Genomic DNA, 72,089 nt, shown 5'->3' on the forward strand with positions numbered 1-72,089 from the left:
CATGGAGGCCTTCACCATTTGGTCGGTCCCTTTTCCACTATTTGGTCGGTCCTCCTCCTACCACTCCCTGGTTGCTCTTCTACCACATTAGGTTTTAATAAAAATTATTTTGTATTTGTCCAGCCACCGTTATATTAATTTCTCTTACTAGCAATATTTAATTGCTCCGAAATAGCTATGTCTACCAGTATTTCACTGGTCTGCCTGCCAAGATTTCAATTGGTCATGTTACCACAATTAATATTATAATCTCTCTACTTTCTCATTCCAACCACTTTTGACCTGGTAAATCGAGATTAAATATTTTTAAAATATTGCTAACATTACCATTTTGATCTTCATAAGATTTCCTATTAAATACTTGGCACATCAAACCTATCATTATATATATTGGCCTGCTTGATCTAGCAGTCTCATTAGACATATGATTATCGATCCGATAAGATCATCTAAGTATTGCTGCCTCAACTGACACTATTATATGTCACAACCATCAATGCCAGTCAGATGCTCTATGTCTATGGTATGCAAAACATGATTGTTGTCTCAGCGGAAACTTTATGCTTCATTCACCAATATGACGAGTCTTTACGAAGCATGCCATACTCATCATTGATGATCATGATGGACTCGATCATGCTGGACTCGATCATGATACTAAAACTAGCATCTACGTAAACAATTAACAAAATAAATACATGTCTATGAAATAAAATTAACCATGCTTGAGACATCAACAATGTCACATGGGGATATTTAATAGGGTTTTGGTCTGGCGGCCTACAACACGTGCAATGCAGAAATGCACCCACAATGAGGAAGTGAGTAGGTCATGCTGGCTGTTGAACGAGTGAATAGAGTAGTGGTTGTACAACCACCAAGTTTCCCCAATGAATCGGAATTGGTTTGACCATGATTTCCATTTCTCTACTCTTCTACTTCTCTTCAAATGTCACCACTTACATGACATCAATGTGTTAACTATCACTGCTACACATAGGTTTTCAACCTATTTGACATGATACGACAACCGTATTACAGAAATACAACACATAATCTTTCTCGGTTATAAAATAGAGAAACCATCTTCAAAGCAGTAAAACACATCCCATCATTGGCATACAATTCCATTGATCTCAACACATCTTCCTTATATACAGATCGACCGTTTTCCTCCTCTTGTGATCGAATCGAGACGGAAACGACCATTTCTTTGTTCAATCCGAAATCCTACAGATTGATCTCTCGAACTCAAAGCACTTATACAGTCATATACAGTGAATTTGTTTAAGGTTTTATACGATTTTCTATTTCTAGCATATGCCTACTCCACCATTTTACCTTTTACCCAGTAAAACGTTTTTACCCCAAAATAAAGACGAAATTCAAAGTTTGTTCTATTTGGGTCTTCTCATGGTCCAACACACTAAGTTGCATTTTTTCGAAGTCGAAGCACCATCGTCGCTCGGACATCTAAGCATATGGTGATCACGATCCTTAACTAGTTGAACATAAGCACGCCTTTCATTAGCAAGCACTTCACGATTACTCACGACGAGGAACTAGCTAGTTGAACATAAGGATGCCTGGCATTATCAATATCTTCACGATCACTATCGGATTGATGGAGAATAGGAAGATGATCGTTAAGAGGGTATTCCTCTAGGTTCGAAGAGTTCAAACTTATAGAACCCGAGAAGGAATTGCTCTTCACACCTCCTTTAATTGAGAATGAAGTTCTATAATTCTATATGTATGAATACCCATATCTTTCTCAGCTACTTCTAACCGATGATATAACTCACCCATTTCGCATCGTCTACTTCTAACATCCACATTTAGCGTGACGACTTCTTGGTGATGTGTTCTCGTTGTGAGATCTGCTCGTTCCTCATACTGATATATGGTGGATACCAGCAAAAGGATAGCTTCAGACCCAAATAACCCAACCCGATGAATATAATTTAGGAGTTCATGAACATATTTTGGTTATTTGTATGGATTCGTTGAAGCTCCCCGAGATAAAGATTGACGGCATCCAAGTTAGATCGAAGACGTTGCACTTCAGCCTCTGTATGATTGGCAGGATTCCATGATACCAAAGAACTCGCCAATGTTGCAACCCTTAAACTGTTGCGCTGGTAAAAACCAAGGGATTAATAAAGAGGCATCAAATAATACAAACATAAAATGGAAAAACTTGTGAAGCTCAAGATACTCAATATGAAGCATTTGTAATTAAGATTTTTGGCGTTCAGAACCTTGGCTTGATCGGCTGCAGACATCCGAGGAAACTCGATAGAACAAAGGGAAACCATAACATTAAAAGACTTTCTAAAGATAGTCAAAGAAGAAGAAATAACATGAGCATTACTTAAAGAATGAAGTGGTTCAGTAACCTGAACTTCCTTACCCTTGTCACCTTTGTCGGAAAGAACACCTTCTTCATAGCAGTGGCGGATCCAGGATCTTATGTTGGTAGAGGCACCTCGTATAACTTTTTAAATTTTATTAATAACCTCTCAGTTAATACATATTTCATACTTTTCCCCTACAATTTTTTGTACTTTCGAATCGTTATATGATAACTTCATTGTATATAGCATCAAAGACATCTTTCTCAATGTAATAAAACAAAATATTATTCATCCAGTCGTCTTCCATCCGATTTCATAATCGATTCCTCAAAATTTTCATGCTAGTAAATGCTCCTTCAAAATGGCTTCGAGTTTGTCCCTGCGAAGAATCATGTATCTAGTGTGTAAGGAAGAGTGATATGGATTTACTAATCAAAAGTAACAGAAATATTGAACTTGAAATAACCTATTTTATATTTGTTAATCAATTATTTTTTATAGATTTATATAAAGAAAAGTCTTCCACTTACACTACGAAATGTGTTTGGGATATGAGACCGTGGTAATTCTTCATCTTGATAATTGTTTCTTGAATTTCTTTGTGCTGCCAATGTCCCACTAATTCCCGTTGAATAACCCGGCGTTGATGATGTCTCACCTTCAGTGTTCATTTGTTCATATATACATTCAAGCTTTTCTTAAGAACTTTTCTAAAAAAAAAAACGATGTTGCACAACTTAACTTTGTAGTTAGGTTAAGCTTTTTTTTCTTTTATATAGTAGAGGCCTAATGAATTGGTTTAAGCTGATGACCCATAACTAAAGAAAGTTTTAATTTTTGCCTATTTTTTAGCAAAAGATATTATAGGCATTAATTAATAATTATTCTGTTACCTATATAAGGAAAAAAAATAAATTTAAATGGTAAAAAAATGTTAAAGTATTTTCTTTTCTTTTCTTTAAGAAAATTAGTGCAAAATATTAGTAGGATGGATATTTTTTTGGAAATTCAACATGGGCATGTGCCCAAGTGTGCCTGCATGTAGATCCGCCCCTGCTTCATAGTAGGGGTCCAGAGCAGCTCAACTTCCCCCGAAGGTTTCCTGTTTCATCGTCATTGCGCAGCGGTATATCTACGAACCTCTCATCATCAAGAATATCCTCCACGACATCGTTCGTATCCTTTTCGAAAATATTTAATAAGGCGAGATCAAAATCCAGAGCACGAGTAATGACTACAGAATCTCCGACGATCGCTACCTTTCCCTTGACACTTTACCCCGTCTTTACTTGCTGAATAATAAGCCTCTGATACTTAGATATAAAACATTTTCATTTGTATGCAACTAAGGAAAATAAAGGTCGTATTATGTACCTTATGATCGTCCGCATCTTGGAGTGTTTGAACCTTACGCTTCTGAGAAAGAGTGGCCTCATCCCAGAGCAATAACCACAGCTAGTAAGGAGGAATATGAGCATTCACCTTGTTAGAGAATTTCTTGGTTGAACCCATCAAGCGTTGGTATGTCAAGGTTGGTTGTCATATTTTAGTATGAAAACTCGTATAGAGTCGCTTGATTAATTACTAGAGTCAACTTCGTTTAGGTTAGACTAGAAAGTCTAAGAATGTTAAGACTTACAAGTATTACTCTGAAGACCCGAAGAATGTGAAGAAGTAACGACTAAAACGAAGACATCATCCTTCCACTTCAGGTTAGTAATAATGACTTGAACTTGTTTCTATTCCTAACGTATCTTTCAAGTCGCTTTTGATTGAAAACATAGCATGCGAAGTTATATATTTATGAAACTCAGGTATTAGACTTAGTCATATTATTATGATCAAAGTGTCATGGAAGTCTTATCTTTTGAACTTCATAAGTGCGACATCAACATAATCTATGTAACTTGTTACTTGATTGTGCTTATGGGATATAAATGTGTTTTCATCCTAGGAAACAATATTTTATAATATTTGTTTAAAGGAACTACATATACAAACTTGTTTCGCAATCGAAAGGAAATCAACAGGTATGTTGGTCCGGTTTCTCATGATATCTTTTATGACCGAATCATACCTATGGTACGATATGTGGTATAACCATTCTTAAACTTATGTTGAGAGTTAAGGTAGAACCGATCCTTACTTATCTTGGTAAGCTGGTATAACCGATTCTTAAACTTATGTTGAGAGTCTAGGTAAAGCCGGTCTTTACCTATATAGGTAAGTTGGTATGATCAATTCTTAACTTATGTTGGGAACCATGGTGGAACCGATACCTATCCATTTCGGAAACTTGGTATGACCAATTTTATAAATTATGTTAGGAAACATGGTGGAACTGATCCCTACCTATGTTGGAGACTTGGTAGAACCAAAAAACTTAACCTATGTTAGGTTTCATGGTAGAACCGGTCCCAAAGGCAAAACCGAATCTGAAGTTCAAAAATCACTTCAGGGTTTTGTGTGAGTTTGGAATTAGGGTTTTCTAATATAGGAAAGTTATGGATGTCGACATAATTTGAACATGTGCACAATTCTTATTCATAATTGTTCAAAGATATTCCTTGATATTCAAGGTGATCCCAAACCGAAATATTGAGAATCTTTTAATTAAGATTTTCGATTCTATATGTTTTGATTTACCAACAATTAAAACATAGCTTTAGGAAAAGGAATATTAGTAATGTGCTCAACTAATATTGGAAGTTTTTCTATGAGAGATTTCAGAAATATTTTTTGACATTAATTGGAATTAGGAAAACCAAAACTAATACTTATTGAATATCTTGAGAATTTTCGGTTTTGGAATTTCCTTGTTGTCCAAACAACCTTGGTTTATAAATAGTTGAGTTTGCATTTCTTGCAAACTATCCTAATATCCAGGAAAACTTCATTCGTGTTGTTTCTGGTGGAGTCGTCTATCACGAGAGGAAAGTACCCTAATTAGGCGAAATCTCTTACAACCGCTCGTATAAAGATTTATGTGGAATCAAAAATCTCTACGAGTACCGTTGGTGGGAAACTGGATAATTGCATTGTTATTTTAGTTTTCGATTAATGATTTCACTGACTAACGGTTGTTGAAACTTTGATTGCACCTAGTTGATTTTTCTTGAGAGCCTTTTCTTATGACATAAGGGTCACTCAAACTATATCAAAGTAAGACGAAATCTTTAGAACTTTTGTTAGATCTGACGACATCATGTAATAATCCATCGTTAACAGACTCCGTTCGGTGCGTAATTAATCACAAGAGGATTCAAGTTTTTGTGTATAAGTACTTTTTAGGTAACCTAAGATTTGAAGACGAAGAAGATATATCTTATTAGTTCTCGTATCTTGTGAATTTTATGCACGCATCTAGATCGACTGGGATCCAACTAGATCTTATTTATCTTTGATAGAATTGTGATTATCTAGTTGATTATATTGGCATCACTTTATAGTTTCTCTTTGAGTTCTATATTGTTTAATTGCGAATCTGGAATTGATTTTTCGGTAATTAAGATTCGGATAGATCTAACCATACAAAGGAGTTTATTAGATAAAACATAAGAGCCTTTATCAACAAATCATCATATCTTTATACCAAATATTGAATAGGGTGGTTAGCAAGCAGATTTGTTCCTTTACTTTTTGGAATGCGATCAAAAGGAGTTAAGTACATAAAACTTTACTTGGTAAAACAACTCAAGATGGTGATTTTTGTCTTGATACTCACGTGCGTGACCAAAAGGTCGAAGATGCAGGGATACCGAGGGAACTAAGTAACTAGGGATAGTTTACTTGGTCTCAATTATAAGAAGTTGGATTTTGTTCTTTGTATAGCGGCTTAATTCTGAGAGTATTCAAAACTGGACTCGGTCCCGGGGGTTTTCTGCATTTGCGGTTTCCTCGTTAAGAAAATCTTATTTGTGTCGTTTACTTTACTTCTGCATTATAATTTTTTAGTTATAATAAAGTAAATACACTTGTACGTTAATCCATATTACTTGGCATTGATCCTATAGTCAATCGGTTTAGTAACATAGCTACTGTCAAGTAAATACCTTGTTTTCGTATTGTCTCGACTTTTTCCATAGACAATTACACAAGATATCAGACTTATAGGTTGAAAAGAAACGATTGTGATGTATTTGGGTACTCTCGTCATTTCAATTGGTATCAGAGCGGGCAAACATGAAAAGATCAAACAATCTGTGTTTGGTGCGATCCAACCTATAAGAATTGAATCCAATGGCTGATTCAGTTAACGTACTACAAGATTGCGAATACTCAAAAGTTGAAAATGTTATTACTTATTTGACTCATGATCCAGGAGTTAAGATGATCAATAACATATTTGTTATGTCCAACTCTGATGTCAAAGAAAATATGTTGAAAAAGAGTTGGTAAAACTCCTAAAGACCATTAGACGTTTGTATTTAGAAATGAAATTAAAGACAAAATCTAATATGCTCAGATAAGAAGTCAGAGATAAAGACATACACAACTTGAGACTTTAGCTAAAGAGAATATAAATCTCTCTGTCAAAGTACAAGTTCTTGATAAAACACTAATTCAAGAACAAGGATTTCAATCTAAGACTCTGACTAATGAATCTGTTATAATTTCTTCGGATATAGAAACCAAAAGTCCTTGCTCGACTTTTACAGATTGTGATGATAAGACTTGTTTGATCACATCTGAAACATATCATGTTGATGACGGTAATCCGCCTAACTTCATCAAGTCAGAAGAGAATGAAAAACCTTTTTCTACAACTACTGATGATCAAACGAAATTTATTTCAAAGGAAACTTTGAACCGGTTCCGTGTAAAGGATCATAAGGAATATATATTTTAGTTACTTGACAAGAAACTTGCGTTGCTTCAAAATACTCTTGTAAAAAAGTATCTTATCTTAAAAAACTGAAAGATCATTCCTCAATAGAAAGACAGGTTATACCTCAAACTGATAAAATCAACTCAAATTGTTCAAAAAAAATAGTTGATAATCACTTCTGGAAAAAGGATCCACCTCACTTATGTCCGAACAGTCTCGGTTCACATGAAGGTAGTTTACCTACTGAAAATTTCTAGAAGAAAAGGAAGGAGATAATTTCTGCCAAGAAAAACAATCAGAAATGGGTTCCAAAATCCTACAATTGTTTTTGATGTCAAACTGATATATATGATAAGGAAATCCTAAGAATGAGAAAATCATACGAAAATCTCATTAACAGAATTAAACGGGATTTATCTATCTCTGAAAATTCACACATCAGTTTATTTTCTCCTCATGATCCGAATTGCATCATCACAAGGAAAGATCAATTTTTTCAGGAGAAAATACTTTGGGCAGAAATTTCCAAAGAGAAACATCAATAATGGTTCTGATACTCGTTGTAAGCATACCAATGCTTACTCCTATACAACTTAGTTGTGTGGAGTTAGTGCACCCTCATCCAGATTCTCTTCTCATAATATTCAGGATGAGGAAGCACATGAAACGAGAGCACATTTTTGTGTTTTTAAATATCAAAAAAATTCATGACAAAAAATGGGTAATTGTGAATCCATATTGTCTAAAAAGTTCATGTCAATACCGGTTTTCGGTAATTAGGGTTTATTTTCGAATCTTAATATTACCCAATGAGAATATACTCTTCCTAGCATGAGGATTTCAGGCAATAATATTATGGAAATAAAATATACCTTGTATATTTTGATTTATGGAAATTTCTTTGGTATTTCCGGTCCGAAAGTTATTTTCTTCTAATAAAATTCCATCTTATATGTATTGAGAAACTGAAAAGACGAAGGTACCCAAATACACCACAATCTTTTTGTTTCAACCTATAAGTCCTCTACCGGATGATGATATTCTACGGAGAGAGTCGAGACAATACTACAATTCGATTCACACTTCGTGTGATCGTCTATGGATACGAGATCGAGAAAATACAACAACAATATAACTTGTATGATTGACTACGGATACAAGATATAGACAATACAACAAAAAAGTGTGTTACTTGATAATAGGTTCGGAAATCACCAAACTCTAAAGGATCACTATCAAGTAATGCGGAGTTAACGTACAAGTGTAATTTACTTTTGATTATAATAAAAGTAATTATAATTGCGGAATAGAAAAGTAAATGACACAACCAGATTTTGTTAACGAGGAAACCACAAATGCAGAAAAACCCCGGGACCTAATCCATTTTTGAATACTCTCAGAATTAAGCCGATATACAAAATCTAATACCAACTTCATATAATTGAGACCAAGCAGACTACCCCTAGCTACTTAGTTCCCTCAGCATCCCTGCGCCTTCTACTTCTAGAGTCACGCACGTGAATAACAAGTCCTTTGGATCGTATTCCAAACAGCAAAGGAAGAATGTGTTTGGTAACCACTCTGATCAATCTTGCTACAAGATATAGATGAGTCGTTGACAAAGGCTCTTCCATTTAATCTAATAAACTCCTTTGTCTGGTTAGATCAATCTATCCAATAACTACCAAAGTAGTCAAGTTTAGGTTCGCGCTCAATCAATATAGATCTCAAAGAGAAATATAGAGAATGCAGATCTCACGTAACTAATCAATCAGATAAACTGATTCTAGTTGGATCCCAGCCGATCAAGGTTTGTGCACACAATTCACAAGATACGAAAATAATAAGAAATCTTCTTCGTCTTCAAATATTTTTTTTATCTTCAAAAGTTGCATAACACCACTTGAATCTCTTGTGATCAATCACGCACAGAGCGGACTATGTTAATAATGGATTATCACAAGATGTCTTTAGATGTAACAACAGTTCTAAATATCCCGTCGATATTTCGATCTAGTTTGAGTGAATCTTATATCAGAAGAGAAGATTTTCAAGCATAAACAAACCAGGTGCAATCAAAGTTTTAACTACCGTTAATCAATCAAATCAAATCGAAAACTAATAATACTACAATTATCTAGTTTCCCACCAACGGTACTCGTAGAGCTTCTTAATCCCACAAAAGTCTTAATGAGCGGTCATACGAGATTTCACCTAATTAGGATACTTTCCTCTCCGAATAGACGGCTCCACCAGAAACAACAAAAAATGAAGTTTGCCTGGCTCTTATGATAGTTTGTTAGAAATTCAAACTTAGGTATTTATAGACCAAGGATGTTTTGGCACCAAGGAATTTCCAAAACCGAAAATATTCTCAAGATATGCAATGAATGATAAAATTCGGTTTTCTTAATTCCAATATAAATGCTTGTCCAATATTTCCGAAATCTCTTAATAGAAAATCTCCAATTAGTAAATGCACATTACTAATTTGTATTTTCTAGAGATATGCATTAATTACCAGTAATTAATGCATGCAAAATCAAAAACCTTAATTAAAAGATTCTTAATTTATTTCGGCACATGATCACCTTGAGTACCAAGGAATATCTTTGAACAATAAATTATAAGATTTACTGCTCGTATTCAAAGTATGTTGACATCTTTTCACTGCAAATCCTTATTTCATATTTACATTGATTTGAATTCTTGGAATAGGTTATACCACACTTCCAAAACAAGTTTAGAATTGGTTTTCCTGTATTCCTATACTATTATGTGATTGGTTATACCAAATCACAACGGTTAGTTGTGATCGGTCCTTCCAAGTCACATACATGGGTTCGGATCGGTTATACCAATCACTAGGATCGATTATACCTAAATATGGTACTTACATGTGATTGTCTATGGACTGAGTCGAGACAATACAACTAATTGGTTCACACTTCGTGTGATCGTCTATGGATACGAGATCGAGACAATATAACACGAAGTATGTTTACTTGATAAGAGGTTCGGACTTAACCAAACACAATAAGATTACTATAAAGTAAATAGGAATTAACGTTTGTGTATTTCACATCTAATTATAATAAAAACAATTATAATTGCGGAAATAGAAAACTAAAAGACACAGCAAGATTTTGTTAACAAGGAAACCGCAAATGCAGAAAAACCACGGTACCTTGTCCGGAATTAAATACTCTCAGGATTAAGCCGCTATATAAAATCAAACCAACTTCGTATAGTTCACCTAGTTCCGTTTGTATTCCCACGCCTCCAACTTGTAATAAGTCACATACTTGGAACAATTCCTTTGGTTCGTATTCCAAACAGTAAAGGAACAACAAATCTGTTTGGTATCAACTTTTTTCAACCAAGTGATTTGAGTTCGACAAAAGGCTCTTCTGTTTATCTCAATAAACTCCTTTGTGAGGTCCTTAGATCTATCTACTAACAATTACCGAAGTAATCGTCTAGATTTTGCAATCGATACTTTGAATCACAAAGAAACGTATTGATGCCGATCTACTCAACTAATCAATCCAATCTACCACAAGGATAAACTGATTATAGTTGTATCTTCTTTAACCGAAACAAGTATTGTGCACACCAAAGATTATGAACTCAAATCAGAATTCTTCAAAGTCTTCTTTGTCTTCAAATCTTCTTAGATCTTCAATAAACACCTGCACACAATCAACTTGAATCTCTTGTGATCAATCACGCACAGAACGGAGTCTGTTAACAATGGATTATCACAAGACGTCTTTAGAACTACAAACAATCTAAATATCCCCGTCAAAACTTCGATCTAGTTTGAGTGAATATTATATCAGAAGAGAAGATTCTCAAGCATAAACAAACTAGGTGCAATCAAAGTTCAACAACCGCTAGTCAATTGAAAACTAATAATAAACCGCAATTATCTAGTTTCCCACCAACGGTACTAATAGAGCTTCTCAATCCCAAAGAAGTCTTTATATTGAGAAGTCGTAAGAGATTTCGCCTAATTAGGTTACTTTCCTCTCTGAATAGGCGGCTCCACCAGTAACAACACAACTAGGTAGTTTTGCTGGCTTTGTGGATTAGCTTGCTAGAAATGCAAACTTTGATATTTATAGACCAAGGAAGTTTGGACACCAAGGAATTTCCAAATCCGAAATATTCTCAAGATATGCGATATATTCCATATTCGGTTTCCATAATTCCTGGAAATGCTTTGTCCAAACAATGACCGAAAATCTCTTAGAAAATCTCCAATTAGTAAATGCACATTGCCAATTTTCATTTTCCAAAAATAAAATTAAAAACCTTAATTAAAAGATTCTCAACTTATTTTTCGATCCAGGATTTTTCCTTTAGTTATTAAGGAATATCTTTGAACAATAAAAGATAAGCGTTGCTGCACATGTTCAAAGTATGTCGACATATTTACTTTGTAAGATCTTTCATACTTACAATCTTGAAACCGATTTGCCACACTTCCAAACGATTTTAGAATTGGTTCATCTGACTTTCAAGAACTATGTGATTAATTAAGAACACTCAATCACAAATCATGGGTTTCACGGTTCTACCAAAACAAGTTTCGGTTCTACCTCCATGTGAGTACTGTGCATAGTCACACTAGCTTTCCAAAAATTCGGTTGACTAGGTACTAGGATCGGTTCCCCACATACTTATGGTAACTACTTGTATTTGTTGCACATGTCCATAGGATCGGTTCCCCTTTCACTAAAAACTTGTTGCACGTGTTCATAGGATCGGTTCCCCCATTTACTAAAAACGTGTTGCACCTCTTAAAAGGATCGATTCCCTTTTTGTGATCGGTTGCACCTCTTCATAGGATCGGTTCCCCTTTGCCTAGAGTTGGTCATACCAATAACACTAAATCGATCATACCATCTCAGGTGATTACTTAAGATCGGTTTCACTAATAAAAGTCAGGCCATGTGAATAGTATTACTAAGAACATAAACAAGTCATGAGCGGTTATACTAATCACACATATTGGTAGTTCAAAAGATATGCAATGAATAACAATACCAATAAGCCTAGCGATTTCCCTTTCGATTCACGAAACAAGTTCATGAATTTACTTCCTTTAAACTAATGTAAAACATTGTTTCCTAGGATGAAATCTTCACCTCATACTCATACGTAATCACAATAGCATTCAAACGATTATGTCGATGTCTTATATACGAAGTTCAAAAGATAAGCATTATACTTCGTATTGTATTCCTTAATACTATGTCTAACTAGAGTGTAATCATGTATGCTTCTCAGTTATGTTTTTAATATGCACGACTAGAAAGATACGTTAGGGAATGAAACAGTTCAAGTCAAATATCACTAACCACAAGTGGACGGATGATGTTGTCGTTGTAGCTCCTTATTTCTTCACTTCTTCAAGTCTTTGCAATACTTGTAATGTCTCATATCCCAATACTTTCAATCTAACCTATACGAAGTTGACTCTAGTACATAATCAAGCGACTCTTTGAATGAGTTTTGGTTCACTAAAATATGACAACCAAACTTGACATACCAACGCTTGGTGGGTTCAACTGAGATATGCTCTAACATAAACAATTGCCCGAAGCAAAAATCAAATAATTAGACTAAGATATTCATTTCCCTTGTTGGACCAATTGTGTATGTACAATCGCTTGTTTCGATAAGACCAAAATAAAGATCAGAATTAACTTTAGTTTTCTCATCAGGCTCTAATTATTCAGACAATAACTTTGACCTTTCCCTTTAGACAAGACAAACACTAGGTTAGATAACTAATTTTTGTTGTTAAGGCATTTGATGAGACTTGAATAACCTAATCCTCCAATTGATAAGTCTAACTAAGATCAGAATTAACTTAGTTTCTCTTATCCGGAATCAATTGGACTAAACAAATGATCCCATATAGTTTTGTTAAGCCACAAACAATAGATACGAGCCAAAATAAATTGACTTGCACAATTATTTTCTTAACCGGAAGCAATTGAACAGATATAAACATTACAACACCGCAATTACACCGAATTTCGTTAAGCAAAAACACTTGATACCCAACAATAAAGAATATACCAACCAACGAGCCAAATAAATTGACACAGTTTTTCTTAACTGGAAACAATAGAATCACATAAACAATCCATACACAGTATAATGGAACATATAAACTGTACCAAAATTTTGTTAAGAAAAAACAAAATATATGCAATATAAGCAGCCACTACTCCCCACAAAGATATATCATTAAGCGCATGTTCAAATAAGAATTTTCCCCCAGTGTGTTAACATCCTCTCGCAAGAAAAAAAGAACAACAACAAAAGCAACCTTTACAAAAGAAAGGTTGAAACTGAAAATGCGTGGGTCTAACAACCACACCCAACAATTCGTTTGGCAATCTGAGAGGACTTACTCCAATATACTTTCTAGAGAATCAACTAGAAAGTCAGACTCAATCTAGAGTAAAGCATATCTAAGAGTTTAATATCTCTAACTCTTAATTCAATCTGTAATCAGCAAATAGAAATCTGCGACCCCGATTGAATATAAGAGGAGTAACTTAAACGGTACCAAGGACCAATGTTCAGGTGTCAATTAATTTAAATCAATAACCCTGTGATATTTCAATTATATAACAAAATATAATGCGAAAAATAAATAACACAGACACCAGAATTTTGTTAACGAGGAACACAAATGCATAAAAACCCCGGGACCTAGTCCAGATTGAACACCACATTGTATTAAGCCGCTACAGACTCTAGCCTATTACCAATTAACTTCGGAACGGACTGTAGTTGAATCTTAATCAATCTCACACTGATTCAAGGTACAGTTGCGTTCCTTACGTCTCTGATCCCAGAAGGATACTACGCACTTGATTCCCTTAGTTGATCTCACCCACAACCAAGAGTTGCTACGACCGAAAGTCGAAGACTTGATAAACAAATCTGTCTCACACATAAAAGTATATAGATTGAATAAATCTGTCTCCCACGGAAATACCCAAGAGTTTTTGTTCCGTCTTTTGATAAATCAAGGTGAACAGAAACTAATTGATAAACTGGTCTTATATTCCCGAAGAACAGCCTAGTATTATCAATCACCTCACAATAATCTTAATCGACTAGTGAAACAAGATATTTTGGAATCACAAACAATGAGACGAAGATGTTTGTGATTAATTTTATCTTGCCTATCGGAGAAATTAATCTTGAGTCAATTATTTCAATTATACTCAATACGATAGAATCGGGCAAGATCAGAACACGCAACTACAAAGAGAATAGTTGGATCTGGCTTCACAATCCCAATGAAGTCTTTGAAGTCGTTAACCTACAGGGTCTCGAAGAAACCTAAGGTTAAAGGAGAATCGAATCTAGTTTATGCAACTAGTAACACACAAGAGGTGTGGGGATTAGGTTTCCTAGTTACTAGAGTTCTCCTTTATAAAGTTTTCAAATCAGGATTTGCAATCCAAGTTACCTTGGTAATAAAGCATTTAATATTCACCATTAGATGAAAAAACTGATTCAAACAAGCTAATATCTTTCAACCGTTAGATCGAACTTAGCTTGTTACACACAAATAAAATGTACCCTTATTTAGGTTTATGTAACCGTACCCAAACGTGTACACCATGTTGGCTCACAAATAGTTAACTGAGGTTAGCCATATGATTACTCTCATATCAACCTTATTCATCTTAATCATAACTAGTTCAAATGACTCAAATGAAACTAGTTAAAGAGATGTTCAATTGCTATATTCTCATAAAATTATACAAGAACACAACTGAAGCAAAATCGGTTTAATTCACTCGAATCAATCATGAACATTATAGACACGGTTTGAAAAGATTGCATTCCTTATTATATAAATGTTTATGTTCATGTTCGTAACCTATTTTAGAACTTTATCCTTCAAATATGCAAACGGGTACACGTACTTGAAATACCCGGACCAAAATTGGGTTTTGCCAATACACAAACGGGTACACGAACTTTCAATCCCAGCAGAAATTCTCGGACATGAACATGTACGCCAGTACGCAAATGGGTATGCATACTTAGGTTCTCGGATTTCTCAAACCAACAGGTACGCAAACGGGTGCGCATATTATGGTTCCCGGACATGGATTACATATGCGCAAGAGTGCACAACATGACATATCCAATAATGGTTAAGTTTTTTAAACTCTTATTTCTATCATTGAAACTTTCTTAAAGGATGACAATAATCGTTTTCACACACTAGCATCAAAGCAATTTTCAAGATATTGAAATAATCATAACGAAACATCCCAAGACTACACCAAATGATTGTATCACACAAACCATGTAAGATGTTACTCGGAAATTTTCACATGATATAAGATGAACTTGATCGAAGAGAAAGCTTTCCAACACATATTTCGAGAAATATGTAAGCGAGATAAACTCAGGTCGAAATCTCAAATGTGTATATAGAAAACTATATTGTAATACGACTTATGTCTCAATATAGGAGATAAATTAGAAATAGACTTTCCAAGTGATAGATGAGTTTCAGTCTCCACATACCTTTTGTCAATGAAGTTCCACAAGTTCCCCTTAGTAGTTCTTCGTCTTTAAATGATGAACGCCGCGAAGTCTAAGCTCAACTACACAATCTATGTCCTAGTCTGAGACATCTATAAATAGGCTAGAAATCAAGACTTATAGTTTTGATCACTAACATTGACAAACATGCTTGAGATAGCAACTCATGCGAGTTCGACCGAGCAGTTCTCTAACAATCTCCCCCTTTGTCAATTTTAGTGACAAAACTATCAACACATATAAATTACAAAATAATTATAAAATTGTAGCTTCTCATCCAAATGCTTGATCTCCTTGGCATCTTCAACACGACTCGAAAACTTCGTCACTTCCAAGTACTCCATGATTCTAAATGTGTTCAACTCATCATCATAGTTGTTGAACATCCGTAGCAATAACAATGAGAAAACAATTGCTCTCAATCATTGTTATGCAGTGTCATAGTATTATTACACAGCATCAAAGTTCAATTGTATCACAACTTTGACAACAATACTATGGTGATATGTATCACTCCCCCTTAGTCAATACTTCATCTCGACATGAAAACCACTCCCCCTTACATAATGATCCGTAAACTATATGTATTTGTAGTATGAAACTACATATTAATTCTCCTCATTTTTGTCAATATAAATTGGCAAAGGTACAAAAACTAGTGGGATCCTCATGAAATTTTCATAGATATACTTCATTACCAAAAGAGAATAACATACCAACTTATTTAGATGCGATCATAAAGCCGAAGCTAAATGCATTCATCAAGGAGTTTAAAGATACAAGATAACCCCTGTAATATTCCACAACCGCACTCCCCACAAATATTTGGCAATAAAGCACAAGTTCAAAAAGAACTCTCTCCCATAATATGCCATTCCCGAAAGAACAGCAAAGGCGACCTTGCTTTTACAAGAAAAGAAGGATTTCTTTAGATATAATCAAATCACATGAAAACATGAATTTGAATCCAAAAATCTCAATTGAATCATCCACAAAAATAATCAATTCAATTGGTCATGCTCGACATAAGAGAACTTACGGAGCAACATAGTATATGCACAAAAATGTGGATCGGAGATCAACCAATACTGCGGAATATACAAGGATTCATTCTATTTTTCATCACTATTTGCACAATGACATATAATAGACCTAATCCTTGTAAACAAAAGTGCATCCTTTCTTTCATCAAGATTTTCATAATGACATAAAAAGGCTTTAACTTTTGTTTGTCAAAAGTTCATTCTATCTTTTATCAATACTTTCATACCGACATAATAGAGATAAATTTTGAACAAGTATGGGACAGTCACAGGTTCACGGACGTAAACAACATATCCTATAACAATTTGCAATATATAAAATCATAAAGATTAAAATTGCAAAAATCATCTTCCAAAAAACTTAGAATTTAAATAAATCTAAAAACATGAAGATGAAAACGTTGGACATAGCTATGTTTACTCACAATAATGTCTATTCCAAACCCTAGTAATCCTTCTAAAAACACAAGAAAAAAATTATGATAAGAAGTTTCCTAGACATTGTACAGCTTTCTCAGGGCATCTACCGAGAATTCCTTCTCATCATTTAAAAAACTATTTATAATAGGATCATTCAATTCCTCCAAATCTTCAGAAATGTTTGTTAACTCACTAAGTTCTCTTTTCATTTCACCCGAAGTGTTCTTTGTTAGACACAACATTTGTTCATAGTGAGAAATATCTTCCAAAGATGAAATAATTCGAGATTTTAAATCATTTCTTTTTCTGATGAAATCCCTCACCATAATCCTAAAGTTATTATCAGAATGACAAACATACAATAGGCAGTTTAAGGAAGAACCTGGATCATTATCCTTTACCTTTCTTTTCCTTGAGGACTGAATACCTTCACACAGATACACATTGACTGCTTCTACAACATCTCTTTTTGTGGTACCTCTTGTTGTAGGAGCCATGAGACTGTATCTTTTGGAAAGAGAGAAGGTAGAGGACAATGATGTTCAAAAAATGAACATAAATAGACTCCTAGGATATTAAAACCCTAAAGGACTTTGAAAAAGTCTCCATGGTTCATGATTCATTATCTATTTCAACAATAAAATATTTACTTGCTCAAAATGGAACAAAAAATCAATAAAATATTTACAAGACTTGAACAACCTTGAGGTAATCCTTATTTTTCAAGTCCAAATAAAATAATGATACATTTCGTTACTATGATTTAGATAGTAATGGAGTGAACTGAATGTTCACTTCTTGTGTCACAAGGTGACATTTCAAGGTTTATCGAATGAACAGACTTACCTCATCTGTCTTTGAATCTCTTGGACTTCTTCTTGTACACATGTATCATTGACTGCTTTTCCAGAGTCAGATTCATCTTTTGCATGTCATTTTGAAGTTTGATAATTCTTTTGTTGTTCCTCTTGAATCTCCAACACTTACTCTGGACATGACTTGTACTTCCACAAAAGGAGCAAAACAAAGAAGGTTTGCTTTGTGGAGATGACTCTTGTTTATCGCAACACACATGATTGATTGATCCGGAGCCGGCTGGAACAAAAGAGTTCGTTGTGCTCACTGACTTACTTTCGAACCCTAAACCACTTGTGTTTCCAAAAGACTTTTGACCAAATAAAATTGTTGAAATTTTTTCTGAGCTTCCTGATAACCTTTGCTGGTCACATTTAAGAGAATTGATCTCATTTTCTTTTAGAAATAGGGTTCTGGTGAGTTCATCATTAAGACAGTCGATCTCAAGGGTTTTCTACTTTAGTGATGATTCAAGTTTATTCAACACTTCCTTCAGTTGAATTTTCCTGGTGAATTTCTTCATATTTATCCAGAAATTCTAGGATCTCAGTCTCAGACTCGCATTCCAAACTGGAATTTGAGTTACATGGAACTTCTGCCGAGAAGGATGAACCTTTTGTACACACTTCAGTAGTATGTAAGACGTTGGGACACTGAGATATTTTTTCTTGACTTGAATCATCAGAAGCAATAGAAATAGAAGATGATCTCTCGGATCTTTTGATTTTCTTTACAATATCCTTGATCTTTTGTGTCATCAGTGATCTATAAGAATCGACATGATTAGAACATCATTCATCCGCCCATGATAAGCTAGAAGCTTCACTTGCAGTGGTCACAACATTGAACGCAGAAGTTCTGACTGTATTATGATCAAGATCAAGTAATTTAATCTTTCCCACAAGAATACTTCTGGAAAGAGTGTCGAGGTTATTTCCCTCAACAATGGCATGCTTCTTATAATCGTATCTAGATGGCAGTGATCTGAGAATTTTCATCACAATGTCCTTTTCATGAATAGTCTTACCAAATGCAAAGGATACATTAACAATTTCATACACTTTGTGATTAAACTCATCAAATGAATCTTCATCTTCCATAAGAAGGTTTTCCCAATCGGAATTTAGGTTTTGAAGCCTATATTCCTTTTTACTGGTATTCCCTTCGAATACGGTTTCTAAGATATCCCAAGCATCTTTAGACCGAGTGCACGTAGTCACATGGTACTGAAGATCTGTTGTAATGGCATGTATGATGGAATTCAAACCGTCAGCGTCATGTGCACCAATATCCATCGGAACGGTCGCATTTCCTATTGCCACAACGGGAGCATCATATCCATTAACTACATAAACCCATGATTGAAAATCACGCTTTTGAAGAAAGGCACGCATATCAATTTTCCACCACAAGTAATTTGAGCCATCGAAGACTGCTGGTACGTTTATAGAGATAACACTTCTGTCCATATCAGATCGCTACAAACACAGACTTGTGAGGTCTTTAACGTGTTTGTCCTCTCTGATACCAATTGAAAATTCGGGGGTCTAACAACCACACCCAATAATTCGTTTGGAAATCTGAGAGGACTTACTCCAATATACTTTATATAGAATCAACTAGACAGTCAGACTCAATCTAGAGTAAAGTATATATAAGAGTTTAATATCTCTAACTCTTAATTCAATCTGCAATCAACAAACAGAAATCTGCGAGCCCGATTGAATATAAGAAGAGTAACTTGAAAGATACCAAAGACCAATGTTCAAGTGTCAATCAATTTAAATCAATAACCAAAGGTTGGATATTCTAATTGATTGATCTTAACGCACAACCTGTGATATTTCAATCATATAACAAAATATAATACGAAAAAGAAATAACACAGACCCCAAAATTTTATTAACGAGGAAACCGCAAATGTAGAAAAATCCCGGGACCTAGTCCAGATTGAACACCACACTGTATTAAGCCGCTACATACTCTAGCCTACCACCAATTAACTTCGGACTGGACTTTAGTTGAATCCAAATCAATCTCACACTGATTCAAGGTACAATTACGTTCCTTGAGTCTCTGATCCTAGCAGGATACTATGCACTTGGTTCCCTTTTTTGATCTCACCCACAACCAAGAGTTGCTATGATCCGTAATCGAAGACTTGATAAACAAATCTGTCTCACACAGAAAAGTCTATAGATTGAATAAATCTGTCTCCCACAGAAATAACTAAGAGTTTTTATTCCGTCTTTTGATAAATCAAGGTGAACATGAACCAATTGATAAACCGGTCTTATATTCCAGAAGAACAACATAGTATTATCAATCACCTCACAATAATCTTAATCGACTAGCGAAACAAGATATTGTGGAATCACAAACGATGAGACGAAGATGTTTGTGATTACTTTCATCTTGCCTATCGGATAAATTAATCTCGAGTCAATTATTTCAATTGTACCCAATACGATAGAATCGGGCAAGATCAGAACACGCAACTACAAAGAGAATAGTTGGGTCTGGCTTCACAATTTCAATGAAGTCTTTGAAGTCGTTAACCTACAGGGTCTCGAAGAAACCTAAGTTTAAAGGATAATCGACTCTAGTTTATGCAACTAGTAACACACGGGAGGTATGGGGATTAGGTTTCCCAGTTGCTAGAGTTATCCTTTATATAGTTTTCAAATAAGGGTTTGAAATCCAAGTTACCTTGGTAACAAAGCATTCAATATTCACCGTCATATGAAAAACCTGATTTAACCAATCTAATATCTTTCAACCGTTAGATCGAACTTAGATTGTTACACACAAATGAAATGTACCCTCATTTAGGTTTATGTAACCGTACCCAAACGTGTACACCATGTTGGCTCACAAATAGTTAACCGAGGTTAGCCATATGATTACTCTCATATCAACCTTATTCATCTTAATCATAACTAGTTCAAATGACTCAAATGAAACTAGTTAAAGAGACGTTCAATTGCTATATTTTCATAGAAATATACAAAAACACAATTGAAGCAAAATCGGTTTGATTCACTCGAATCAATCATGAAAATTATAGCCACGGTTTGCAAAAATTGCATTCCTTATTATATAAATGTTTATATTCATGTTCATAACCGATTTTAGAACTTTAACCTTCAAGTATGTAAACGGGTACGCATACTTGAAATAACCGGACCAAGATTGAGTTTATCCAGTATGCAAACGGGTACGCGAACTTTCAATCCCAGAAGAAATTCTCGGACATGAACCTGTACGCCAGTACGCAAACGGGTTTGCATACTTAGGTTACCGGATTTCTCAAACCAACAGGTATGCAAACGGGTGTGCATACTATGGTTCCCGAACATGGATTACATATGTGCAAGAGTGCACAACATGACATATCCAATAATGGTTAAGTGTTCTAAACTCTTATTTCTATCATCGAAACTTTCTTAGAGGATGACAATAGCCGTTTTCACACACTATTAACATCAAAGCAATTTTCAAATATTGAAATAATCATAACGAAACATTCCAAGACTACACCAAATGATTGTATCATACAAACCATGTAAGATGTTACTCGGCAATTTTTCACATGATATAAGATGAACTTGTTCGAAGCGAAATCTTGCCAATACATATTTCGAGAAATATATAAGTGAGATAAACTCAGCTCGAAATCTCAAAAATTGTATATAGAAAACTATATTGTAATACGACTTATGTCTCAATATAGGAGATACATTGGAAATAGACTTTCCAAGTGATAGGTGAATTTCAGTCTCCACATACCTTTCGTCGATGAAGTTCCACAAGATCTCCTTAGTAGTTCTTCGTCTTCAAATGATGAACGCCATGAAGTCTAAGCTCAACTACACAATCTATATCCTAGTCTGATACATCTATAAATAGGATAGAAATCATGAATTATAGTTTTGATCACTAACATTGACAAACATGCTTGAGATAGCAACGCATGCGAGTTCGACAGAGCAGTGCTCTAACAGAAACGGTTTTAACTATGTTAATAACAAAAGTTGAAAATCGAAACCATATGTTATGCTAGACACAACTCATGTAAACAAAAATTGATTTAACATATAATGACTTTTTACATATGAGTTTCAGTCGGAACATCTTATGATCGTTTCATAAAGCCTACCAACATGGGCTAGAATCATAAATCTACGCATTGTGATCAGTTATACCAAGATATATAAACTGAGTTAAGATTGGTTCTACCAACTCACACATATTGGTCATCCAAAGATATGCAATGAATAGAAAGACCAATAATTCTATTGATTTCCCTTTCGATTCACAAAACAAGTTTATGAATGTACTTCCTTTAAACAAATGTAAAACATTGTTTCCTAGGATGAAATCTTCACCAAAACCCATACACATAATCATAGCAATATATACAAGATTATGTCGATGCCATATCTACGAAGTTCAAAAGATAAGCGTTATACTTCGTAGTCTAATTCCTTAATACTATGATCATACTATTATGATCATGTAACATCACTAGAGTATAATATACAATATATACAGTATATATAGCTTCGCAGTTATGTTTTCAATATGCACGACTTGAAAGATACGTTAGGAATGAAATAAGTTCAAGTCAGTATTGTTAACCTCAAGTGGAAGGATGATGTCGTCGTTGTAGTTCGTTACTTCTTCGCATTCTTCAGGTCTTTGGAGTAATACTTGTATGTCTCAACATTCCTATACTTTCTAGTCTAACCTAAACGAAGTTGACTCTATTATTTAATTAAGTGACTCTAGATAAGTTTTGATACTAAAATATGACAACCAAACTTGACATACCAACCCTTGGTTAAGTCAACCGAGATATACTCTAACATAAACCTTGATAAATTTTTATTTAAATCCTAGAGCATGCCTCCAATAACTCGCAGTGTTACAAAGGCTAATAAGGAAGAAGCTCGAAGAGTTAAGGAGTGTCAAGGAATCAATACATAAAGGAAGAAGAGGATCATCTGAAAAGTCATGCATGATTATGATTCTGACAGTTCTACTAGATCTCAAAAGGATTCTTGTCTTCTGGCTTTCAATTTTCAAGATTCGAAAGAAACCAAGTGGATACCTACTGATAATATGATGAACTTCATCATTGGTTTTGAAGAACTGAGAACCAATCTCATAATAACTGTTCTGATAGAACTAAAGAGACAAGTTGAAAAACTTGAAAAACAAGAGGTGGTTGCTGACAAGTCTCTCGAGACGTGCTTCAAGAGTTTGAACACTGAAGGGACCTTAGTGAACAATCAAAGAACCACTAAGGATTAATTCATATGCTGTAATACTTAATCCAGGAAAAAGATTAATCAAATTGTTGATTTATTTCAATGTTGTGTAAAGTCTATTCAATAGCTATCAATAATATGAATGATTAAGATTTATTTTAAATCTTTGTGTATCGTCCGTTTTGATGGTTTATTAGATTGCATGGCTTGGTTTGATTGAATATTTTTTATGCTTTTCATTCGAGTATGAGATGTTATTCCGGTTTTAATTAACCCTAGTTTCCGGTCTCATGATTTGGTATCTCTTATGATTTGTGTGACTTTTTGATATAGCCGGATTTAATTCTAACTTTTTAGTTTGATTTATCATAGGATCATAAGGAGATATTGATGAAAACTCAGGTGTGAAAGTCACAATGATGCTACTATCAATTTATGTTTACATAAGTTGGGTATTTAGCATAACATGTGAGTTTCGGTTTAGGCTTTTATCATTGGAACGTAATAGCTAAAAATGATTTAACCTTTCTCTGGTAAATGTTATTTTTGGTTATTGTTTTGTTGCTTTGCAAGGGGATGAACAAACAGGGGGAGAGTTCTTATTGAACCGGTGCTTAATGATATATCTTTCTGAGGAGAAGTGGTTGCGGAAACCAAGATAACGATTTATTTTGTTACTTAATCATTTATCATGTTAGGAAAGTTTGATTTTGTTGCATATATTTTGCTTTTGGTTAACGAAATTCGGTGCAATTGATATATTTCCATTATGATGTATGGAATGATTATTGAATTTTAATTGTTCCGGTTAAGAAAAACTTCGTCAATTCTATTTTTGACTTATTGATTTGGTATCTTCTTTGTTGATTGGTATCAATTGTTTTCTCTCAACGAAATAGGATCATTTATTTTAGTTTTTTTAATTCCTAATAAGAGTAACTGATTTACATATGTTCTTAGTTCAGGCTTGTCAAATATAGGATTCGATTACTCAACTCTAATCGATTTCTTGATAAGAAAAACTAGTTAACTAACATAGTTTTTGTCTTATCTAAAAAAAGGTCTAAGTTATTCTATGAATAATTAGAACCTGATAAGAGAAATTGAGTTAATTATGATTTTTGCTGCAAAGCAAAATTCTGACGGGTTAAATGCTATCATCCATGCCATTACCCCAGATCTTCAGCACCATGTGATTATGTGCACTCAGTCTTAAGATGCTTGGGATATCTTAGAAATAGTATTTGAAGGGAATACCTTTGAGAAATAAGCTAAGCTTTAAAACCTAAATTCTGATTGGGAAAACCTTTGTATGGCTGATTAAGAGTCATTTGATAAGTTTAATCACAAAGTGTCTGAAATTTTTAATGCATCTTTTGCATTGGGTAAGACTACTCCTGAAAAGGACATTGTGATGAAAATTCTCAGATTGCTACCATCTAGATATGATTCTAAGAAACATGCCATCGTAGAAGGAAATAACCTTGAAACACTTTCCAAGAATACTCTTGTTGGAAAGATAAATATTTTTGATCTTGAACTAAGTAAAAGAGAAAAGCTTCACGTGTCTTTTCCACGCATAACTGAAAATGGGAAAAAAAAACAAAAAAAAAAACAAGCATGAAAACTGGAGCAAGTGAAAAAGCCATTGGAACAAATTAGAAGTGACCAGAATAGAAAAAATTAAGATGGAAATCCAAAAGCACAAACCAAACCCAAAGAAACAAAAATAAACTTATCTTTTATTAATCTGGAGGAAAGGTTTCAGCTAGACATCTTGAGCAAATTTATACAAGCAGAAGTTACGAAGAAGGGAAGGAAAGAAACCTCAAACACCTAAAGAGAAAAAATTGCAGAGCTTGGGAATTAGAAAGTAGCAAGAGAAGTGAAGAGTTGGAAAATGCAATTGGACTGAGAAAAATCTCTTATAGAGATTTTCAAGGCATGTCAACCGACATTTTAGGTTAGCAGGTCCTGAAGAGTGGTTAATGCAGACGTTGTGAAAAATCTCTTATATCCGAACCACGTTATATCTTGTGTCAATATTTACTTTTCATGTTTGTGTTCAATTTTACTTTGTACACTATGTATTGAATCCATGGATATCTAAGGTTTTATAGCCTTGGAATCTCGTTGGTAATAACTCCCATGTTTAGCGTAGTTACATATCGAACCCATAAAAATTTCTAAAAGTTCTGTTGATTTGCTTCAAAGAAAAACTGGTATTATAACTGAAATCAACAGCCAATATATACACAAGGTTTTTGATGTTTCTAAGTAGTCTGTATGTAACCAAGATATCCTAGATAAATCCCTAATAATTGATCCATCTTCATTCGTTTAAGACCACTAAAGTATGATCGAAAACCAAACCCACTGAATAGTCTAAGAATTTACGAAAAGCAAATAATAACCACCAAAATCCCAATCCCATTAAATGAATTAACAAGAGAAATGAAGTAAAAGAGTTATAGCAACTCATCATATTTCGGCACCTAACAAGTAACAAATGTATAACAAAACTTTGAGCTAAAATAGAGGAAGAAAATTAGTCCATATAATGAACATCTGATTTAAACACGGACATCTAATCCAAATTACCAAAAAATAATTAAATAAAGAAACGCAGTCAAAACATCACAATGTGTAGTGCACATAGTCGCACTCTGTTTCCTATCCAATGTTTTCTTTTTCTTTTTTGAAGTATTAAATATTATCTAACCAACTAGAGAACGATTATACGAGGATATGTTATACCCATAGAATCACTTAACCTTCTCCAGTGTTACACATACTGGCCTTTGGATCTTGATTTTGCTGCAATTAGGGCTGGCACTATACTTCCGAAATCCGACATCCGTTTCCGAAAATTTGACTTCCTATAGGATTTAATCTGATATATCGGATTTCGGAACCGGACATATTATCGGATTTTCCCTCTTAACCCTATCGGAATCGGATGAGGGTCATCCCGTTAGGCTGCTATCCAACATCCGATAACCTAGGGGTGTACTTGTGATTTCCAACCCCCAAGTATTAGATGTCGAGAATTACTCTTTGAGTCTTTGGTCTCTTTAACATTTTTTTTTCTCATTATTAACAGAAAGAGGTCAAGAGATCAATAAACTGAGAGAGTCATAGAGAGGGTTTGATCGAGAGATAGGTATATAGAGATTTATAGAGTCAAAAGGAGGGTTTGATTAGAATCCAGAGACTAAGAGAAAGATTGAATCATGACTCATGAGTTAGATCTGTAGATGGTGATATTTTGATTTTGAATAGAGGATATCAGAATTATTGTTTTCTTCTTCCTTCTCGAGTTGAGCTTACGCTCGACTGCACTGCGGCCCTTGGAATTGAGTGATTGAAGAAAGACGTGATTTTGATGAGATGCTGACGAGATGAGGATTTATCTTTGCTAAATTAATTGACGAATTAAACTTGATAACTGCACTTTCTCTTCGTTTATATTGTCATTGTCGTCACTATGTTGTTATTATCTTAGTCCTTCGTTGGAGTTTTACTTAGACCTGAACTTGTTCTCTTCGTACTTGCTTTTGGCTTGCTTCTTTGATGGTGGTGCTGATCGTTCTTCGTTGAATGGTGATGTTGTGATGGTTGGTTAGTTGGATCTGGGGAGTTGAATCATTTTTTTGGTAGTCTAACTGGCTTGATTGCAAATTCGTTCTCGTAATGAATTGCTTACTTGTTTTAATTGTGATACTGGTGATCTTGTTAGTGGTGATAAGAGTTTATCTTTCATAGTTTTTGATGATTTAACTTGGCCAATATTGAATCATGCAAAGACTAAGAGAAAGATTAAATCATGAAACCAGATTTTATCGGCAAAAATTCCGATATCCGATAGCTTATCCTTAACCTTATCGATATGGAATTTTTGGATTCCACCGAATATTATCGGATACCGGATATCCGATAATTCTTAACCTTAACCTTATCGATATTACCAATATCCGGCGGATATTTATCCGTTGCCAACCCTAGCGGGAATGTTACTCATTGAAAATGCCCCTGCCCACCGCACAGTACAGTAGTACTTCAGTAACAACCAGTGGACCACTGTGGGGTGTATGATAAAATATAGTGGGGGTGGAACCATAGCGTATTTACCCCAAGTTTTTCTTCCTTTTTTTGCTAGGATTTTCAAGTTGAAGAACCAAAATAGCTCCCCTTTGTTGTTGATTTTTGAGAGAGAGAGTAATGGCGGTGAGAGCAGCAAAAACAGCACTTTTGGAACCTCAAGGGTTTAACTTAAGCAGAAGACTTTTCTCAAACTTCACTTATTCTCCTCTGTCATCACATGCTACAACACCTACACCTCCTCCAGCCGCTGAACCTTCTGCGAACCTTTTCGTCTCAGGTACCCCCTTTCTCACATCTCTGAATCATTTTAAGGGGTTTCTCTTGATTCTTCAATTGTTTTATGCTGTTTTTGTTGATTAACTTATCATCATTTCATTATCATTTTTTATAGTTTAGACCAAGCAATTAGATTAGGGTTAACACCAGAAACAAAACTTTAAGGGTTTAAGATGTAGGAGATAATACTAGAGGATCAACAACTAATGATTCTGAAACCAGTGAATAGGTTAAGAAGAAGTGTGAAATTAGTTTGATTTAAAAGGTTCAGGGTTTTGAAAATTTGAAATCTTCATCAACCTTTCCAGTAGAACATTGTTGTTATTTTGCCATTCCGTTTTTGCTTTTTTTTTTTTTTTTAATTGGGATTCTTGATTTCTATATTGGTACTGCAATTGTTCGTGATCTTGACATAGACATGTGAAGAGTTCCAATAAAAATGAAAATATTGATGTTATGAAGAATGAATTTTATGCTGTGGTACTTAACATGGACGGCCTGTCAGAATGAATTTCTTACCTTACATCTGATCCAGATCCTTCGGTGACCAAAAAGCATATATGTAAATTACCTTGCTGCGCTAGTTGTATGGACTGTCAAATTGTGTTACCTGTGCTGCAACTGACAATAAGACTTGCAGGCAGACGATGACATGAATCTGATAATGTACTAGTTAGACATAATATGAAAATTTTCAGAATCTATCATAGACATTTTGGCTTTACTCGTTTTCATTTTCTAGTGTACCCAGTTATTTTCTGCTTCCACTTTCCACTAATTCATTATAAAATTGTGTGTGAACACATTAAACTGAGATCATATTATATACATATCCTGCTGTTAATCTTTTGACTTGATTCATATTGGTGAAGCAACTATTAATAAATGTTTGCTACACTATTGTCATAAATGGTTTGTGTCCATGTCAAACACCCTTAGCATTCTACACTATGTTTGCTGATGATAAAGTGAAGCAGCTTGACCACTGGTTGGCACTCAAATTTCAGTTTTGCTATTGGTGTCGGTGTTGTATTATTCTATCTTTTTTTCTTTTCATTTTTTTTGTTGGTACTTAACCGTATCTGGTTTACAGGGCTTAGTAAACGTACAACCGATGATGGACTTAGAAAAGCATTTGCAGAGTTTGGTGAAGTCCTTCATGGTAGGGAACTTTTTTTTATGTCAAAGAGTCGGTGGAGTAGAAATTGCTTCCACTGATATGATATTGATCAACCTAATTTGTGGTTGCAGCTAGAGTTGCGAAAGATCGTAACTCGGGATATTCCAGGGGATTTGGTTTTGTAAGATATGCTACTCTGGAAGAGGCTGCAGCGGGTATAGCTGGTATGGATGGCAAGGTGAGCTAAAAGTTTGCTCACAGAGTTTCTTAATCAATTACAGGTGTTAACAATTAAGACACTATAATTACTATATACCTTGGAAGTTACCAGACAATTGAATAGCAGTGAAGAATATGTTTTCATGCTTGAGCTTGACCAAGCTATTCGGGTTACGGACTAATTTGCTCCTTGATATTGTTGAGCTAATAGAAGTGATGATGGTTTGAAAGCATGCAACATACCGTTGTATGTTGAGGATTTCTTTCTAATTTTATTGTTACAAAGCTTTAGTTACATGAGTCTCTCAATATCTGTATGCTTTATCTTGATGCTATGTTGTTTTGTGTAGTTTCTGGACGGTTGGGTAATTTTCGCGGAGTACTCAAGACCCAGACCACAGCAACCTCCTCATAACAACGGCGGACACGGTTATAACACACCTCAGTCATCTTCAAGATATTGAATTCGCTGATTCATTAATATCTATAGATCTCTCTTATTTTCTCCGAGACTACTTTGGATTTTTCTTTCATCACCTGTGGAATTATCCCAGATATTATAAGTTATAACATCATTTGGATTCAACGAAGAATTTGCAAAATTGCAAGTAGCTTTAGTAAAATATGAAAATTCTATGAGTTTTAAGCAACAGATTTTGCTCGGGAAAAAAAAACAGGGTACAAGTTGAGGGAATCGTTGCGGGTTCTTACTTCTTTTTGTAGTTGTGATGCTAAATTGCATAATTTTGTAACTGCAGGCAAAACTTTGTGGCCTAAAAATGATAAAATATTAGTTTACCTGTCATTAGTTTATTTCACACAGTAATTTACAAGATGATAGCATTTGCTATTATGCTATCCAAAAGTTTACCAGTAAAATCAAGATATTATGCTATCCAAAATTTACATGAAACAAAAAGATACAAATAGAACAATCACAATGAACCAGCTCAAGCTGGAATCTAGCTCCAATGCATTAGGTGGTAATTGCAGGCAAGAAACCCCGCCCCTCTCTCAGAAGTACATTTGGAAAGTAATCTCGTCAACATCATTTAAGAGTCCAACTTACAATCTGCTTCATTGGTGTTTCACCGTGGAGGCAAGGAGCTCAACTTCTTCTCAAACAGTTTAGCCTGCCGAAGTGAAGCCAAGGCTTCTGCTTGCTTCCCCGCTCGTTTGAAGTTTAGGGCCTTTACCTTCTCAGCCTTGATCTTTTCTTCCAGTAGACTTCTCTCTTGGCTCGAGTTTTCACCCTTTTCAGGGCTTGCTTTTGCAGGCTCTGATTTCTCCTGGCGTCTTGGCGCAACAACTTCAGTACCGAGTCCAATTGCTTTTAGGGCTGATAAAAGTTGAGGATCAAGAAGATCCTCAACAACCACACCATCCATTGCTTCTGATTTACTAGTGTTCTGTGAGTCATGTTCTTCCAGTTGAGCTTCCAGGGCCTTGGCCAATTCCAACTCTGCTTCAGCTTCTTCCGTCCGGCCTTCCCTTCGTAGCTTCATTGCTTGCCGTTTGTGAGCAAGGGACTCTTGCTGCAACTTGAAGCGATCTCGACTTGAAATTTGTTTGGGAGGTGTGGTGGTACTTTTCTGCTCTTCTTGCACCGCGGTTGAAATTTTGGAAGTAGAAACAGATCTATCAGTGGGATTTTCACTGGGTTGAGAGTTATCTACTAGTTTCTTCTCCAAGAGTTTGGCCTGTCGTAGCTCCTCTCGAGCTTCTACCAATTTCCCTTCTTTCTTCAGAGCAACTGCCTTTTTCTTACGAGCCAGTACTTCTTGTCGAAGAGCAGTTTGGTCACTGAAAGATTCCGACCCTGACCCAATGGTTGCTTTGTAGGTTGGTACTGTCTTAGCAAGGGGTACTGATTTGTTTTGATTTTCAGATAGATTGTCATATTTAATTCCAAGTTCATCGCTAGAATTACTTTCATTTCCAGTATTGTTACTGGGATCACCAAGAGAACTTTTCGAGCTAACTGCAGTCGATAAATCCACCATGTTTACTGATGGAGGCAATTTTCCATCATGTTCAGAGATTCTTTCATCAGCTGATTGAATCAAATTTTCTACAGAATGGTTCACATCATATTCAGGGAGCTGATACCGGTCTGAAAATGAGACGGCCAATGTCCTTGAAGTTGCTTCAGCTACTTCATTGCTTGAACTGACTGACAACTCAGCCACACCTCTTCTTACATCTTCCACTGGTTCAATACTCCCATGAGTATTTTGAGATATCATGGGTACAAGACCATCAAATTGAGCATCCATCTTAGTGTTAAGCTCCATCTCTTTTTTGGGGACTTCCATTTCTGCAATTTGGGCCTCTAATACTTTTGCCTTGTCAAGCACTTCGTCGGCTTCATCAGATTCTCCTTGGCGCCTCAGAGTGAGAGCCTTCCTTTTCAAGCCTAGAAGTTCCCTTTGCATTTCAGCTTTACTTCTCCGTGGTCTTACAGCTGTAACTACCGGAGCTTCAGTCCTAGCTGAACCACTAACATTCTCTGAATCAACCCTAGTTTGCTTAGGTTTTGGTGCCAAGCTTGCAGGTTCTCCGTCTTCGTCCCATCCCAAATTTGAAAGCAGTGAGAGTAATGCTGGATCACGCATATCTTGTTCTGTCACTTCGGTCTCATCTTCCTCCTCCCCACTAGGAAAGGTGCCAGGAACCTCTGCATTTCCCTCTTTTAACGCGGAGTCTTTACTGATGACATTATAGGTTCTCGCTTTTGAAGTATTCTCCATCTCTTCAAGTTGACGTTCAAGAACACTTCCTTTTCTCAACTCCTCTTCTGCCTCGTCGACTCGTCCTTCTCTTCTCAGAGCAAGTGCTTTCTTTTTCAGAGCCAAAAGCTCTCTTTGGATCATGAGTTTACTTTTTTGTGGCACTTTGGATTCTGTGCTTTTCAGCGGCGTTACAGATTCATCAGCAAAATTACTCAAGTTAGAGGATCTTTCATCTCTTTGAGAACTCGAAACCTTCTGAGTCATAGAATTGCGGGGGAAAGAAGCGTTTTCTTGAGACTGCATATCTTCCATGTCCTTCTCAAGTAGCTTTGCTTTCTTAAGCTGTGCCATTGCTTCTGCAACATTACCTGCTCGTTTTTGAGTAAGAGCTTCTCTTTTAAGTGACCGAATTTCCTCCAATAATGATTCTCTATCCAGTGGAACAGCTTCTGGCAAACTTTCCTCTGGGTAATCAGAATCTTCATCCCAACCTAGTGATTTCAGTGCCAGTGCCATCTCTGGGTCATTCATATCCTCATCCATCACATCAATGTTACCATCAAGACCATAATCATCAGAAAAATTCACAAGGGGTTGAAAGTCTAGGAAAGTATCCTTATCATACTGCATCAATACATCTTCAGATTTATCATCATCCATATTGCGAATGAGAGCAGAGAGTTCATCGTCGGAATCTTCCGCACCAGCCAACAATTCATGTTCTTCTAATTGCTTTTCAAGAACTTTGGCTTTCTTAAGTTCTTCCTTAGCTTCTGCAAGTTTACCTTCCCGCTTCAACACCAGAGCTTTTTTCTTGTGAGCAATGACCTGGCTTTTATCGATGCTACCAGCTCCCTTACCTGAACTAGAGCTTTTATGAACCTCTCCAATAAGACTAGACAGTTCGCCCTCCAATGTCATTTTTGCAGGCTTCTTATTAGTTTCATGGACATCTTCATCAGTCCATCCCAGTTCTTTCAGTTCAGCTGCAAGATCATCTTTAGCTCCACCCACTTGGGAGGAAAGCTTACTCCTTTTTCCAGGCATTTCAGCTTCGTCATTGTTTTTCTTTGCCCCACCAGAGCTGGTTGAAGTCATTGCCCTTCTCCGATTCTTTCTTAGTGCCACTTCTAGTGCCCCAGCCTGCCTCTCCAGTTCCTTTCCTCTCTTGTAGGCTTTTAGAGCCTCACCAGGTTTTCCTTCCCCTTTGAGAATACGATATTTATTTTTCTCTTCCAAGGCCTGTTGATGCAACTCATCCGGACTTGCACCCATTTCATCTAAGGACTCATTCTGTGTGCCAACAGAAAGACTCCTCAGGATATCACCTTCTGCATCTGCATGTAAGGAGTCCCTCTGGGAGCTTGAACCAGAAGCATAGGTTATCGCCCTTTGGGGGTCGGTCGATGCTAAGGACCGCTTGCTATCAACACCTAGAATTTCATTTAATACCTCAGCCTCATTTTTTGGTGTCAACTTTGATCCACCTGAACAAAATGAGGGATGGTTAGATACCAGCAGATATCTCATAAGTTGGATTTACTTTTCTTAATGTGTGCATCTCCAGCATGCACACACTATGAAACTTAAATTCCCTTAATATAACTATAACTACCAGAAGTTGGGATGAAATTCAGTATAAGTTCTATAACTACCATAACTGAGATGAAAGTTGTAAGGTTAGTTTTGTTAGACGGCCATGGAGTTAACATCAATACAACACAGTGACGTCTAACTCTTCTTATGATTAACTCGACTCACTTATGCACCAGATCAGACATGTAAACAGAAGAGTTCAAATAATTGAAATGCAAAGTAATGTATCCAACCTTAATTTATAAGAAAACCTAACTCTCACCTTTATTTTTGTGCCCATTTCGCATTTCAAACCGTGCTGCCTCTTCGAGTTTCTTACAGGGGTCACATATACGCACTGGAGAATCTCCTTGCCCACGTAATAGCATTCTCTGCTGGGTGCAACTCCCACAAAATATGCCTCCACATCTGCGGCAGTGATGCTGAAAATGACAATATATATCAAGAAGTAAGAACACAATACTTAAAACGATAAAGACGGAACCAAAAGGTTAAACATTAATGCCACTCCTAGTTTCTGCATGTTGGTTCTAATTAAGCACCGAATCACATCAAATCTTCCAAGGAATTTCCAATCAGTGCACCAACTTAATTTTTATATCAATAGCAGTATGCCAGCTCAAATTAACTACTAGCGAACACCAAGGTTTAACTCAGCATAATACACTATATATCACGTCGTGTCGTCTTCGATCACGCCCTTATACCTTAATTGATGGGGTTTTGTTTGGTGGATGAAAGTGCGGGTATGACCTTTCTACTGATTAAGAATCTTAATCAAATCAATGTAACTTCAATTTCTATATATATAAAAATCTCCTCATAGAATGGCAACATCACTTCCAAAGTCGGATTAGTTTTCACTCGGCTACCAAATGTGAGCAATTATCAAGGTACCCTAAAACAACAAACTGATGATTTCCCAAATTGAATTAACAAGAACAAAAAAAAAAAAAAAGGTTAATCTCTTCTTCAATATACATTCTCATCATGCTCCGTATACCCAGGTTCAAGCCCATAAAAATTCATAAGATTTTGAACTTCTCCTTCAACATTGGTAAATAGCCATTAGAAAACCACACAACATTAAATTAAATTGATTATTTCGAGATGGGTTTTAAGAAAAAGATCATGAATGAATGAATTGAATTAGAATTAGTTAATAAGATGATCAAATCACAACAAACCTTTCTATTGATGAAACTGAATTGCGAGGAACAACCTTGACAGTGAGATGCGTCGACGACCCAAGTATTTCCTCGCAAAGATGGTTTTGCTGGTAAACCAATTTTCTCTAACATGTCTGCTTCTTTTAGTTTTTGAGAGAGATGAGAGATCCAGACGTTAATGAGAAAGATCGAAGACGAAACTTTTAACAAATTCAAGAAGCTTCTTTACTTCCCTCCTCCTGAGAATGGATGTGGAACTTGGAAGGTTTGATATCATATTTTCCGCTGTAAGTTAACTTAAGTGCACAAGTTGGAGCACGGCAGGTAGTTAGGGCAAGTCCTATGGACCTGTCCTTAAAGTAACCAGGCATTACGAGTTACGACTGTCAGTTTCCGGTAGGTCTTAGGTTAACCCATCAGTCTTTTAACTGACATAGCCTTTTTTTACACGGGCGAGTGCTTGAAACTTAAAAGGTGGGACAAACAGAGATGCAGCCACCGAACTAGGAATTTCTGTGTGGGTGAACTAATTTTTCCCTATATTCATGTTAATTTGAAATTGCAACACTATTGCGTTAGGTATATATCTACAGTCGCTTTGTGGGCACCGGCTATATCTCCAAGGTGACCATCGTACCACTTTTTTTTTTGACCATCGCACCACGTTATTCAGCGCCTGCCTTATGCATAGGAAAGTCAATCTACCCACGTTAAATACAATGTGTCTCTCTCTTCTCTTGTTTATGTGTTGTCATGATGAAAGTTCCTCAGCGCCTCGATCACCGATAGAAATTCGAGAATAGACAAAACTAGATCCCCATTCTCTAAAATCTATTTTGGTGCTCTTCTGTTTAATATATTCCTCACTGGCTGCATCTTTTGTAGTGTCGCCCTCCATTTTATAACTTAAAAAGAAAAAAACAAGCCAATACTATTCATCCTCTGGAAGTTCATCCACAGCTTCGTTCCAATTATTGACTTTGATTTCGGTTATAAAAGAGACTGAAAGGAATTACCTCAATGGATCAAGACGTCAAGAGCATACTAACAATCAATCATCAGAGGAAGCGACCGCAAATCCAATTTCGCAAAAGCTTTCTACATATGAAAAATCCTAGGAAGCAAAGATGCAAGTCTGCAAAAGTTTTCTTTTGATAAAAACCGAAAGAAAGGAAACGTAGAATGGATTGTTAGTATATGATTGGTTTGCAATGCGTACAAATACATAAAATAGAAAAATAAGCACAAAATCGAGCACTAACAATATACATAATTGAGAACAAAATAAACACATAAATGCGTCTATCACTTTGATATATGATTGGTTTGCAATGCGTAGATTAGAAATGTTTGTAGTCATCTGCCATGAGTTAGTGAGCCAAGGACATCCCTGACATTACATGCTCCTTCTTGAGGTTGATTTCAAAAGAAATAGCATGTACAACCGTGGATGTTGTTACCATATATAGATGCAAAGTATCTACTTTTCTCTTGGGCCAAGGTCCACTATTCTTACCTAAGTTGCAATTTTGAAAGTAGGTTCGCAATTGTGATATTGTTTCCGTATGGGATTCCATGTGATCTTTTTTCCTGTTCTTTTAGGAATAAAAGAACATGTTCTTTTTCATTCCTTGCTCTGTAATTTTTGTACATATCTTTTCTATTTTCAATTTTTTTTATCAATTTGAAAAAAGTATGTGCATGATACCAGTGTACAAGAAGAAACAATCTGAACTTTTGTATACTACACAGGATTGTAGGCATCTGGGGACTCCACAATCAGTTAGTTTTATATTTTTTGCAGGGATTTTAATAAATACTAATAATATTATTTCCTTATCGTATCACAGGGTGACCTGCTGCACGCAATTGTTCAGAAGAAATTCATCTGAAAATTTGAACCCCTTGTAGAAGAGGGATGTTGTTGTGTCTGAACAATTTGACATTTACCCCAGAAAAAAAAAATGTTGCGTCGTGCCCAGAATGACTACAGCGCATACTTTAACTGGAATACTGATATTAGACCACTTGAATCCTCCAGTTCGTCGATTCCTCGCCACATGTTCCATTTCACTGAGCTTGAGAACCTTACAGCTGATAGCACCAAACACTTACCTTACCGGTGACTTAAGTGAATATTACATCTTTCGAATCCCTAGTCGTGCTTAAATCGCCTAATATTTCCCTATTGTTGTTTGCAGATGTTGTTGGTGTGCTAACCAGCCACACAAACTTGCAACAATTTAAGCTAAATTCTGGCAACGCCAGTTTCATGCGTGAGCTACCACTGGAAAACTTGAGGTATGTTTGAGCAAAATTCAGTTAACACCGTGAATTTGATTTAGTCTTTATTGGATACGCATGTATGATAATTGTTACATTTCTCACCTGAAAACAGTGGGATGAGGATTAAGGTCACATTATGGGGTGATTCCACTTCTGAGCTTACCAGAAACCTTGAAGCGCATGAACTTAATCCGCGGCCTATTGTAGCTGTTGTCGCTGGTGTCTATGTCAAATAATATCTTGGTACACAAATCTTAATGACCAAATTGGCCGAATTTGCAAACAAACATATCTTAATTACATCCCTACATATTAAATTAACCCATGTGATGATCCAGGCAAGGCGTCGCTCTCTTTAACCAATGCGACTAAAATTTACTTTAACCTCGATATTCCAGAAGTCTTGCATATTCGAGAAAGGTATGACTTTTTAACAAATTGACTCACATGTTATAATCATGATTTTGAACCTTTCAACATAAGGAAGAAAAAGTATTTTAACTTTTGATTTCATGTAAACTCAGGTCTTCCCACCGAACACCGCCGCGTGAAATCACAATCCCGATGAGAGTTGGTTACAATCAGGCAGCTAAATCCACTGGCGACACTACCATGTCAGTTTCCCAATTGCTGGAAGCAAAGTGGGAATCTGGATACAATGTATGATCACATCCGCAATTTTCCATTTAACAAGTCGTGTTTCTCCAAATATTTTGTTAACTGTGTTTCCATTTTTCCAGATGCTAAACAGAAAAGTCTGCCGTGCCAAGGCTATTGGTATTTCCACTGAGAAAGGATGGTACTACCTGGGCTGCCACAACTGCACAACTAAGTCGGTTGGAAACACGGGGGACCATTGGTGCCCTAGCTGCAAGGTCCAAATAGACGAACCGGTTCCCAGGTTCTGGCCATTATTCAATGCTAAATTATTACCTGTTCCTACCAACTGAAACTGACATCTACTGACAGTTGTTTGGTCCGTGTGTTATGCAGATACCTTCTTAGATTGGAAGTTGAAGACTCATCGGGCACAGCATTTTTTGTTGCCATGGACAGCAAAGTCCAAAAAATTGTCCAGCTACCAGCCTTGGATGCTGTTAATAAGGGCGAGGTACATTTTTTACAATTGAAAACTCTACGTTAAAGTAACTCCACTAACAGATTAACTAATTTCACTTCCTTAGTCAACCTTTTTGGAAACTTTGTGCAACGTTGTTTAAAAGTTAGTGCAGCATCGTTAGGCTTAATAGTTTAGCGCCCATCCTAAAATGGCTGCTAACACAACATACATTCAATGAAGAATTTATCAGCACACGTTATAATTTTTTGATTAATATGTTACTTTAGCAAAATGATGCATAAACACATACTGTCTGTAAAAAGATACTCTAATTACACACCTGCTCATAATTTAAAATGCAGATGATGGACCCAATAACGAAAGCAGAAGTTTTAGTTATTATTCATACACAATCCTTATTTATTGGAATACTGAGCTTTTCTAACATGAGCAACTTAGATCTCAAATTCTTATTATATTGTTAATGATTTTAATATCTTTAGTGGGTTTTGCTCAACTAACATTTGTTAACTAATTTGTCAATTATAGCATTATTTTTATCGTATTCGAAATCTAACCACAGACTTCATTTTCCAACCAGGTTGAAGGCTTTGCAACTGTGAAGGCCGCCTTTGAATCCCTGATTGGTGTCTTCCAGGATTACCTCATACTGATAACACTGTATAACATGAAGTTTCTTGAAACCCCAAGCTTCACTATGGGGAAGTTGCCTTCGCCCCCCTCAAGTACCAACTCCAACCATGCCTTCACTATCAAGACATGCAACTTCGTTGGTATTAGGATGCAAAAAATAAAACACCGTATAGGAGTTGTCGATCACGTTTCTTTCTGTCTCTGCATTTTGTTTGTGTGTTTCCCGTATTGCATTTGGTTCTGTTGTGACTCCCTTAATGCATTTTGTTTAGGTGTGTTTTCCCATTTCAAGGCGTTGTAGTAATAGTCCATTTTATCGGACCCACGGTGGCACTGGTGGATCCTATTTATAACTGAAGTTTAATTTTATGCCTGCCCGTGTAACCGTGCTGATATGAGGAGATATGAAAAATTATGTTTTTTTGGTTAATTTAAATCCAAAGTTTGGCCTGCTAATTTTTATTCAACTATGTTTGTTCTATGCTACGCCTAATGAACATTTGCCCTTATTGAGGCTTACAGATAACTTAAGGCTTGTAGATAACTTAAAACATATAAACGCCGATCAGGTCATCCAAATAGATAAATCAGCGGTCAGATATAACGGTTGATCGCATGGAGTAACTTCTGGGAGAGTCCCGGTGAATCCATCTTTTCCCTCCGTTTACCCCTTTCACTATCCAACGTTTCTCTTATCACCCCTCCGTATCTCACAATCTAATATGATTTTATGGATTTAAAGGGTTTTTGTTTCCATTACAGTGGGGGATTCAATTGTTCGTGTTTCTGTTTGAGGATTCGGTATTGAAATTAATAATGACATTAAAATCTCTTCATGTTTCCAATAATTTCCAGGTTACAGAGGTGGATTTCAAAACCAGATCTCTTTATCAAGACATTGAAGAAGATGGTGATGAAATCGAGACTCCCTGTGGACATTTAGGGGTGGTGGAAAGGGGGAAATAGTGAATAAACTTATAATCAACCGGTTGAAGCAGCTAGGGTTTTGAGTTTAACTTAAAACTAACAGAAGATAGAAGAGTTTAAGAAGAGAAGACTTAACAGAAAACTTGTTCTTTTGTTATTAACTTAACGTATTACAATTGGTTTTACAAGATGCATATATATACAAAGTCTTCCTTGAACTACAAGGTAAGATAGTTTCCAAACCTAAATCAATTTCCTAAAATACAAAAGACTTGTTTGACAAGATAAACGTGTGTTACTTAACACACGTGCTATATGCCTTAACACCCTCCCGCAAGCGTAACGGGTGATCTTGAACCGTTAGCTTGAACCTTAAGAGAGAAAACCGATCTTTAGATGGAGGTTTGGTGAAGATATCTGCAATTTGATCCTTAGAAGATACAAATCTGACATCAAGAAGTTTCAAAGCAACCTGATCACGTACAAAATGATAATCAATCTCAATATGTTTCGTTCTTGCATGAAATATAGGATTAACAGTAAGATAAGTTGCACCCAGATTGTCACACCATAGAACCGGAGGTGATTGAGTGGAAGCACGAAGTTCTGAGAGAATTGATTGGATCCACATAATTTCAGCAGTAGCAATAGCAAGACCCCTATATTCTGCTTCAGTGCTAGAACGTGACACAGTTTTCTGTTTACGAGCACTCCAAGAGATAATGTTACCACCCAAAAATACACAATAACCACCGGTTGAACGTCGATCTTCAAGAGAACCATCCCAATCTGAATCAGTATATGCACTGAAAGATAATTGTAGAGAAGGAGATGGTCGAAGAAGTATACCAAAAGTAGACGTTTCCTTAAGATAACGAAGGATGCGTTTTACTAAGATCCAGTGAAACACAGTAGGTGCATGCATAAATTGACAAACCTTATTAACAGCATATGCCAAATCCGGACGAGTAAAAGTTAAATATTGTAGAGCTCCAACAATACTACGATATTCAGTAGCATCAGTTAATAAAGTACTGCGATCAGAAGATATATCCCCAGAAGTGCTAAGTGGTGTTTGAATAGGCTTAACACCATCCATTTTTGCACGAATAAGAAGATCATGAGCATACCTTTGTTGAGAAAGAAACAATCCTGAGGATGTACGAACTGCTTCAATTCCAAGAAAATAAGATAAGAGGCCAAGATCTTTAATTGCGAATTCTTGTTGTAGACGGTCAAGAATAGATTTAACACCGGTAGAATTAGAACCAGTAACAATAATGTCATCCACATAGACCAGCAAATAGATAGTACCATGAGAACCGTTGTAGATGAAAAAGGACGAGTCACACTTCGAAGTGATAAAACCAATTTGCAACAAAAAGGTACTAAGCATGTGATACCACGCACGGGGTGCTTGTTTGAGGCCATAAAGAGAACGGTGTAATTTGCAGACATGCGTAGGAAAACGAGGATCCACATAGCCAGGTGGTTGCTTCATATACACTTCTTCGTGAAGTTCTCCATGCAAAAAGGCATTCTGCACATCAAGTTGACGAATAGGCCAATTGGAAGACAAAGCCAATGTAAGAATAATACGTATAGTACATGGTTTAACAACTGGACTAAACGTTTCAGAGTAATCAATACCCTCTTGCTGATTATATCCTTTTGCAACCAAGCATGACTTTCGTCGTGCAATCGTACCATCAGGATTGCGTTTAATACGAAATACCCATTTACATCCAATAACATTCATAGAAGGATCATATTTTACTAACGACCACGTACCATTTCGAAGTAAAGCATTAATCTCAGCATCGGAAGACGTACGCCATTTGGGATCTTTGTGAGCTTGTGAAATACAAGTAGGCTCGAGAAGAGAATCACATACCAAGGCATATTTCGAATTTGGTTTAAAAATACCATCTTTGGCCCTTGTTACCATTGGATGTGTAACAACAGTAGAAGTAGGATCAGATGTAGGAGCCAATTCACTGGATACAGAATTTGTCGACGAAACTTCACCAGAATTTGTTAACGGAACATCATTAGTGACGACTGAATCCGACATAGCAGTGATTGGAACTGTCGGTTGTGGCTGCTGGATGATTGGTGCTGTCGGCTCAGTGATTGTACTGTCGGTTGAGTACTAATGATTGGTGATGTCGGCTCAGTGGTTGGTACTGTAGGTTGAGTACTAATGATTGGTGTTGTCGGCTGACTACTAATGATTGGTGTTGTCGGCTGAGTGCTAATGATTGGTGTTGTCGGCTGAATTTGGTGACTGCTGGCGGCTGATGAGTTGTACTGTCTGACATGCGGATGATTGCCACTGATGATTGGTGCTGGCGGTGGGAGCAGAAGAGACCGAGAGCGAGTAGACAAAGTCGGTGGTAAAGAAGGAGTCAAGGGGGTAAAAATGGTTACCTGTGAAGGAGTCGACACCAGAGAAGGATGTGATATAGTGGCGAAAGGAAAAGTGGTCTCATAAAAAACAACACGACGACTAACGTATATCCGTCCTGTAGGGATATGGAGACATTTGTAGACTTTTTGAGAAGGACTATAACCAATAAAAACACAAGGAGAAGAAAGTGGATCCATCTTATGAGATCTATATGGACGTAGGTGAGGATAACACAAACAACCAAATACGCGAAGCAAAGTGTAATCTTGTGGGAGACCAAAAAGAACTTCATACGGAGAAGTATTATGAATAGAGGTAGACGGAACACGGTTCATTAAAAAACAAGCAGTGTAAAAAGAGTCATACCAATATGAGGATGGTACATAAGCCATGTTTAGAATTGTAAGACCAGTTTCACGAATTCAGAAGTATGCGGACAAGAAAATCGATGAAAAATACCAAGTTGTTGAAGATGCGGAGTAAGTTTTCGATATTCAAGTGCATTATCGGATTGAAACTTTTTTATTTTGCGATTAAAAAGATTTTTTCAACGTTCTTTTGAAACAAAAAGAATATAGAAAAGACATCAGATTTCTGAGACATAGGAAACATCCAAGTAAAACGACTAAAAGCATTAATAAATATGACATAATATTTGTATCCTTCATTAGAAAAAATATGAGAAGGTCCCCAAACATCAGAGACAATTAAATCTAATGGATTCAAATAAGTAGTTTTACTGGAATGAAAAGGTAATTTATGACTCCTATGTTCATGACAAGATGAACAAAACTTAATCGTCTGACTAGAAACTGGAAGTGAAAACTGGGAAACAACTTTACGCACTGTGCGCATCATTGGATGTCCTAATATAGAGTGCCAATCTTGTAAGGTAGCACGCTCCCCTATGTAGGCTTTAGAAGATTGAAACGAATCATCAAGTTGATAGAGACCACCCCTCCTACTGCCACGAAGAAGAACATTCCCGGTACATCGATCCTTCACAAGACAAAAAGTTGGATGAAATTCAAATAAGACATTATTGTCAGTAGTAAACCGAGAAACAGACAATAGATTATGTGAAATTTGTGGTGCATGAAGAACATTACGAAGCTGCAACTTACGGTTGGGAGTTCCCAAAAAAGAGGATCCAACATTGGAAATTGGAATAGAAGAACCATTACCCATTAGAATTTGTTCAGGACCAGTATATTCGTTGGAAAATTGAAGATGAGAAAGATCATTCGTTATATGATCTGTAGCACCACTGTCAGGAGTCCACGGAGGAGTAGGTAATAAACTAGTTCGAGCAGCATAAGCACGAGGAGCAGAGGTTGGTGGCTGACGTCGAGGAGGACGAAAACTACGATCGAAGCGATTCCAACAATCGTTAGCTTCATGGTTCTTGCGACCACATAATTGGCAGGGTATCTTCACTTCTGAACGAGAGTTGGAAGTCTGAGATGGAGCTGGGCCGAGCAGGGAAGTCTGATGTTGGTGACGAGCTGGGTTGTTCAGAGAACGAATTCTGGGCCTAAGTTGCACTGGGCCGAGCAGGAGAACATGAGTAGTTTGAAGCAGACAAACGAGCTGGGCTTGGTGCGGCGATATTGGCAACAGGCTGGGAGTTCAGTAACTTTCCTTGGTTTTCAATACGAAGTTCAAACGTAAGAAGATAGGTGATGAAATCCTCTAGTTTCATGGCTCCCATGGAAGTTGTAAGAGAGGTAACAATAGCATCATATGCAGTATCTAAGCCAGCGAGGATGCAGTGACGTAACTCAGACTCAGTAACAACAGTATCAGTAGCAGCGAGATTGTCAACAATGTTGCGAGCTCGACCAATGTAATCTCTCATAGAAAGAGATCCTTTGCGTAAAGCCCTAAGTTCACATTGCAGGTGATGAATGTGCGCATCTGATTTTGAAGCAAAAAGAGATTCAAGAGAAGACCAAACAACATGAGAACTTGTGAGACGATGAACAGCAGGAGTTAGCGAGGAGAAAATCCAGCCAAGAAGAATACGGTCTTGCTTCAGCCAAGGAGCGTACGCAGGATTCGGGTTGTCACTGTTGGGAAGAGTGGGAGACGGCCATGGATTGGCACCGGTAACAAAACTATCGAGCTCATAACCTTGGAGATATGGGAGAAACTGAGCACGCCATAAAGAGTAATTTGTGTCATCAAGTTTGACAGTGATAATGTGGTGAGGTTGTGAAAAAACAGATGAAGCCATCATTGATTGAGATGAGTTGATTATAGTTGAAACAACAGAAGATGTTGAGGCAGTGGAAGACATGAGGGTCAACTAGGATGATACCAAGTTGAAGCAACTAAGGTTTTGAGTTTAACTTAAAACTAACAGAAGATAGAAGAGTTTAAGAAGAGAAGACTTAACAGAAAACTTGTTCTTTTGTTATTAACTTAACGTATTACAATTGGTTTTACAAGATGCATGTATATACAAAGTCTTTCTTGAACTACAAGGTAAGATAGTTTCCAAACCTAAACCAATTTCCTAAAATACAAAAGACTTGTTTGACAAGATAAACGTGTGTTAAGTAACACACGTGCTATATGCCTTAACACAACCTTCATCCGATGCGTTTACAATTACACTTATGATATTGGTAGGGATAGAATACGCAATCTTTTTGATCAATATGGTGTTGCAGAGGTATATGCGAAACAGCAGATTGCCCTTTTTCTGCTCCATCACCACAGGTAATTCTCACTTCAATCGTCCTTCAATACCCTTTAATCTTCCTGTCTTGGCATTATAATGAAAAGATTGGATGAAAAACCTAATTAAGGGATAATAATTATGGGTTTCAATTACCCCGGCCACGTTCAACACAAATCCTGTATTTATGAAGAAAAAAAACGAGAAACCCAAACGTCATGCAACAACTCCAACAAGTTAAAATCCAAATTTCCAAATAATCACCTCCACAATATAAACTTTTTTATGAATATGCATCTGATGTTAAAACAAATCCAAGAAACGAAAGCATACCAAAGATTCACCAGTACCAACTTGGAAACTCACGTTCTAGGACACCAATGAATCCATCACAGGAAGAATCCACCCTGACGGTCAGTCTATTTGTTGTGTGTTTACTTATGCTTATCCACCTTGAACATCTTTCTCCAGAATCATAATTCACTCATACTGCACTGACATGGCTACCTAGGAGGCGGACCCGTGAAGCACTAGAAAAACCACAAACATTATCCCAGGTAACAAATTGATTGTTCAACATATGAAATCATATAGTTGCTATGAACTGTTGTTTTTCTATCCCACTTCGTGCGATGAATTACCTTGAATTCAAATTTTACAGAGTAGTACCCGAAATCGCAAAGTGCAGCAGCCAACACAATTGGAGGACCCAAATGTGTCACTAAATATAGAATCAACCATATCACTAGATATCCATCTTTTTTCTAATACAATGATTTTTGCCTCATGGAGTGCACTTACATCCCATCTTTTACTCCAGGGACGCCAAACGGCACAACGCAGTAGAAGCAACCGTGAATTGGCAGAAAAAGCCCAAGCAGAGATACCACAAACATTATGCCGGGTACGAAATTTAGTCTTTGATATATGAAACCATTAACTAGCTATGATCTGTTGTTTTTCTATCCCACTTAAGACGATGAAAACACTTAATTAATCATTTATTACTCAGGTAACTTTGATGCAACTCCCGCATTGTTATAATGGAAATTGTGGGAAAGACTATTCAGATTTTGAACTGAAATACAAAGATACATGATGGCCATTGAATGAATTTTCATTATGCACATTAATGACCAGAGGTATATTTAAGTTGGGAGGAGAATTGAGATCCAACCTACGACACCACATACCAACTGACTCACCATGGCATCACAGATAAACTGTACCATGCCTAAATACATGATGGCATATCTCAAGAGACAACCAACGGCAAGAGCACTCCTTCCAGGTATAACCATTTATCCAAATGTAGGATCCCTAATAATATTCCAGTTGGGAAAAATGAATTAAAATTATCTTCTATCACATGTGCAGGTACAAGTTCAAACGAATCGAACAACAACAGCAGCGTGACCACAACTCATTTTGCATATGAACAGGGGCAGAGGATGTCACTTGCTATGCTGTGTCAAAAGAATCGGAATTTGGAGATTGAGGTATCGATTAGTCTATTAATCTATTGAACAACTACAAAATATTGACGTTGGGTTATTACAGGCGAGGGATACAATGACCACATTGGTGCAAATAACTAGCTTCGCAGATGATTGGTGTTGCATGTATTGTCCTGAATGCAACAAGGAATTTGAGGAAACACTCAACGGAGGACACTATACGGAGTGCTTAAAATACACTCATTCGATCCGGATGTAATATTTGTGTTATTTAAATTTTATGCAATCTGTTTATTGTAAGAAAAATAAAATAAATAGACAATCTGGATATGAAGTTACTGATCAACACTTGGATAGATTGCGCTTGACAATGGTGGTGACTGATGGACCGGAATCTGCAATATTCCAAGGGAAAGATGAAGTAGCAGAGGAATTATTGGGACTTAAGGTGGATTACTTAATGCAGGTGAAAGAGGTATAAGTGATTACCCAATGAGACTGGTACTATTTTGTAGCTCAGTTCACAAAACCGTGTTTGAAAAAAAAATCGGAAAAATTGGTACATATTAAACGTACAAAATTAAAAATATAAGCTTAAATGGTAAGGCTGCTACTTACAACCTATTAATTTTAAACAGGAGAAAGGAGTTCAACATGTGTTCAAGGTTCTTTATGAAGTCCTCCATCGCCGGATTATATTCCAGGTGCAGAACATATGGAACTAATAGGGACAAGGCTTTTGAAGTTACCAAAGCATTCGTTAAGAGAAGCTGCTGGGCGCAATTATATGTTGAGGATTTAATGGCGGAGATTCGCATATATAATACCCCGATAAAACGTAATGCGTACGGATTTTAAACATTTAATTCTAATGAGCGTTATACAAATTGCAGGAACATCATGGCGCAATGGAGAGTTTGAATCTTCCGTTAAATACCAAAAAATACTATTTGGAGGCTAGAAAGTACTATTCTCCATCTATTTGGAGGATCCACAACTACACACCACCAGAGCAGACGGCTGAAATGAAAGGATTATCAGATGTGACGGGGAAATGTGAAATCAAATAGGAATACGGTATATCGAGGGATGCTGACAAATAAAATGATACTAGGAATCGTCAATCATGTTTATTTATGTCTATACATTTTGTTTTACTGTATTTCGCTTTATGCATTTGGTACGCATGTTTCTGTTACTGCATTCTGTTGAGGTGTGGCTCCCTTTTCCGCATGTTAATCTTAGTATCTGTTATCTGTGATAACTTGCTCATATGATATCATAAGATTTATTCAGCAAAACGAGGAACTGATGGAAACAATAATTTGATGTCCTAAAAAAATGTAAAGAAAAAATAGGATTACACTAGAGTTTATCTTAATTTTAAGAAAAATATAAAGAATGGGAGATTACAAGTGAATTCTGTTAACCCAATAAACGGAAAGAGGTTGATAAGTTTTTGGGGCGCAATATTTAAAATGGACCAACGCCAAGGCCCGTTTCGTTACGGCACGAGTAAAGATCTAGTTATATTAACAAAACAAAATCAAAACTGTAACAAACTCACTAAATTTAATTTTTCACAAACCCATCATTTATAGAGGGTTCATCTTCTTCTCTTCTTCCCTCTTCCTTGACGTCGTCGATTCAAAGATATTTCCATAAACTCATTACTTATGATTCGTTTTTGGTTCAAAAAATGAGAAGTAATCATCCAAATGAGTTGAAAATTGAAGTTCCAGAGAGAAGTTCGGCTAAGAATTATGTGAAAAACTTTGTCTAACTCAGTTTTGATGGAGTTTTTTCTTTTAGAGAAAATTTCGGTTATGCCGCAATTTTTTTCTTAGCTGAAATTTTAGTTCGGTTACGTCGCAATTTTTTTCTCCTAACCGAACTTTTCTTTGAAAACTTATATATTAAGTTCGGTTACGTCGCAATTTTTTTTTCTCCTAACCGAACTTTTCTCCTAACCGAACTTTTTCTCCTAACCGAACTCATCTGCAAGTGTAGTTCGGTTAGGTCGCAATTTTTTTCTCCTAACCGAACTTTTCTCTGAAAGAAAAAAAATTCTAGTAAAGCTGAGCTCGACTACCTGTGTTTTCAGAAACATTAACCGAACTACACTTGCAGATGAGTTCGGCTACCTGTTCTTCAGATGTTGTAACCGAATTTTATTACCATGGTCGCAATCAGTTTATAAAATTTTCATTTTTTCAAAAGTTTTGGCTAATTCAAACAGCATTAACTAAATTTAAAGTATACCTATGTACCCAAAACCCTCATTTCGAAATGAATCATCTAAAAAAAATATTCAAAACCCACTTCTTCTTCGCTCTCAACAATTATTCTTCTAACAAATCTCTATCTCTTTTTAATAAATCACTAATTAATAATCACTATTAATCATTACACTAACTAATTTAATTACCAAGGGCAAGTTTGATATTAACAAAAATATTTAGATAAGGGGTGACTTCGGATTACTTTTATTATCCACCCAAAAATGAAAAAATGGTCCCCCACCAAAAGTGAGTGGTGCCCAAAAAATGGTTCAAAAAATAGTTGGCACGGTTTACTGAAACAATCTTCACTATCGCGACAACGGTCGAGGGGTTAGCATGGTCCAGATTTCACCTCATCTGCCTCCAATCCATTTAATTTTGATATCCACGTCGATGTGAATGATCTAATACATTTTTTCTATATTAAAACTAAAGTATATAAAATAAAAAATAATTAAGAAAAGAAAAAACTTAAGATTGTTATAAATGTGTAATTATGTTAAGAATATTTAAGATAAATCTCGTTTATTATTGGGATGTCCTTGTGTCTATCCCTATAAATAGAGGCTCTAATGTTTGTCTGCAATACACATATCAATGGAATTCTTTCTCTTCTTCCCCTCTACTTTTATGTCTTCTTCTATTTCACATTACGTTATCACGCACGTTGCTCTAGTAGATAATCACATGCTCGAATCGCCAAGAGAAACTGCTCAGATGGATTAAGCTTTCAAAACACGATACAGAGGGATATTTATTAACCTTTGACCTTCGTTGTTTTATTAACTTTGTATCCAGTGGTTCCGTTTGATTCACACATTAGACCCGCTAGCTAACTCTTGTTTTGTCCTTGTATGCTGTTTTGTTTTAGCGCCTTGTTTGTTTGCAGCTGACTCATCTGAGTTGGCTGGATCTGAATCGTCTGGATCTGACTGAAATTACCTGACTCATCTGGATCTGACTCACTAAGGTCTGACTCAGAAAATATGTTTGTTTTGTGAGTCAGACCTGACTCACCTGACTGATCTTTTTTAGACATAAAATACCCTTGTATAGATTGGGATAACTTTGGATCATTTACTTTACTCGGTTCATTTACAAAATCTTACTGTGTGTTTTACTTTTCTATTTCCGCAATTATAATTGTTTATTATAATTAGAAGTAAAATTCACAAACTTAATTCCTATTCACTTGATAATCTATCCCTTAGAGTTTGGTTAAGTCCGAACCTAATATCAAGTAAACACACTTCGTTGATTGTATTGTCTCGATCTCGTATCCATAGATGATCACTCGAAGTGTGATCGGTTAGTTGTATTGTCTCGACTCAGTCCATAGACAATCACTTTCGAAGAAAGGACTTATAGGTGGAAAAGTTTTAGATTGAGGTTGTTTGTGGGTGAAAACGGTTTCTGCCGATTTTTGTAAAATTCGTGTGTGCGGATGAGAAACGAGTCTATACCCTAATAAACAATGCACTGCACGGGAGTACTTTTGCTACGAGAGATCAATATGTACAATACTGGACTAAACCAAGAAATGGCAGTTCCAGGCTTGCTTCGGTCACAAAGTGAAGAAAAAGGGTTGGTCTTAGGGAGGGAAGCAAAGAAAGTGTTGAGACCAGAATCGTTGATTCTGAAGGTGTGGTTGTTTAGTACTTGTATCAAAAAGTAGAACTGGCTAGCAGAATGGAAAGCTATCAGGTGATTTCTGGATACTGTGTTGTTCTCTAACAAAAACTTGTTGTTTGGTGGTGAATAGGTGAAACCTATTTATACAACTCGTAATAAAACGTACCTTGGTCTCGTAGGAAGTGGAAACGATTGAGTGCTGGAAGAGTAACGTGTAACGTCAAGAATTATGCTTCCATAATGAAGGAGGTGGATCCGTTTGCACCATTACTTCTTTCCATTACTAACCGCCCCGCTTTATGACACTTTCTTGTAACGGGCGTATTGCACGTCGCACGCTGTAAACCGCCAGACCAATACCCTGATGAGTATCCCCCAGCTTGTGACATGTTTGATGTCTCAAGTATTTTCGTGGAAAACATGTAGCACTTTTCCTACGTGTGGAAAGTTAAAATCAAGGGACTTTCTGCAGGAAAATAGCATGTGATGCTATTAGGTTCGTCTTGGCTGGTCGCCTAAAAGTTGTCACAAGTCTGCCAGTTCGGTGGAGAACTTGGATGGCTGAGATTGCATCTCATGAGGAAGGGTAGCTGTTGATTATGGCTACCTTCCATTGGCGCCTGATAATGGCACAATGGCGTTTTGGTGTATGCCAGTGGCAATGCAGCATGGATGTCATGGCTCATGCATTCCAGTGGCACGGTGGTGCAAGTGGCGCATGGCGTAGCCATGGCCACTAGATTTAGGCGGTTGGTCGCCTAAAACTTACCACAAGCCTGCCATATCGGTGGCGAACTTGGATGGCTGAGATTGCATCTCATAAGGAAGGATAGCCGTTGATTATGGCTACCTTCTGTTGGCGCTTGATAATGGTACAATGGTGATTTTAGCGCATGTCAGTGGTATCGCGGCATGGCTGGCATAATTCGTGCATGCCAGTGGCGTGGTGGAATGGCTGGGATAGTTCGTGCATGCCAGTGGAGCGGTGGAATGGCTGGCATAGTTCGTGCATGCCAGTTGCACGATGGTGCAACTGGTGCCTGGTATAGCCGTGGCCACTAGAATTAGGTGGATGGTCGCCTAAAAGTCTCCACAAATCTGTCAGTTCGGTGGCAAACTTGGATGGCTGAGATTGCATCTCATGAGGAAAGGTAGTCGTTGATTGTGGCTACCTTCTGTTGGCGCCTAGTAATGGTGCAATGGCATCTTTAGTGCATGCCATCAGCATTGCAGCATGGCTGGCATGGTTCGTGCATACCAGTGGCACGGTGGGGTGGATGGCATAGTTTGTGCACGCCAGCAGCACGATGGTGCAAGTAGCACCTGGCGTAGCCATGACCACTAAATTTTAGGGCACGTTGGTGTTAGACTCAAACGTGGTGTGGCAACATCAGTTTCAGTGGCCACATTGATCCCAGTGTTCTTTGGAACATTGTTTGGCTTGGTTGGCGCAACAACTTTGCCTAAATTAGGGTTTGGCATGCCGAAACCCTAATTAGCATATATGGCATGCAGCATGTGGTAGGTGGCCGCGACATGACATTTTATACAAACGATGCCAGAGTCATCCCGGAGGAGCCATAGGCAGGCCACCATGTACAAACGGCCACAAGATCAAATATTTCCACGGGTGGTTATGGTGTGGCGCCTTTTTTAGGGTTTCCTAAGCCCGTACGGCTTGTGGCATGTAGCGGGCCCGAGGTGGCAAGTTTTGTGCCACAATTAGAAATTAGGGTTTCATCCACCGCCACTAGAGCATGGCCGCGTCTAGGGTTTCAGCTAACCAAATTGAAGTCCGTTGTGAAGCTGGTCACGCACGGAGAGTGGGTTGGCAAGTTTTGGGCATGCTGTCCCGGTAAGTGGCGTGTTTGGCATGTGCACTTGGCATGCCTGTTTGGCGTGTGCGATTGGCATGCTTTTGGCATGTCTGGCTTTCCGTTTGGCGTGTGCGCCTAACATACTTGTTTTGGCATGTTTGGCATGATGTTCGCGTGTTGGCACGATTTTGGGAAGCAAACTTAATATGTCAACCTTTTGACACAATTTCCACCTCTTTTAAGGCCGTGGCAGGTTTAGAGCAACCTGATTGGTCAATGAAAGTAGGTAGCCGGCGAAGCATGTGTGTGGCTACCCTTTTGGTGTGCGTGGCGGGTTTGATGCGACCTGATTGGTCGATGGGAAATAGGGACGGCAAGTATGGGTCCAGCCACAACTTGTGGGAGTGCGGCAGGTTTAAAGCGACGGTCGACAAAGGAGTAGGGGACGGTTGGGTAGCGTGGGGCGTGGCTAGTGGGGCGTGTGGCATGGCCACGCTTCCTCTCGCCGTTACTCCTTATCCGCTGCTCCGTTACTATTTGCTTTCTGATTTTGGGCAGGACTCTGCACCTATTCATCCGCGGTGGATCAATTGCTTAGTTGCTTAAGCGTAATTCCGACCAACGAGGTATAGTATACTGCGCAGGGCGCAAAACCCTAATTTTGCAAATTAGTCATATTTATGAGTTTTTTGCGAGTTATCACAAAAATTAATTGGATTTTTTGTGCTGCCACAAAATTCCTTATTTACAGAGTGCAGTGCGCTTTCTGTCTGAGCGTTTTGTGTAAGGGCCTTAACTTTGGTACTTGGAAATCCGTGCTACTCTGCTTCGAGTGAACACAAATCCGTCATGCCATACCGATATTAAGGGTTCTGTCGGGGAACATAACACAGGAAAAGTACTCAGTGAGTCTTATATTAATAAGCAATATAGGCAAGGTGATGAGTGCCAAATATTGTATATTTTTATCCCTTTTTGTTGGCATTTTAACTCATCTTTTATGCATTAATTCTACATTTTATCCCATATTCTGTATTTTCATTGTTTTCAAGAATAAATATTTTTATTAATTAATTTTGCATTTTTAGGTAATAAATAAAGTTCGGATGAGTCGCGGAGCGAAAAGAGCAGAAAAGTAGTGAAAAGCCGGGAGAAATTACGCAAGGAAGCCGCGAAGAATGGTGCGCACAACCTCATTATCTACACACAAAAGCGCCTCCGTTCTCAGCCGTCAGATCAGTTCCCAAAAGCATCCGATGGTCGCTCCTTCATAGAGCATCAAAATCTGAAGTCTCTGCCAAGCACCACAGCGCTGAAATTCCAAGCCTTCAGATTAGATGGTTGTTGAATCCAACGGTCGCTCCCTTGCTGTTCATCAACGTCTGATATCTCCGCCTTACACTACAACACCTAACCCCATCTAGAGCCGTTAACTTCGTTGTATAAAAAAATCCAGCGGTCGCTACAAGCTTCACTTCATCTCACCGTCCGATTGATCTTTCATCTCCCTATCCCACGGCGCAGCGTCGCAGATCATCACACTCGATACGCCCGCCTAACACCCAAGTATCGAACACCCTATACCCAGCCAAACGCACCTTTCTTCTTTCTTCTCCATCTCTTCTTCCTTCAGAACCCGTACCACCACCATGTCCGTCTCCATCACCACCATCTTCTCCCCAAATCACTCCACCATCCTCTCCCCAAATCATTCAACCATCACCATTCGAGCCATCATTCCCCTACTCCTCTAGCTTTCTATAACATCAATTCCTCGATCTTTTCCTCTCACAGGAACCCTAGAAGAGAAATTGATGGAATAGATGAGCTAGAAAAGCAATTAGGGCATGGGAAGAAAAAGAGAAGCATCAGGAGAAGGATTGGAGGCATGGGTCGACATCCATCAGTGTCAACAGTGATTAGGTAAAAAATTTTTAAGAACCCTAATTTTTCTGATTTGGGAATTTTTTGGGGAAATAACTTGTACGTCTAATTGAAGCATGGGTTAGTCCAATTAGGGTTGTTATCATAGTTAGGTAGGATTTTATTTGATTTATTTTGTATTTTCACCAAACCTTAATTGGACTGATGTAGTCCTGATTTTTGGGGATTTTGTAATTGGGTATAAATTGGTGTTGTGTGGAGTGTGTGAGAGACACTATTTACCTCTCTGGACTAGCCAGTAGAGAATTTGAGACAAATTCTTATGAACTTAAAATTTCAGTGCTTGTCAGTTACAGTTGCAATTTGCTTATGTGTTGAGTTATCTGATATGTTGCTAGTTATGTATGAATTATCCATGTTAATGTATGTATGTTGCCATAGCATGGTTAGCATGAGCTAATCAGCTTCAGGCCAAGGCTCAGTGAAGCCTTGTGCACTGTCAAGTGTAATTGAGCTAGGATAGTTCTTCCCTGCTGTGTTTAGATTGTGCAAATGAGAGATGTCAATGTTCATAAAGCCTGTGATTGGATGTACTGTCAAAAGACAGCCAATGCTAGGGGTAGACTAGTGAGCAAGTTGGTGTTCTTTCATTTCTAGTGTATGCTTAGGAATGAACTTAACCTAGACCATGTTACTTGATTAGGATACAAGGTGGATCATATGCCTTGGCTTACCACCACTACTCTTTCAGTCACTTTTAATTTCAGTCCTGTATGCTTGTATCTCCTGTTACTTTTCTTGCTTTTTATTTCCCTGCATCTTGTAGCTACTGTGCACTGAAGTCAGTGCACAATCCTGCCTCTTGCCCTTGGCTGCCAAGCCTTGGTTGTTTGTTGTTTGTCTTAACTGCTTCTTTATTGCTTTACCCTGCATTTTTGGTTCTTTGCTTATCTTTCCCTGCTTTGGTTCTTAGCCTGCTTCTCTATTGCTTTACCTTGTGTTCTTATTTCTCTGCCTGAAACCTTGGTTGCCTTTAGCTTGCCTGCCATAGTGCATTGCCACTCTTGTTAGCCTAGGAAAACTTCTCATATGCTCCTCTCCCTGTGGACAAACCCCTACTCACTCTTTTATTACAAATATTGACCTTGTATACTTGCAAGCATATTGTGTGCATCTTAGAATCCACACCAAGTTTTTGGCGCCGCTGCCGGGGAGTGGTGCTGCCATCTGCTGATTTCCTTTGCTGATTTCCTTTGCTGATTTTCTTTTGTGGTGTTGCTGATAAACAAGCCTGCAAACTGCCTGTTGCTGTTGTTGAGCTGTGCTGCTAGCCTGAACTGCTGCTGTGGAGCTGGTGCTGCACTATTGTTGCTAGAACTTGTGCTCCTGCTGGTGCTCCTGCTGGTGCCAGACCAAGTCTGCTGCAACCTCTGCTGCTCCTGGTCCTGCTGCTGCTGCTGCCTGCTGGTCTGAGCTTGTTGCTGGGAGCCAAAGCCCAACTGGGCCTCTCCAACAAAAAAATTTAGGAAGACCCAAAGCCCAACTGGGCTGTAAGCTGCAGAAGGTGAAGAAGTTGAACCAAAGCCCAACTGGGCCATAGAAAAGCCAAAGCTTAGGACGATCCAAAGCCCAACTGGGCTTTTGCAACCAAACCGAACAGCTGGGCTGTGCTTTATAGGTAAGCCTAAACCCATTAAGAGAACCCAACCTGTGGGCTTCCATTTTTAATTTGTGGGCTTGTAATAATTTTTGTTGTTCTTTATTTTTTTTAATTTGGGCTTGTAATAATTATTTTTATTTTTATTTTCTTTTTCTTTTATTTTCTTTTATTTTTCTTTTATGGGCTTGTAATTATTTATTGTTGTTTTTATTTTCTTTTGTGGGGTGTGATAATTTATGCTAGGCTAAGTTCATAAAAAAAAAAAAATAAAAATTTACTTTACTTTGCTCCCATTTCAAAACCAAATTTTCAAATATATCCCACCAAAACCAAATTTTTCCCAAAAATCCAAACCCTTTAAAAAAACCAAATTTTGGGCTTTGTAACATAGTTACTTAGCTTTTGAGCCAATCATGTCTGGATTTTGGTCTGCTCCTGGGGATGGAAATAAAACTCTTAGAGAACTTGCTTATGGGAATGTGCCACGTTATGAACCTTCCACGGACCATGATGTCAATAGTCATAGGAATTATTATGGACATTTTCAAAGTCCCGAGCCGCAATACATGAACCCTAATGACTATTCATACATGCATCATTCGTCGCAACGTGAAAATGAACATTTTGCTAGTGCCTCACTCACACAATCATCACTTATGGATCAAATAGAAGCTCGAATCACAGCTTTAGAAATGCAATCACATGAGGAATCTTTCACATCTAATTTTCTTAGGCAACCTGAAATCTATGCATGTCCCGCATGTGGTAGTTTAGACCACCCTGTTGAGAATTGTCATATTTTGCATAATTTTAGGCAATCTAGAGAAAATCCAATGTATGAAATGCCCATAAATTGTGAGAATGGTAGTCATTGGGATCATAATCAATCCTTTGAGGGTTGCGATCAATATTTTGTAAACCCTAATGACCATGCACACATGTATCATTCACCACAATTTGAACATGAAGAATTTTGTACCCCCATGAATTTAGACTCCACCACAGAAGCTTTAAGACTTTGTAAGCAAGACTATGATAGATCTACAGCACGAATTCATGCACATTTAGATCAGATTTTGCTTCACCGACAAAAGGAGGAAATTCATGAGGAAATGTATGTTGTCCCTAATGAAGTGTCTAGTCCCATTCATGTAAATAATGTTGAATATGAACCCAATTTAGAGGAACATGAATCGACTAATGACACCACCACTGTTAATGAGGACCAATATGCATGCTACCATGATGATGATTATGATGATTATGATGATATGTTAGAAGAACATGAAAATATTGTGGAACCTGTTGGTTCAAAAACATATGGCTTCTCGCCCTCGACCTTCATGAATGTTGTTTTTTCTAATACTCATTGTAATTCATATGATTTTGATATTGACATGGGATTCGTACAATTATTCTGTGAAGATGAGCATGACATAGGAATAGTTGAATCTTCTGTAGACACTAATATGCATGAAAATATATTTGATGTGTCTGATTCTCTACCTAGGTCACATTGTGATATTTCTCCTGATTTGCCGATGCATGAGAATAAATTTGTTGATGATGTTGATGATTCTGAGTGTGAACTTGCTAAACTGATTGATGATTGTGAGCATGATGTGACATGTGTAGATGATTTAGGAGATTTTGATTTGATTAATAATGACGCACCTATTCTCCTACATGAGTCACAATCTGTTGGCCTTCCACCCAACCTAGATTTGGTTTGTACCAATATTGTAAAACCAATTTTTCTGAGAATGCCCAACCTAGGTTTGGAACTGTATGCTTCCCAAGTCCTCTTGGACTATTTTGCTTCTAAGTATAATACATTTGAGGAACCACAATTGGAATTAGCATGTTTGCCCGTCCCTAGCAAAGTTCATTTCGAGCTAGACCTTGTGCATGATGAACCCCCGAAACTGCGCGATTTTGTTTTCAAAATTATATCTTCTGTGTAAAATCCAGGTTTGGGGGTAGCTCATTTGGTTTCACAGCTTCACGTGCTTTTCTTTCATGTGTGAAGTTGTTGAAACCGCTACACTTTGTCTTTTGGGTTGATCCTCAACTCTTTAGATTGTTAGTGTATGGTGAATTTTTTGTATATAATCCAGTAGATAAAATTTCTTAAAAACCCTTTTGTTCCTTTTGTATATATTTTGCTAATCCAATATGATCTCGGCTGAAATATGTTGGATTTTTGCCTTGAATAACGGAGTTTTAATTCTGCTTTCGCCGAAATCGGGTATTCTCTCTCCTTTTACTCTACTCAGCATGTCCCTTTCCATATGTTGCATTTTAATTCTTTCCATATTTTGAAACATTGAGGACAATGTTTAGTTTAGGTTTGGGGGTATAGAGTAGATACTTTGATAATATGCCATAATTGAAAACAAGAACTCCCTCTTTTTGAAAAAATTTAAAAATTCCAAAAAAAAAAAAAATTCCAAAAAAAAAAAAAAAAAAAAAAACATAAAAATGGAGCTCATTTACCTTGAAATGTTGACTCTTGTGCAAATATGTATTTTTATTAGGAGTCTTAGTCTAGATATTTAGGCACCCTGATTCTAGCACAATTCACATAGTGATAAGAAATTTGCACGCGCACGATCTACCAATACATGTATGGCCTCGATCTTCAAGGTGTTTGATAGGAAGTTACGATTGCCAATCACTTTAGAATACTGAACGAAACTGGACTAGCTTGTTCTTTGGTTGGTTGGGATAGAAGGTGGAGGTTACATTAAGAAAGACAACCATCGAATTTAACTGGGTGCATCAAAAAGGGCTACCTCTTGCAAAGTGTCATGTAATCTTTTGTTTCTTTTTGTTATGTATCAAAAGTGTTTCCTAGTTAAAAAAAAAAAAAAAAAAAAAAAAAAAAAAAAAAAAAAAAACGATGTATATATTCAGAAAAAAATATCAGAAAAATACAAAAAAAATCAAGTATTTATCAATTCCATCATCTCTTGTTCCAAAAATAAAAAGAGAATAGTCAATGTAAATAAGAGTCATGTAATTAGTCATCCTTTGTTGTTTCGTTGTAATAAGCAAGGAGGGTGTATGCCATTGATGTACAACGCGAGAAATTGTGAAATACCTCCAACTCATTCACAATTCTCGTAAAGTCCGGACAGCTAGCTAGATTTCGACCTCAGTTCTTAGCCTGAGAAACTATCTCTTGGTGATTAGTAGTCATAACTTCAGATCTTTCTTTACACATGTGTAGATACACTTTACACTCTTATCACATGTCTTTTTTTGTTATCAGTGCTAGGATTGTGCCTTCGATAGCTAGATTGACATCTCCATTTTGCTGTGAGCTTAACTGTTTTGCACATGTCACATTTGATGGAATCTGAGCTTATATTTTGACCTAGAACTTTGTAGGTACGTTCTAAGCAAACCTTCACGAGACTTCAACTCGTCCACTAGGGACACTTAGTGGTTTAAAAGGCTTAGTGCATACGCTAAATGCATTCGAGAGACCAGCGACAGTGGTATAGTTAGGATTTCCTTAGTTTTGTTTTACTTGAGGACAAGTAAAATTCAGGTTTGGGGGTATTTGATGAGTGCCAAATATTGTATATTTTTATCCCTTTTTGTTGGCATTTTAACTCATCTTTTATGCATTAATTCTACATTTTATCCCATATTCTGTATTTTCATTGTTTTCAAGAATAAATATTTTTATTAATTAATTTTGCATTTTTAGGTAATAAATAAAGTTCGGATGAGTCGCGGAGCGAAAAGAGCAGAAAAGTAGTGAAAAGCCGGGAGAAATCACGCAAGGAAGCCGCGAAGAATGGTGCGCACAACCTCATTTTCTACACACAAAAGCGCCTCCGTTCTCAGCCGTCAGATCAGTTCCCAAAAGCATCTGATGGTCGCTCCTTCATAGAGCATCAAAATCTGAAGTCTCTGCCAAGCACCACAGCGCTGAAATTCCAAGCCTTCAGATTAGATGGTTGTTGAATCCAACGGTCGCTCCCTTGATGTTCATCAACGTCTGATATCTCCGCCTTACACTACAACACCTAACCCCATCTAGAGCCGTTAACTTCGTTGTATAAAAAAATCCAGCGGTCGCTACAAGCTTCACTTCATCTCACCGTCCGATTGATCTTTCATCTCCCTATCCCACGGCGCAGCGTCGCAGATCATCACACTCGATACGCCCGCCTAACACCCAAGTATCGAACACCCTATACCCAGCCAAACGCACCTTTCTTCTTCTTCTCCATCTCTTCTTCCTTCAGAACCCGTACCACCACCATGTCCGTCTCCATCACCACCATCTTCTCCCCAAATCACTCCACCATCCTCTCCCCAAATCATTCAACCATCACCATTCGAGCCATCATTCCCCTACTCCTCTAGCTTTCTATAACATCAATTCCTCGATCTTTTCCTCTCACAGGAACCCTAGAAGAGAAATTGATGGAATAGATGAGCTAGAAAAGCAATTAGGGCATGGGAAGAAAAAGAGAAGCATCAGGAGAAGGATTGGAGGCATGGGTCGACATCCATCAGTGTCAACAGTGATTAGGTAAAAAAAATTTAAGAACCCTAATTTTTCTGATTTGGGAATTTTTTGGGGAAATAACTTGTACGTCTAATTGAAGCATGGGTTAGTCCAATTAGGGTTGTTATCATAGTTAGGTAGGATTTTATTTGATTTATTTGTATTTTCACCAAACCTTAATTGGACTGATGTAGTCCTGATTTTTGGGGATTTTGTAATTGGGTATAAATTGGTGTTGTGTGGAGTGTGTGAGAGACACTATTTACCTCTCTGGACTAGCCAGTAGAGAATTTGAGACAAATTCTTATGAACTTAAAATTTCAGTGCTTGTCAGTTACAGTTGCAATTTGCTTATGTGTTGAGTTATCTGATATGTTGCTAGTTATGTATGAATTATCCATGTTAATGTATGTATGTTGCCATAGCATGGTTAGCATGAGCTAATCAGCTTCAGGCCAAGGCTCAGTGAAGCCTTGTGCACTGTCAAGTGTAATTGAGCTAGGATAGTTCTTCCCTGCTGTGTTTAGATTGTGCAAATGAGAGATGTCAATGTTCATAAAGCCTGTGATTGGCTGTACTGTCAAAAGACAGCCAATGCTAGGGGTAGACTAGTGAGCAAGTTGGTGTTCTTTCATTTCTAGTGTATGCTTAGGAATGAACTTAACCTAGACCATGTCACTTGATTAGGATACAAGGTGGATCATATGCCTTGGCTTACCACCACTACTCTTTCAGTCACTTTTAATTTCAGTCCTGTATGCTTGTATCTCCTGTTACTTTTCTTGCTTTTTATTTCCCTGCATCTTGTAGCTACTGTGCACTGAAGTCAGTGCACAATCCTGCCTCTTGCCCTTGGCTGCCAAGCCTTGGTTGTTTGTTGTTTGTCTTAACTGCTTCTTTATTGCTTTACCCTGCATTTTTGGTTCTTTGCTTATCTTTCCCTGCTTTGGTTCTTAGCCTGCTTCTCTATTGCTTTACCTTGTGTTCTTATTTCTCTGCCTGAAACCTTGGTTGCCTTTAGCTTGCCTGCCATAGTGCATTGCCACTCTTGTTAGCCTAGGAAAACTTCTCATATGCTCCTCTCCCTGTGGACAAACCCCTACTCACTCTTTTATTACAAATATTGACCTTGTATACTTGCAAGCATATTGTGTGCATCTTAGAATCCACACCACAAGGCGCAGAAATTTACATAGCATCTGAGATAGTTGGTACATGCGCCAGTCTGGATAAATTTCATGTAAGTATATTGAACGGCTCAATAGAGGTTCCAGTTGAGAGGTTAATACTCATGGCTCTGTTTCCTCGCAGACTGACAACACATCAGATGCAAGGTTTTACAAAATTAACCCTGAGCTAAAAACCACCATCAACATAGGTACATTTGTGTACCCACGTCTTTTCAATCATAAAACTTTTTATGATTCTAATGTTAATGAAGGTGTTGAACCACAAATTGAAGATTGAATATTCGGAGAATGAGTCTGTCCAAACACCATTAAATCCTCCAGAATGCAAAAACCCATCATTTATTTTGCTTTTAAATTGGTTTAACATGTAAGATTTAAGAATTTAGGGTTTAGGAAAACTGGATCTGGGATGATTATGGCTAAAGAGTTTGAAAATGCGGGGGTCTAACAACCTCACCCAATATCAAAGTATATCAAAGAGTTAATATCTCGATCTCTTGATTTAATCTATACTCATGCAAATAGAAATCTGCGAGTCTTTATTAAATACAAGAGATATGAACTTGGATGGTACCAAAGACCAATCTCCAAGGATCAATCAATTTCCAATCAACAACCAAAGGTTGGATTTCACAATTGATCGATACAACGCACAACTTGTGATATTTCAATTATATAACAAAATATAATGCGAAATAGAAATAACACAGATACCAGAAGTTTCATTAACGAGGAAACCATAAATGCATAAAAACTCCGGGACCTAGTCCAGATTGAACACCACACTGTATTAAGATGCTATAGACACTAGCCTACTACAAACTAACTTCGGTATGGACTGTAGTTGAACCCCAATCAATCTCACACTGATTCAAGGTACAGTTGCCCTCCTTACGTCTCTGATCCCAGCAGGATGCTACGCACTTGATTCTCTTAGCTGATCTTACCCACAACCAAGAGTTGCTACGACTCAAAGTCGAAGACTTTAATAAACAAATCTGTACCACACAGAAAAGTCTACGTTAATAGATAAATCTATCTCCCACAGATAAACCTACGAGTTTTGTTCCGTATTTTGATAAAATCAAGGTGAACAGGAACCAATCGATAACCCAGACTTATATTCCCGAAGAATATCCTAGAATTATCAATCACCTCACAATAATCTTAATCGTATGGTAGCGAAACAAGATATTGCGGAATCACAAACGATGAGACGAAGATGTTTGTGATTTCTTTTTATCTTGCCCTATCGGAGATACAATCTCAATCCAATCTTACAATTGTACTCGTACGATAGAAATGGCAAGATCATATCACTAAACTACAAGATAAGTAGTTCGGTCTGGCTTCACAATCCCAATGAAGTCTTTAAGTCGTTAACCTACAGGGTCTCGAGAAGAAACCTAAGGTTAAAGGAGAATCGACTCTAGCTAAACCAACTAGTATCACACAGAAGGTGTGGAGACTAGTTTTCCCAGTTGCTAGAATTATCCTTTATATAGTTTTCAAATCAGGGTTTGCAATCAATGTTAGCTTAGTAACAAAGCATTCAATATTCACCGTTAGATGAAAACCTGATTAGATTCAAGCTAATATCTTTCAGCCGTTAGATCGAATAGCTTGTCATACACAAATGAAATGTATTTCATTTAGGTTTGAGTAACCGTACCTAAACGCGTACACTTGGTTGGTTCACAAATAGTTAACCAATGGTTAGCCATATGAACACTTTCATATTAACCGTATTCATCTTCTTCGCAACTTGTTCAAATGACTTCAAAAGAACTAGTTGAAGAGTTGTTTAATTGCTTAGGTCTTTATACATAGACACAATTGAAACAAAATCGGTTTGATTCACTTGAATCAATTCATGAACAATATGGCCACGGTTTGCAAAGATTCCATCCCTTATAATTTATTATTTAAGTTCATGAACTACCAATTTGAGAAATAACCAGCTTGGGTACGCGTACCTTAGCAGCCGTATTGAGTTTGTTTTGGTTTCCAAACTCAGCAGAATTTTCCGGGACAAAAAGTTCCGCCAGTACGCGTACCTAAGGTGACTGGTTTACTAGTTTGCAAACTACGAACTCAGCAGAATTTTCCGGGAGGAAAAGTTCCTCCTGTACATGAAGGGTACGCATACCCAACCTGTCTCCTTTACCAATTCCGTATGCACACATATGCACACACTTGGTTTCCAGCACATGGATTTATATACTGATGTGCGAACACACTATATATGCTTATATCCATAGGTGGTTACGTAATATCAACTCTACATTCCAATCATTGAAACATTCTTCTATAATGTTATAATAGTCGTTATTCACAACTATCGTCATCAAAGAAATTTTCAAAATACTGAAATGTCATCATGACTTTCGTCACGGGTAAAGATGAAAATGGATAAAGCGAAAGCTTACCAACATACATTTCGAGAAATAGATAGGCGAAATAAACTCGTCTCGAAATAGCAAATATGTATGTATGAAAACTATCATAATTATACGACTTTTGTCTCAAGAGTAGAATATAGAGTAGATAGACTTTTGAGTGATAGAAAAGTTCAAGTCTCCACATACCTTTTAGTCGGATGAAGTTCCACTGGTTCCTTGAGTAGTTCTTCGTCTTCGTAAGATGATCGTCGTAGAGTCTGGAGCTCAACTACACTTAACTATCCTAGTCCGAGACTTAGATATAAGTAGACTAGAAATCAAGACATATAGTTTTGACAACTAAATTTGACAAACAAGCTTGAGATAGCAACGCTTGCGAGTTCGACCGAGAAATGCTCTAACTGAGTTCATTTCGACCTAGTCGTAAGTAGATTTTCACAGTTGGGACGCAAAGAACTCCCAACTGTAAAAAGAAAATTACGGTTGGGACTTTTCTAGCCGTTAAATGTTCTGTATCTGGAGAAAGAGAAGGAATTTTCCTTTGTATTAGATAGGAGTTCCAAGCCGTAACTATATTTTCCTAGCCATCGTATTAGTTTCCCAGTCGTGACATATAGTGTCGGTTGAGTTGGAAAGTTTTCTCGGTCGTAAGCTTACAAACGGACGAGTTTTGTATTGCTTCCTAACCGTAATGCTCTGAATGAAATTTTATAATCCAAGGAAAGGAAAAGCCATACAAAAGGCGTACATATTTCATAGCATAAACTTTAAAGAAAATATCATTACATTGCAAACATGGGTCTTAATAATAGTGGAAGAAGTCAGCGTAAATACTTTATTCCAAGACATGATAGCAACCATGAAGTTCAAACTTCTTTCCATGGACATCCTCATAACCAGCTTCGGCCATCTCCTACTGAAAAACAAAACAATTATAAGTTGGTTTTACATAAAACAATTTTTGATGGGTCAATTGTTGACAAACTTACTCATTCTGCACATGGCATATTGGGATTCTTTTTATGGCTTCCATTTCGTCTTTGAAGGCTTCCAACTGTGGAAAAATCTGCTTGAATCTTTTCTTAATGAGTTTCATCGATCTTCCATTATGATTTCCGTCTAACGCCACAAAAACAATTCGCACACAGTTCCAAAAATCCTCTGAGGTTTCATCTATGAAAATGAGTGCATCTTCGAAATGCTTTGATACCGTCATCCACTCTCTGACGATTGCAACATCTTCTTCATTGGTGTAGCGAACAACCATGTTTCTTTCTTTTTTTGCAACAATTGTGAGATAGAGATAGAGAGGGAGTGTGTTTTGTGTGAAAATGTTGATTGTAGAATGGTCATTTTATAGCAAAAAATGACCCAACAACTAGTTTTCTCAATAACTAGTCGTTCCTCAAATCCAAATTTTAACTCAACGCATTAACTCAATGCAGTTGGAGAATTACGGCCATGAAACATTTAATCTTCTGGCCGATATTAGGAGGTTACATCTAGGTCTTTTAATATTTCCAGGCCGCATATAGTGGTTACAGTTGGTGGTTCCATGTTTCCCGACCGTAAATCTGAACCTTCCCAGAAGTGTCCCAGCCGTTTCCAACCGCCCTAGCCGTTAACTTGTTACAGTCTGGTTTTTCAATGTTTCCTGGACGAAAACCTAAACAAAAGTATCACAGATGAATTTGCAGCTGGGACGTATTGCAAACGGATGGGAAACTTCTGGTAAAGTTCAGATTTACGGTCGGGAAACATGGAACCACCAACTGTAACCACTATATGCGGCCTGGAAATATTAAAACACCTAGCCGTAACCTCCTAATATCGACCAGAAGATTATATGTTTCCTGGTCGTAATTCACCAACTGCATTGAGTAGATGCATTGAGTTTTTTGAGGAACGGTCAAGAATTTCTGCAAAAACACACACACTCTCTCTCTCTCAATTGTTGCAAAAATGGTTACTTCGTACACCACCAAAGAAGATATGGCAATCGTTAGCGCGACGCTCACGGTGAGAAAGCATGACAAAAATCAAGGTATTAACGCGGGAGAAAGTGACGATTCTTAATGGGACCGTATATTTATGGTCTTTGTGGCCATAAATGGTAATCAAAATGGAAGATTGATGAACCAAATAAAGGATAAGTTCAATGAGATTTACCTATAAATGGAATTTTTAGGGTGCAATTGGCACGGGTGAAGACGATGAGTCCCGAAATGTTCTTTTTCAATAGAGTGAGCATGTGCAAATGTCTAATCAAGTTATTTTTGAATAAAATATTAACTTTACTTTGATTTGATTTGTTTTTTAGGTCGCCTGGGCTCTTTCCCGTTACCAAGCTATTCACCGCAAAGAATTTGAACATGAGAAATGTTATTGGATCACGAGAGAGTTTATTGAGATTTACAACCAACCTTGACTATTTAAGTGTATTATTCCATGTTTTATTTTTTGCATTTGGGTATAACTATTGAATGTAACGTGGCCTATCCAAATTCTGTAATGGTAACATTATGAATTAATGAATGGAAAGTGAAAAATTAGATTGAATACGACAACAAAAATTATAAAACCAACCATATTAACGGCTGGGTTTACCAGCCGTAACTATCCGTAACGTGTTAAATCCCAACCGAAAAACAGCTTCCAAACCGATATTGAGATTACGGTTGGGAACATTTAGGAACCCAACCGATGTTACGTTTACGGTTTGGTCGTGGTACGTTATTCAAACCGCAAATTTGAATGTTCAGTTTTTATGGTCAAAACGGCTAGGTCGTTTTTAATTAAAACCTAGCCGAAAATACTTGAAAAAATAAGAAACCATTTCTTTTGAGACCAAATTGGTTTTTCATTCGTTGAATCGGAAAAGCATACATATCTCATTTAATGCAAACGATGCATTTAATGCAGTGATTGTGAGTGTTCAGATCTAGAAATGGCTGGGTGTCCCGGCTGTTAATACAATTTACGGTGGGGTATGCAGCCGTGATTGAAACACAAGTGTTCGGCCAAGAGTTCATATTAACCCAGCCGTAATTTGCTATTACGGACAAATGTTCTTACTAACCCAGCCGTGAATGTCTATTACGGCCAGGAGTGCTTACATTACGAACCGTAAAGCGGTATAACGACTGGGAAGACAACATTATCCGAGCTTTAATTCCTAGAAAACGGTTCCTAACGTATTCGAATCAATCAAAAAATTTAATGGGGTTGATTATAAGGTTTCTAGACTAGTTTCAGGATAGGTTTTATCACTTTTTCTTCAAAGTTTTCAAAAAAGTTCATCAAAATCATCCTCCTTCTTCTTCTAGATCAAAAACAAAAGGAAAAAAAATCGATTCTCAAAAAATTAATCACTAAATTAGTATAATCCATTTGTTAATCGTGATTAATTTACTTAATCACCATAATTATCTCTAATCAAATCAAGGGTGTATTGGGTATTATGTAAAATGGAGGATAAAGGGTTATCAAAAACACTATTTCATGACCCGCAAAGCCCCCAAAAACCTATCCCCTCAACAACCCAATAATAGAGTTTTTTTATCAGTAATGTCTTTGCTTCAAACTTTAACGGGGAGAAATACATTAACCGCCCACAAGATACATCACGACAATAATTGATGCAGTTGGGAGACAATGTCTGATGCTATGTAGTCAATATCGATATATCGTCGAAATATCGGATATCGTTCTGGAGCGATACGAAAAGCAGAATATCGACGATACGATATTTGCCCGAAAATATCGGCCGTTATGAGCCGATACAAAATTTTAACGATACTCCGGTATTAGTTTTTTTAATCGTTTTAGGTAAAGATCAAGGGTGTTTTAGGTTTTTCATAAAAGGAAAAGGATAAATCCCTAAAACTCGATCCTAAATGAAGTATCCTTCGGCCGAAAAATAGAAGTGAAAGGAAAAGAGACCGGGTTCTTCAGAATTTTATTTCAACAAATCTCGTTCTTCTTCTTAATATTATTTTAGGTAGTAAACTTTAAAGTTATTGAAGTTGCTCTTTTGTATTTTTGATAAAATTGATGGTATCTATTATATGTTAAGAGAAAATGTGTGAAAAAAATATATGATATAAAATTATAGTCTTAAAATTTGAAACCGATATTACACCGATATTTCAACGATAATATCGCTGATATAAAATCGTACCAGTGTATCGGTCCCGACCGAGATAAACTGATATCAAATATTAACGACATTGGTCCGGCGACTGTGCATAGAGTTGGGAACTTGGGACCCAACTTGCATTTCCCGGGAATTCGTAGGGGAACAAACAGAAAGAGGAAAAAATGTCTTTACTTCGGTCTCCAACTCTAAAACACTTCTTAAACCCTACCTCTCTAATCTCCAATACTTCCTACCATTTACAAATCCCAAATCCTACCTTTCATAACTCCTCTCTGTTTTTCTTCTCCTCCTCTCATCTCAAACACCACAAAAAATCTCTCACTGTATCTGCATCAGACCCTAAAAAATCCACAAACCCTAACCCTAAAAAGAAAAATGTCAAACAAAAGATTGATTCCAAAGTAGAAAATGAATCCGATGATGTCTTTCCGAGGACGATTCCGAGAAAGCCGAGGCGTGGGCGAAAGAGTGAAGCAGTTGCAGTAGAGGATTTTGTTAGGGATTCATTAGAGAAAACCTTTGAGAATATTCGACAACAGAGTTCGGATGTTCTTGAAGAGAAAGAGAAGGTTTTGAAAGGGAAGGAAATTGATGATGACGATGATGATGATGAATTGGATAATGATGGTAAGAAGAAGAAAGGAGAAGTGGTTGAGGAAGAGGATCCAAATTGGCCATTAGATGCTGATGTTGGATGGGGAACTAGGGCTTCTGAGTATTTCGATAAGCATGCAATTAAGAATGTAGTTGGAGAAGATGGTGAAGAGATTGATTGGGAAGGGGAAATTGATGAGGGTTGGGTTAAGGAGATTAATTGTTTGGAATGGGAGAGTTTTGCTTTTCATCCTAGTCCGTTAATTGTTCTTGTATTTGAAAGATATAACAGGTATGCTGCTTAAATTTCTTCTATTGATTATCTTGGATGCCTTCTTTATTTCATTGGTTTCATAATTTATCAAGCTGAAAATGTCGAATTGAGAATTACAAACACATTTTGGAGATAGAAAACTGGCCTAACCACAATGAACAAAGATTTCTGCATTTGTCCCTATAAATTATTTTTATCTTTATTGTGGTATGTTGAATATTCGATAATATGGCATTGGTAACTTCGAGAATTTAATCTTCTCCATAGTGGTGCTAACTGCTAAGTTGGTACGAATGTGGGATGTGTGGAATAGACATTTTTTTAGTAGCATATTTGGCCTAAATGTGGGTGCAATTTTTTTCAGGGCAAGTGGTAACTGGAAGCTTTTGAAGGAGCTGGAGAAGGCTGCTAAAGTCTATTGGAGTGCCAAAGATCGGTTACCACCTCGAGTATGTTGCATTCCCTTGACTGCTCTTGTTGCTAGATATCTCTTTCTTTCCATTTTGCTAGTTTTCTCATTAGACGGGTAAGAGTGGTGAGTTGCAACAGATATGTGATATTCCATTCTTACTTAAACAGACAGTTAAGATTGATATCAACATTGAGAGGGACTTGGCCTACGCCCTTAAAGTGAAAGAATGTCCGCAGCTGTTATTCCTCAAAGGAAACAAAATCCTGTACCGAGAAAAAGGTTGGTGCTGATAAGGTTCTATTATGTAATTTTCTCATCATTCATTACAATCTAGAATGTTTTGGCAGTAGCAATTAGCAACCATTGAAATCATATTTCTGTTTTGCGCAGAAATGCGGACATCTGAAGAGTTGGTCCAGATGATAGCACATTTCTACTATAATGCGAAGAAGCCAGCATCCATAGACAGTGCAAACATGGCTCCACCTTACTGATTGGTATATTCTGGTATTCAACCAGCACACTTTCAGATATGTTGATTCTTTTTTGCAGATTTGTGGTTTAAGTTGGTCGATGAGCTTTTTTCTGTTTTATGGATATTATGGATACAATGTCACTACTATTTTGAGAGCTCATTCTTCAGCTTTTGGTTTTCAATAGTTACTATACATTTTTATATTGATACCCGTGGAGCTGACATTTAAGTTTCATTGATTTCAGTAGCTTACATGGATCCTTTTCAATAATTTTACTATGATTGTATGCATGTGGTTATTGTGCCTTATTTCGTGTGTCATTAATTTGATTGTTTTGCATAGGTCTGTTGATCGAATGCGGATTAGCTGAATGTTTGTTAACTTCTCTCTGGAGTTCAGGTAAATTTTTCTGCGACCTGTCATTGATCTGTCACTAGAAAATTGCTGAGTAAAAACTTCTTAGGATGGCTATAGTGTACCTTAAAGTCTTAAATGAGTTAGATAGATATTGGGACTGATTTTGGTATGCACCCCAGTTTCGGTTTTGTTAACTTCAACTAATTCAGTTAGGTGGCACAATACAAATGATAATAGGATAATTCTAGTGAATATTCATCTCAACATTAGCCGCGTTCTGCATCTTTTTGATTTGCGCTAAGGATGTTGCAGGTAATCCAAAAGATTTCATGTGTCTGCACAACTTGACGTAACCGGCCTGCACTTTTCGAGTCCATTGCGCGTATATATTAGACTGGACAAGTACGACTAGCACTTCCTAGGTTTCCTGATGAGAACGCAATGAGTACTTTCAGCACATGAAAAGAAAAACTACTATAGAGGCAGCTAAGAAGATCCAGATAGTTTATAATTAATCACCTGTAGTTTTGCTTAAATCATTTCCCACTTTAACTATTCAAGTGGTTTGATTGAAATTACTTTGTTGTAACAATAGTAGTATATAACAGTGATGGTATAAAATAATATCCTTCGATTACCTGTTCTTCCTTGTAATTCTTGAAACTGTTTGTAATTATTGAAGGTGGAGTGGAAGAAAGGGGTTTTTCCTGTTCCATTGCTTAGGACTCGTTGTTAAACTTGATCCAGAAATCTAACACATGAATATTAGCTTTCATTCTTAAACTGATTACAGAACTCAAAAAAAAGGTTTGTACCTCATAGGGCACCCATAAAGATGTGTTCCAGGTTGTATCTTCCGAAGTCTGAACACAAATAAGGACCCTTGTTCTCTCCGTATGAACGCATCATTAGAAGCATTTTGAGAAACACTGCATAAAGCAGTGAGGTTTGGCCTTTGAATTGAAAAGTAGGGAGTTTGGCACATGTGATACAGTAAATACCAGGTGGTATATACTGTTTGGTATTAACAAAATATACACTATCCAAACCCAATCTACTGTATTTCTAGCAAAGCTCAACCTAATTGGATAGAAAAAGTAGCTGGCTAAGAAATCGTGTTCAAGGATGCTGGTGTGAGGATTGCGAGTCTTGCTTTACCAGAGGGCGCAACAGATACCTAAATCTAGACCATTGATAAGGGAATGTGCGACCTACGCGATTAAAAATTCATCCCTGCCACCTGGACCCGTATGATTAAAATTCAGTTCTGATTTGTAAGTTCCGGTCGGTATTGTTTGAATTAACTCTTTTAGATAACTGAGCTTTTTTTACTTTTAACTAATCAAAACCTTGCCTTAAAAACCGACATACTTACACCGGATTCGAGTTATTTCTGCATAATGTCTGGAGTTATTTCTGACCATTAGGAGTTTAAGCCCCTAATTCGTCAGTACGAGGGAGCATGCTAACCATCAAATCACTTAACGATCAGCGAGTTGTCTCCGTCTCCAACATTATTTTTGAACTGGGATTATTTTGTTTTGTTTTGCTTGTGAGATATGCCAAACAAACAGAAAACAAAAGCACATTTCTATCAAATCAACAGCAAAGAAATGAAACGAAATAAAAATAAAGAAAAAAGAGCACATAAAGAAACAATAGAAAAATATAACATAACTCGACAAAAACGATGGAAAAATATAATATTAGCTGAAAATACACGAAGAAACAAAGCAACGTGTGACAATAAGTTAAGTTAAGTTGTAGTTAACGTAGAATTTTCTATTTCCTCAAACCTTATCCCTGCTTTACATGAAATAAAATACTGTTGTTTAAAGTTGAACTCTCACAAGTACGTACAAGGAACATGGTTCCCAAAACTTGGGCTTAATTGTTAGCTTATTCAGTCCACATGTAATTGTTAGCTTAACCGTTGTTTCCATTTTTGACATTAAGACGAGAGATTTTAGAGTGGATAAGTGATAATCAAAAACGCCCATACTCTTCTAGTTGTTTAACTCACACACAATTGCTTTTGAAAAGGCTGATTAGTGCAGATAGAATTCAACGAATATTTCTGTTTTTTTCCTTTGAATATTATCAGTTTATCACGAACTCAATATCTGTAATATGAAGTTAGCACAATCATCAAACATGGGGATTCATGTTGTGTCCTATTCTGGACATCTGCCGACCACCTCCTCACAAGAGAAGATCAAATTGAGTAACGTGCGGGGATGAGTCACTATTTCGACCTCATGTAAACTATTGAAATGGAGTACCAATCCTAAACTATATCATGATAATCATAGTTTATTGTTGATCATGGTGGTTGCATACATCATTCAGACATTT

The 72,089-nt window shown here is 37.0% G+C and overlaps 4 protein-coding genes across 5 annotated transcripts; 3 read left to right on the forward strand and 1 right to left on the reverse strand.

Annotated features, from left to right (window-relative positions):
• Positions 1–27,516: 27,516 nt before the first annotated feature.
• On the forward strand, positions 27,517–29,898 carry LOC113348718 (organelle RRM domain-containing protein 2, mitochondrial-like). The gene is made up of 4 exons (XM_026592566.1): positions 27,517–27,755; positions 28,848–28,916; positions 29,006–29,112; positions 29,444–29,898. The coding sequence occupies exons 1-4, from the start codon at positions 27,596–27,598 to the stop codon at positions 29,555–29,557; spliced, it is 450 nt and encodes a 149-aa protein (XP_026448351.1). The 5' UTR covers positions 27,517–27,595; the 3' UTR covers positions 29,558–29,898.
• Positions 29,863–34,839, reverse strand: LOC113348717 (enolase-phosphatase E1-like). Its single transcript, XM_026592565.1, has 3 exons — positions 34,609–34,839; positions 33,684–33,843; positions 29,863–33,312 (listed from the first exon to the last, which is right to left on the reverse strand). The coding sequence occupies exons 1-3, from the start codon at positions 34,720–34,722 to the stop codon at positions 30,182–30,184; spliced, it is 3,405 nt and encodes a 1,134-aa protein (XP_026448350.1). The 5' UTR covers positions 34,723–34,839; the 3' UTR covers positions 29,863–30,181.
• Positions 34,840–36,554: 1,715 nt separating this feature from the next.
• LOC113351734 (replication protein A 70 kDa DNA-binding subunit D-like) lies at positions 36,555–39,556 on the forward strand. Its single transcript, XM_026595670.1, has 8 exons — positions 36,555–36,712; positions 36,814–36,891; positions 36,989–37,095; positions 37,215–37,296; positions 37,401–37,536; positions 37,617–37,777; positions 37,870–37,987; positions 39,446–39,556. Exons 1-8 carry the CDS (start codon positions 36,555–36,557, stop codon positions 39,554–39,556), a joined length of 951 nt encoding a protein of 316 aa, XP_026451455.1.
• Positions 39,557–67,725: 28,169 nt separating this feature from the next.
• LOC113348719 (thioredoxin-like fold domain-containing protein MRL7 homolog, chloroplastic) lies at positions 67,726–70,449 on the forward strand. 2 transcript variants are annotated; one of them, XM_026592567.1, is made up of 6 exons: positions 67,726–68,507; positions 68,854–68,938; positions 69,069–69,180; positions 69,292–69,408; positions 69,720–69,776; positions 70,047–70,449. In XM_026592567.1, the coding sequence occupies exons 1-4, from the start codon at positions 67,783–67,785 to the stop codon at positions 69,393–69,395; spliced, it is 1,026 nt and encodes a 341-aa protein (XP_026448352.1). In that variant the 5' UTR covers positions 67,726–67,782; the 3' UTR covers positions 69,396–69,408; positions 69,720–69,776; positions 70,047–70,449. The 2 variants fall into 2 exon arrangements, with proteins under 2 accessions (XP_026448352.1, XP_026448353.1); XM_026592568.1 differs by having other exon boundaries at positions 69,292–69,398.
• Positions 70,450–72,089: the final 1,640 nt, after the last annotated feature.

The sequence above is a fragment of the Papaver somniferum genome, chromosome 2 (genome assembly GCF_003573695.1).
Source record: "Papaver somniferum cultivar HN1 chromosome 2, ASM357369v1, whole genome shotgun sequence".
In the NCBI taxonomy this organism is placed as follows: Eukaryota; Viridiplantae; Streptophyta; class Magnoliopsida; order Ranunculales; family Papaveraceae; genus Papaver; species Papaver somniferum.

What these genes read in the sequence shown, in the direction of transcription:
- LOC113348718 (XM_026592566.1), top strand. Translation starts at nt 27,596, where the DNA reads ATGGCGGTGAGAGCAGCAAAAACAGCACTTTTGGAACCTCAAGGGTTT. An exon ending in TGCGAACCTTTTCGTCTCAG is followed by an intron (nt 27,756 to 28,847) that starts GTACCCCCTTTC and finishes TCTGGTTTACAG; the next exon opens with GGCTTAGTAAACGTACAACC. An exon ending in GTTTGGTGAAGTCCTTCATG is followed by an intron (nt 28,917 to 29,005) that starts GTAGGGAACTTT and finishes TTGTGGTTGCAG; the next exon opens with CTAGAGTTGCGAAAGATCGT.
- LOC113348717 (XM_026592565.1), bottom strand. Translation starts at nt 34,722, where the DNA reads ATGTTAGAGAAAATTGGTTTACCAGCAAAACCATCTTTGCGAGGAAAT. An exon ending in TCAGTTTCATCAATAGAAAG is followed by an intron (nt 33,844 to 34,608) that starts GTTTGTTGTGAT and finishes TGTCATTTTCAG; the next exon opens with CATCACTGCCGCAGATGTGG. An exon ending in AAATGGGCACAAAAATAAAG is followed by an intron (nt 33,313 to 33,683) that starts GTGAGAGTTAGG and finishes CATTTTGTTCAG; the next exon opens with GTGGATCAAAGTTGACACCA.
- LOC113351734 (XM_026595670.1), top strand. Translation starts at nt 36,555, where the DNA reads ATGTTGCGTCGTGCCCAGAATGACTACAGCGCATACTTTAACTGGAAT. An exon ending in GTCTTGCATATTCGAGAAAG is followed by an intron (nt 37,297 to 37,400) that starts GTATGACTTTTT and finishes ATGTAAACTCAG; the next exon opens with GTCTTCCCACCGAACACCGC. An exon ending in AGTGGGAATCTGGATACAAT is followed by an intron (nt 37,537 to 37,616) that starts GTATGATCACAT and finishes CCATTTTTCCAG; the next exon opens with ATGCTAAACAGAAAAGTCTG.
- LOC113348719 (XM_026592567.1), top strand. Translation starts at nt 67,783, where the DNA reads ATGTCTTTACTTCGGTCTCCAACTCTAAAACACTTCTTAAACCCTACC. An exon ending in GTATTTGAAAGATATAACAG is followed by an intron (nt 68,508 to 68,853) that starts GTATGCTGCTTA and finishes AATTTTTTTCAG; the next exon opens with GGCAAGTGGTAACTGGAAGC. An exon ending in AAGATCGGTTACCACCTCGA is followed by an intron (nt 68,939 to 69,068) that starts GTATGTTGCATT and finishes TTACTTAAACAG; the next exon opens with ACAGTTAAGATTGATATCAA.